This window comes from Nicotiana tabacum, chromosome 22 (genome assembly GCF_000715075.1).
Source record: "Nicotiana tabacum cultivar K326 chromosome 22, ASM71507v2, whole genome shotgun sequence".
Lineage (NCBI taxonomy): Eukaryota > Viridiplantae > Streptophyta > Magnoliopsida > Solanales > Solanaceae > Nicotiana > Nicotiana tabacum.
The window spans coordinates 67,522,950-67,595,038 of NC_134101.1; the positions used below are offsets into that span (position 1 = coordinate 67,522,950).

General features: G+C 39.2%; 3 protein-coding genes across 4 annotated transcripts; 1 reads left to right on the top strand and 2 right to left on the bottom strand.

Annotated features, from left to right (window-relative positions):
* The first annotated feature begins 33,877 nt into the window (after positions 1-33,877).
* LOC107825330 (factor of DNA methylation 4) lies at positions 33,878-40,207 on the top strand. Its single transcript, XM_075244037.1, has 7 exons — positions 33,878-34,198; positions 35,771-36,939; positions 37,122-37,303; positions 37,680-37,748; positions 37,839-38,126; positions 39,349-39,552; positions 39,640-40,207. The coding sequence occupies exons 2-7, from the start codon at positions 35,778-35,780 to the stop codon at positions 39,868-39,870; spliced, it is 2,136 nt and encodes a 711-aa protein (XP_075100138.1). The 5' UTR covers positions 33,878-34,198; positions 35,771-35,777; the 3' UTR covers positions 39,871-40,207.
* A 972-nt stretch (positions 40,208-41,179) lies between these two features.
* LOC107825332 (expansin-A6) lies at positions 41,180-43,007 on the bottom strand. Its single transcript, XM_016652181.2, has 3 exons — positions 42,811-43,007; positions 42,392-42,710; positions 41,180-41,865 (listed from the first exon to the last, which is right to left on the bottom strand). The coding sequence occupies exons 1-3, from the start codon at positions 42,962-42,964 to the stop codon at positions 41,556-41,558; spliced, it is 783 nt and encodes a 260-aa protein (XP_016507667.1). The 5' UTR covers positions 42,965-43,007; the 3' UTR covers positions 41,180-41,555.
* An 18,771-nt stretch (positions 43,008-61,778) lies between these two features.
* On the bottom strand, positions 61,779-66,005 carry LOC107825331 (uncharacterized). Of its 2 annotated transcripts, none has more exons than XR_001657043.2 (5): positions 65,801-65,936; positions 63,931-64,048; positions 62,993-63,778; positions 62,682-62,735; positions 61,779-62,370 (listed from the first exon to the last, which is right to left on the bottom strand). XR_001657043.2 is itself a non-coding variant. In XM_075244883.1 (5 exons), the coding sequence occupies exons 1-3, from the start codon at positions 65,883-65,885 to the stop codon at positions 63,554-63,556; spliced, it is 420 nt and encodes a 139-aa protein (XP_075100984.1). In that variant the 5' UTR covers positions 65,886-66,005; the 3' UTR covers positions 61,779-62,370; positions 62,682-62,735; positions 62,993-63,553. The 2 variants fall into 2 exon arrangements, 1 of the variants encoding a protein (XP_075100984.1); XM_075244883.1 differs by having other exon boundaries at positions 65,809-66,005.
* Between the last annotated feature and the right edge of the window lie 6,084 nt (positions 66,006-72,089).

Sequence of the window (72,089 nt, forward strand, 5' to 3'; positions counted from 1 at the left end):
GCTCTATGCAACAGAGATTTCCAAACTCTTCCCAGACAGCCTATAGTGTATCTACCATACCTTTTTGTACACAACTCCAAATGAGAAATGGTTTACCTTTCTGAAAACTAGACACAAAGGACTACAAATTTCATTTTTGGATCATCTCTGAATTTCTTATAAATTGCGTGATATAAGCTTCCAAAATCAGGTCAGTGCAGCAGAATTTTCCTCTACGCGATCGCGATGAGGCTTCGGCGATCGCGATTCACAGTGTCCAAATAGCAAAATTGATCTTCGCGATTGCGACCGTTTGTCCGCGATCGCGATGCATACCTCTGTGGCCAAAAATCAGCAACTAAAAATGGCCTAGAAATGGTCTGAAACTCACCCGAGCCACTCGGGGACCCCATCCCAACATACCAACAAGTCTCAAAACATATTACGGACTTAGTCGAAATCTCAAATCACATGTAACAATGCTAAAACCACGAATCATACCCCAATTCAAGCTTAATGAAACTAAGAAATTTTAATTTTACATTCGACGCCGAAACCTATCAAATCAAGTCCGATTGACCTCAAATTTTGCACATTAGTCATAAATGACATAACGGACCTACTCCAACTTCCAGAATCGGAATCTGACCCCTATATCAAAAAGTCAAATCCGTGGTTACACTTTAAAAATCCCTAGCCTTTAAATTTCTAGTTTCCGTCAAATGGCCATAACTTGAGCTAGGGACTTCCAATTTAAATTCCGGGAATACGCCCAAGTCCCAAATTACGATACGAACCTATCGAAACTGTAAAAATGTTGATCCGGGTTCGTTTGCTCAAAATGTTGACCGAAGTCAACTCAGTTGAGTTTTAAAGCTCTATTTCACATTTTAATCCATTTTTCACATAAAAACTTTTCGAAAAATTATACGGACTGCGCACGCAAGTCGAGGGATGATAAATAGTGCTTTTCAAAGTCTTAGAACACCGAATTGACTATTAAATTTAAAGATGACCTTTTGGGTCATCACAAGTCTACTCTCCGATCAACTCTTTCCATTTATGCTTCTAAATAAGGATTGTTCTTTTAATTTAATTATGAATCTTCAGTAAATCAAACTCGACCATACCCGTGGGTCATAATACATATTGCGAAGTTGCTCGAGACCTTAAGTCACTGAACGGAGCGTTAATACTTAAAACGACAAGTCGGGTCGTTATATTCTCCACCTCTTAAATAAACGTTCGTTCTCGAACGTGCTAAGAATTATTCTGAGGTTACCAAATTGATGATTTTACTTTTACACATATACTCAAGGTTGATCCCACATTACCGCATTTGAGATAAATCTGACAACACCGTCTCAATTGAGATTATTTATTTTATCCATATTTGTAAACTTTAAGACCAATTTCTTACACTCCAAACATTTTCAAAAGGCCTGATTTTCACAATAACGCACGGTATTAGTCTCAACTGGATATATCAACTCGTGCCTACGCACACATCAACTTTCTTGATAGTGTTGAAGTACTTCAAAAAAAAATTTCGGGGTGTTGCATTCTCCCCCGCTTAGGATCATTCTCCCTTGAATGAGAAGTAAAGTCCGCCCTCAAACACATAACATAACTTTTCTCTTCTTTCGCACATATCAATCTAACTCCCAAATTTTTCAGAAATTTCGGCAGAGTCTCCCCTGTAAATGGGCCTATAAACCTGCCAGAGTAACACCAAAACAACTCCTAACAACACATCCACAACCCAACAAGGCACCACAATGTATATATCAATAACACTAATCCCAGCATTACAAGCACTGCATTATCATAATGATATCAGGATATGAAGCACATCATATGTATGCCCATCACCACATCTCTGGTCTTAATAGTTGTTCATAATCGATTACAACATCGTCAACTAACCTTATATTAACCAAAACCTCGTTTCAAATTTTCAGAACACTGACATCAAAATGTGAGGCATGAAGACCTCATAACCATTTACCCGACTCAACGAGTCACATTTAACGCTACCTGGGCACCCACCTTATAGGCTAAAACTCAGTGTTTATAGCACGAATATGCCTAAATATGCACAGAAAATATACAAGAATTGTCAAATAAGCCTAACAGGCATGTCTCCACATTAATACTATAGTACAATTTAATTTCACAAAAGGGAGAATTTAAACTCATAAAATTTTCACCACAAGTACTTCGTCCTTATATCACTTCCACCGCGGCTCGTAGCCCAGTTTAAATATTTCACATCATAAAAAAATACGAGGATCTCGTCCTCAACTTCGAATCACAAGTATTTTGCATATTGTGCCAACTAAAATTTGGATTACTTTAGAAGCTAGAGATGCCGGAGTGTAAATGGGAGTGGTTCACTATGGATTTTGTTGTTGGGCTTCCACGGACTCAGCGGAAGTTTGATGCAGTTTGGGTGATTGTGGATAGGCTGACCAAGTCAGCTCATTTTATTCATGTGATGACTACTTATTCTTCCGAGCAGTTGACTCGAGTTTATATCTGTGAGATTATCGGGCTTCATGGCGTGCCGGTATTTATCATCTCTGATCGGGGTACGCAGTTCACATCGCAATTCTGGAGGGCCGTACATCATGAGTTGGGTACTCGAGTTCAGTTGAGCATAACATTTCACCCTCAGACGGACGGACAGTCCGAGCGCACTATTCAGATACTGGAGGATATGCTTCATGCATGTGTGATGGAGTTTAGGGGTTCTTGGGATCAGTTCTTGCCACTTGTGGAGTTTGTCTACAACATCAGTTATCAGTCAAGCATTCAGATGGCACCGTATGAGGCTCTATTTGGTAGGCGGTGTTGGTCTCCAGTGGGTTGGTTTGAGCCGGGTGAGGCTAGGCTATTGGGTACAGACTTGGTTCAGGATGTTTTAGAGAAGGTTAAGGTGATTTAGGATCGACTTCTCATAGCCCAGTCCAGACAGAAGCGTTATGCGGATTGGACACTACCTCTACGGCGTGTCATGTGAAGTATTCACAGATCATCGTAGCCTACAGTATCTGTTCAGGCAAAACTATATCAATTTGAGGCAGAGAAGATGGTTGGAGTTGTTGAAAGATTATGATATCACCATTTTGTATCACCCTGGAAAGGCCAATGTGGTGGCCGATGCTTTGAGTAGAAAGGTTGTGAGTATGGGCAGCCTTGGATATATTCCAGTTGGTGAGAGTCTGCTAGCTGCAGATGTTCAGACTTTGGCCAATCAGTTTGTGAGGTTGGATGTTTCAGAGCCTAGTCGGATTCTAGCTTGTACAGTCACTCGATCTTCTTTATATGAGCATATCAGAGAGCGACAGTATGATGATCCTCATTTGCTTGTCCTTAAGGATACGGTGCAGCACGGTGGTTCCAAGCAGGTTGCTGTGGGAGATGATGGAGTTTTGCAGATGCAAGGTCGTATATGTGTTCCTAATGTGGATGGGCTTCGTGAATTAATTCTTGAAGAGGCCCACAGTTTTCGGTATTCTATTCATCCGGGTGTCGCCAAAATGTATCAAGATTTGAGGCAACGTTATTAGTGGAGGAGAATGAAGAAGGATATAGTTGCATTTATAGCTCGGTGTCTAAATTGTCAGCAAGTCAAGTACGAGCATTAGAGAGCCGGTGGTTGGCGTCAGAAGTTAGAAATTCCTGAGTGGAAGTGGGAGCGTATCACTATGGATTTTGTTGTTAGGCTTCCACAGACTCAGATAAAATTTGACGCAATATGGGTTATTATGGATAGGTTGACCAAGTCGGTACATTTCATTCCAGTGGCAGTTACCTATTCTACAAAGCGGTTAGCTGAAATTTACATTCGTGAGATTGTCCGCCTTCACGGTGTGCCCGTGTCTATCATTTCTGATCGAGGTACGCAGTTCACCTCACACTTTTGGAGGGTTGTACAGCGTGAGTTAGGCACGCAGGTTGAGTTAAGTACAACGTTTCATCCACAGACAGACGGACAGTCAGAACGCACTATTCAGATATTGGAAGATATGCTTCACGCTTGTGTTATAGACTTTGGAGGTTCTTGGGATCAATTCTTGCCACTTGAGGAGTTTGCTTATAATAATAGCTACCAGTCGAGCATTCAGATGGCTCCATATGAGGCATTGTACGGAAGGCGATGGCGCGATGCCGATCGCTAGTTGGCTGGTTTGAACCGGGAGAGGCTCAGTTGTTGGGTACCGATTTGGTACATGATGCCTTGGATAAGGTCAAAATTATTCAGGATCGACTTCACACAGCTCAGTCTATGCAAAAGTTATGCCGACCGTAAAGTTCGTGATATTACATTCATGGTTGGAAAACGAGTATTGCTCTGGGTTTCACCTACGAAAGGTGTAATGAGGTTCGGAAAGAAGGGCAAGTTGAGCCCTAGGTATATAGGACCCTTCGAAACTCTTGAAAGGATGGGTGAAATAGCCTACAGGCTTGCATTACCACCTAGTTTAGCAGCGGTTCATCCGGTGTTCCATGTATCTATGCTCCGAAAATATCAAGGTGACCCGTCCCATGTGTTAGATTTCATCTCAGTCCAATTGGACAAGGATTTGACTTACGAAGAGCCGGTAGCTATTCTAGCCTGGCAGGTACGACAGTGGAGGTCTAAGAGTTATCCTTCAGTTCGTGTGCAATGGAGGGGTCAGCCGGTAGAAGCGGCTACCTGAGAGTCCGGGGACAAGAAGAGTAAATATCCACACCTATTCACCAGCTCATGTACGTTTCTAATTCCGTTCGAGGACAAACGTTTGTTTTAGAGGTGGAGAATATGATGACCCAAAAGGTCATCTAATAGTTAATTCAGTTTTCTAAGACCTTGAAAAGCACTATTTATTATCCCTCGACATGTGTGCGCAATCCGTATAATTTTCCGGAAAGTTTGTATGTGAAAAATAGATTAAAATATGAAATAGAGCTTTAAAACTCAACTGAGTTGACTTTGGTCAACATTTTGAGCAAACGAACCTGAATCAGTATTTTTACAGTTCCAATGGGTCTGTATCGTAATTTGGGACTTGGGCGTATTCCCGAAATTTAAATTAGAGGTCCCTAGCTCAAGTTATGGCCATTTGACGGAAACTAGAAATTTAAAGGCTAAGAATTTTCAAAGTTTGACCACGGATTTGACTTTTTGATATCGGGGTCGGATTCTGATTCCGAAAGTTGGAGTAGGTCTGTTATGTCATTTATGACTAGTGTGCAAAATTTGAGGTCAATCGGACTTGATTTGATAGGTTTCGGTGTCGAATGTAAAAATTGAAATTTCTTAGTTTCATTAAGCTTGAATTGGGGTATAATTCGTGATTTTAACGTTGTTTGATGTGATTTGAGGTTTCGACTAAGTCTGTAATATGTTTTGAGACTTGTTGGTATGTTGGGACGGGGTCCCGAGTGGCTCGGGTGAGTTTCAGGGTGGTTTCGGACCATTTCTAGGACATTTTTAGTTGCTGGTTTTTGGCCACAGAGGTATACATCGCGATCGTGACAAACGGCTGCGATCGCGAAGAGCAATTTGCTGTTTGGACACTGTGAATCGCGATCGCGGAAGCCTCTTCGCGATCGTGTAGAGGAAAATCATGCTGCACTGACCTGATTTTGGAAGCTTATATCATGCAATTTATAAGGAATTTGGAGATGATCCAAAATGTAAATTGTAGACCTTTGTGTTTAGTTTTCAGAAAGGTAAACCATTTGTCATTTGGAGTTGTGTACAAAGGGTTATGATAGATACACTATAGGCTGTCTGGGAAGAGTTTGGAAATCTCTGTTGCACAGGGCCGACTTTGGAAGCTTTTATCTCGCAATCTATAAGGAATTGGGAGATGAACAACAAAATAAAAGTTATAGCCCTTGGTGTCTAGTCTTCAGAAAATTAAACCATTTGTAATTTGGAGTTTTGTACAAAATGTTATGACCATTATACTAGAGGCTATCTGGAAGAGCTCGGCACTTGTTCTTCGCGATCGCGAAGCATTTTCCTCGATCGCGAAAGGCAACGGGTGTTTGATAATTTTTTTATGGTTAAAATCGTATCGGAACAGGTGTTCGGATTTCGTAAGTTTTTCCTAGATTCAAGATGTGGGGCCCACTGTCGATTTTTGAGATGAATTTTGGATTTTAATCCAGAAAATTAGTAAATTCATATGGAATTAATTCCTGCGATTTGTATTAAGTATATTGAATTATTTATGACTAGATTTGAGGATTTCGGACACGAATTCGCGAGGCAAAGGTTTATTGAATTCTTGAACTTGGTTGCAAAGCGAGGTAAGTGTCGTGGTTAACCTTGACTTGTGGGAATAGAACCCTTAAATTATTTTTTATGTGAGATGCATGTGAATGACGTATAGGCAAGGTGACGAGTGCCTATACGTCGTCAAATTAATTGTTTGCATAATTACTTGAAAAATCATAAATCATTTTAAATCATGAATTAATTATTATATTAATTGTTTTACTCATATTCCTTGTCAAATATTAATTCATGAATTCCTGCAATAATTGTTACATGCTTATTTTGACTTATATGTCTTAACTGCTATTTGATATTTAGCATACTAAATATTAAATTGTCTATTTTCTCCATGATTTCCACAATTAATTGTTAATTATCATTGTTTGTTTATAAATAAATTATACTTATTGTGTGTCTTGATGCTTAAAAGTTTCTCATTGAACGTAGTATTTATTGGAGTAATTTTTATTACATTTATGAGTTGTTAAAATATATTGGAGAATCGGATTGCACGCCGCAGCGGAAATGAAAGTAAATATATTGGGGGATCGGGTTGCACGACGCAATAGACTTATTTAAAGTTTATATTGGGGGGGCGGGTTGTGCGCTACAACAGAACTGATTGAAATGAATATGTTGGAGGAGAGGGTTGCACGCCGCAACATAATTGAATATGAATATATTGTGAGATCGGGTTGCACGCCGCAATAAAAATTGATGGAAATAATAATTGGTTATGACTGCTGAGTTGACTTCAACTGTTAAAATGAGTTACCTGATTTATTTCTATTATTGTTGTTATTACTATTATCGCATACAGGTTAATGTAAGTGACCTGCCTTAGCCTCGTCACTATTTCGTCGAGGTTAGGCTCGACACTTACCAGTACATGGGGTCGGTTGTACTGACACTCTGCACTTCTTGTGCAGATTTCGGAGTTGGTCCCAGCGGCGTACTGTAGATTTTTCCGGATACAGCTACCAGTGGAGACTTGAGGTATAACTGCACAGCGTTCGCAGTTCTGAAGTCTCCTTCTATCTTATCTCAACTGTGCATTATATTTCAAACATCTTGAATTTTATTCAGACCTTTATTTGTATTATTCTAGAAGTTCGTGCACTTGTGACTCCAGTTCTGGGATGGTATTTAGATATCGCGATTATTATGGATTATTCAATTTATTTCAGACTTTATTTCCGCATTTGTTTTCTTGTTATTAATTAATTTTAAATTTTTGTTAAAATGGCTAATTATATTCAAACGTTGGCTTGCCTAGAAAGTGAAATGTTAGGCGTCATCACGGTCCCGAAGGTGGGTATTTCGGGCCGTGACATGACTTTTGAGTAAACGACCTCGGATTCAAATTCTAATGGTTTCAATAGCTTCATATGGTGATTTTGGACGTAGGAGCATGTCCGAAAAATTATTTGGAAGTCCGTAGTGGAATTTGACTTGAAATGGCGAAAATAGATTTTTTCGGAAGTTTGACCGGGGAGTTGACTTTTTGATATCGGGGTCGGAATCTAGTTCTGAAAATTTATATAGGCCCGTTATGTAATTTATGACTTGTGTGCAAAATTTGAGGTCAATCGGACGTGATTTGATAGGTTTCGGCATTAAATGTAGAAGTTAGAATTTTTTAGTTTTATTAAGCTTGAATTGGGGTATGATTTGCGGTTCTAGCATTGTTCGATGTAATTTGAAATTTCGACTAAGTTCGTATGATATTTTAGGACTTGTTGGTATGATTTGACAGGTCCCGAGGGGCTTAGGTGTATTTTTGGATCATTGGTTGAGAGACTAGTAAAGTTAAGAAATTTGAGAGTTTGACCATGGTCAATATTGGGTCAAGACGACCTCTTTTCTGTGTTTTGAGTGTGCGAGCAGGTCCATAGCATATTTTATGATTGAAATTCATATATGGTTTGTGTCCGGGAGGTTCCGGATGAGTTTCGGAGTGGTTTCGGATCATTTCGAAGAAGTTTGGGTTTTGCTGGTTTCTGGTGCGGTACTATTCATTCGCAAATGTGAAGTTTTGTCCGCAAATGCTAAAATACTGTTCATTCGCAAATGCAAAATTTTATCCGCAAATGCGAAAATACTGTTCATTCGCAAATGCGAAGTTTTTGTCCGCAAATGCGAAAACACGGTTCATTCGCAAATGCAAAGTTTTTGTCCGCAAATGCGAACCTAGGCAGAAACTTAAGGATTGAAAATCTATCATTTCTTCATATTCGATTGGGAATTTTGGAGCTCGCTTTTTGGATGATTTTGAGAATTTCTTCACGACTTCGACTGGGTAAGTGTTCTATATCCAAAAGTGATTATATTTCATGAATCTATGGTTATATTCATCGTTTAATTCGGATTTAAATGGAAGAAATCAAGTTTTTTGAAAAATCTTCCAAAAACGAAAATTCAAGATTTGGAGAACGATTTGTTGTTGGAATTTGATAAAATTGGTATGGTTGAACTCGTATCGAAATGGGTGTTCGGATTTAGTAAACATTATGTCGGGTTTCGAGAGGCGAGCCCCGCGTTGACTTTTGTTGACTTTTTAGAATAAATTTTCAAGTCGACGTTTTATTATCCGGAATTGTTTCCAATGAATTTTAATGAAGTTATACAATTAATTTGGATAGATTTGAGCTATCCGGAGGTCAATTCAAGCAAGAAGGCTATTTTGGAATATCGGCCTAACTTCAAAAAAAGTAAGTATCTTGCCTAACCTTGAGTGGGGGAATTACCCCTCAGGCATCGAGTCTTATGTGCCATTTGTGGAATGTGAAAAGCCGTGTACGCGAGGTGACGAGTACATACTCGGGCTTATATATGCAAAATATATTGGGTTAAAGTCTTAAGCATATTGTGTAGTAAATTGAATATTTGTTGTCATTTATTTAATCATCTGTTTGTCATGCCTTAATTTGCATTTATTGAATTTGTTTTTATTTAACGATTTGATGTGAATGTTACCTATATATTTATATGAATTCCGTGAGTTTGATGGTTTGATATTCTTGGAATTTAATTTCATTATGAATTTTTCCCATGCAAATAATTAATTAAACAAGCTTAAGAAAAAGTGTTAATATAATTATAAAAATTTGGATTAATAAAGGCATTGCCCTATGCTGATTAATTTCTATCTCTGTCGATTGTTTTTGAGATTTTATACACATTGTGTGGAGCCTTGGTCTATTTGTTGTGAAATTAATTAATTTTGTTATATCTTTGGAATTGGTTGTGGCCATTGGGCAAATCGTGATATAAATTGATTTTGTTATGTTACCGTGAGAATATTCCGTGTAAATTATTGTGCTATTTGAGTTATTATTTTGAGGATATAAGGGTGGAATTCCACTGTTGATATAATATGGGTATAAGGGTGGCATTTCACTGTTGTTGTGTGTGTTGGGATATTGTCTGGGCAGAGCGATAAGGATGGCTATAGGAGAGATAAGGGTGGCTATTGATATTATCAGGGCTCATCAAAAAGGCCAGAATATGTGATGGGTTTAAAGTATCTTAGAATTTTGTTTTGATGATCTAACAAACTTATTGTTAAAAACCAGATAAAGGACCTGATGTACACTTGGTATATATCTCTATCAACGGACTCAAGCTAATGTGTGATGTATGACTTCAGACAGAAAAGAATCAACTCAGGGACCTGATCCCTTTGAGTTTCCCTAACAGCAGTACGAAGTCAACTCTACAGTTGGAAAGTGATTGCTTGCACTGTACATGCTACAGCACAGAAACAGTGCAGCAGTCACTTCTCATTGGAAAGGGCCTTTTACCAACCAAGTGTTTACATCATCTAAGTGATGTCATTCAAAGGACATAAACAAGAAGCATTACAACAAAAAACATCACTTGAACACTTGGTGAATTGATTTCAAGAACTCCACATCTGATAATCAAGTATTGAAGTCACAAGTGCATCAAGAACAAAGTACAACACTACTACGGACCAGTTCCTACAACAAGTCTTTTGTATGTCCTTAGTTGAGTTGTAACTTTGTATTTGTTCTTCATTGTAATTCCTACTTTGCTTATTTAGAAGCTTTAATTAGGAACCTTGGAAAACCATAAACCCTTAGTGTTTGTGTCATGACTAGAGTTAGTTATGAGTTGAAGTCTTTGTAATAGGTGTATTGCAAAGTGATTTGTGATAGGTGTATTGCAAGTTAGTGAGGGATTAAGAGTTTAATTTCTAGGTTGCAATAGGTTGTAATCTAAAGATCGCTCAATAGTGAAGTTGAAATCCTACCAGTGTAGGTCGTGGTTTTTTATCCCCTTGAGCAGGGATTTTTCCACGTAAAAATCTCTCATGTCATTTACTTACTGGTTCATTAGCTATTTCTGTGGGAACTGGTATAGGAACAGGTCTCTATACAATTTGGTGGACTCATACATTCTATCAATTGGTATCAGAGCAGGTTCTTTCTTAAAGGTTAACATCTAGAAAGGATCCTCATCATGGCTGCTCCACCAAACTTCGAGGAAGGACAATCAACCTATAGACCCCCGAGATTCAACGGCCAATACTATGGCTGGTGGAAAACTAGAATGTACGACTTTATAATGGCAGAAGATTCCGAGTTGTGGGATGTTATTTGTGATGGTCCATATGTCCCAACAAAGAAGGTCGGAGACCCTACTGTGACAATGCCAAAAAATAGGAAAGAATACAACGACGCAGACAGGAAAGCAGTGGAGAAAAACTTTCGCGCCAAATTGAGAACCTGATTCCCTTCCCTATGGCTATGAAAATTACATTTCATGTAAATCTAGCTAAAGTGTTTTCTGGCCAAGCTTAACTCACTTCTATACCATTACAGGTAGACACGCATGATGATTATAGAAGCTGAAGGAACAATGCATGAGCAGCAAAAGAGAGTTGAAAATCTTTTTAAAAGGACCGATCAGGAACCTAGTTCTTGTACCACAGGTTAGTAGTCTTGTGTTTTCTCATACGTATCTCAAAAGAAACAAATTAACTGCCATGTCATCCACCTTTTCAGACCTTGTATATCACGTCTTTTCTTTCAAATATTTTCACTTCCCTCTGCAACGGTGCATCTTCCCACAAACCTACCGCCGTTTTCAGAAACCGTTTCTCTCTTCCCTCATAATTATCCTTTCCCTCCTTAAAACCCCTTCATTCCTAACCTTGAGCGATCATCCTCTCTCTCTCTCCATCCTTCCAGAATCTTCAATTAAACTATCTACCATGGCTGAAGAGCAAGCTACACTACCCACCTTGGAAGGTAACATCTTCGACTCATCTGCCACCTTCGAAACACCACCAAAAATTCCCTCTTCCACCATTACTGACATCGATATATCCAAACTTGATTCCCTTTCACCTCTTGTCTCTCTTACCACTCCATCTGACCTTATTCCTTCGTTAAGTGTTGAGCACTCCAAAGCCTCAAAAGTCGACATTGTTCCTTCTCTGTTGCTGATACTCTCAACAACCAGAACAAGGATGAAAAAGAGGGTGAAACTCAACAAGAAAAAGGGGGTTTTGAGGAAGATATTGATCAGTACATAAGTTCTCCAGTCTTGGACATTGTTGCTCCCATGGAGTCTCGGGAAAAGGAGGCCGCTGAAAAATATTGGCCATTGCTGCTGAAGGACTGGTGGATGAAGGACTTTCTACCATGCCTGAGTCTCAGGGGAAGGGACTCCGCTCTTAGGAGAAAAAGGAACAATGGTGCTCTTTGAACCACCTGCACCTGAAGAAGTTACTGGGAACCCTGTTGATGAACCTGATCCCCTCCCCGAGGAAACAGGTCAGGAATCATCTTCCCAGGTCAGCTTTGACTCGTCTCCTTCTCTTCACATTCCAAATAGAGTATGCAGGCTGGTTCACATAGTAACACGATCCCAAACCATTCTACACTTTCTCAAGGCGCACGACTACCCTACTAGTGAATTCATATAATCTGCCACTCTTACTTCGGTTAAATCATCTCCTTTAAGAAACTTCTCAACCTCTACTTCTTCTACTTGACCTGCTAGTACTTCAACCACCGCGAAACACTTCCCGTCATTTCTTCCCTCATACTTTGCTACCCAACTGCTGCATCAAATCGAAATGTATTTTTGTCGCACCTGAACTAATAAAATGTTACCGACTCTAAGTCTCTTCAAAGATTATCTTTCCCGAGCCATCAACATCAAAATACCCATTCGCAACCACCATTACTACACAATCATTTACTCTTCCTGAGTTCAAACTCATTGACATACATGAGAATTTAATTTGCCCCAAAATTTAACAACGTGAAAGATCCTTCAAAACATTCACATTCGAGACGGTACGTCGCATCAAAATGAAAATCCAAGCACCCAATGGCCTTCCTATACATTCAAAGAAAACACTTCTCGTCACATTCACATAGTCTGAACACTTCCAGCAGTTACGTCATATTCACCACAAAGCCATTCCACTGCTCATCGAGCCACAATTCAACTCGTAGTGACATTATCGGACATATGCGTCCAAATGTATAGGTTACAACTGAAGCAACCGAGCCTAAGCTGCGGTCTAACCATGGCCTCAAGTCCTCCAGACTGGACCACCACCATAACACAGAATACACTTCTCAACCTTTTTCATAGAATCACAAGCCGGCGATGCACAACTGATACCGAGCGCTCATGTGCGCGTACGAGATGCGTGGAAGGAATTCAAAGAGTTATGTCTCAAGCTGAATCATTTTCGCACAATAGAATATAAGAATGTGAAGTTTCCTAAAGGTTCTGCAGCCTCTCGAAGATAAGTACAGACGTCTCTGTACCGATCCGCAAGACTCTACTAAACCCGCTCATGACTCGTGAGACCTATGTAACCTAGGCTCTGATACCAATCTGTCACGACCCAAAAACTAACCCTGTCGTGATGGCGCCTATTGTGAAACTAGGCAAGCCGACTCATTTCCAAAACAAACCGATATATTCATTTCAAAGATAATTTCAAGGTAAAAACCTCCATTTAAAGAGTTCAAATCAAAGAAAAATAGAAGTGCGGAAAAGAAAAGCCCGACATCGGGGTGTCACTAGTCATGAGCATCTACTATAATCTGTCTAACAATATCAAGGCTAACTTAGCTTGGAAAATAGCTAAATACAACTAGAGGAAGATAAGAGGGAGAAAAGCAGGGGCTGCGATCGCCAAACAGCTACCTTACTATCTCTAAGAAAACCTGTAACCAGAACACTCAATAACCACTACTGTGTCCAGCTACACCTAAATCTGCACACAAGGTGCAGAGAGTAACGTGAGTACGCCAACTCAGTAAGTAACAACAATAAATAAAGACTGAGCAGTAGTGACGAGCAATAAAGCATGTAACGTTCATATCAGGAAATCTCAGCAAAATACCACATGCTCTTAAAAATCAGGATTTGAATCAAACATCTCGTTTAAACCCAGTTCCAGTAAAAATCATTTTAAAGACATTTTTCCAACAGTTTTTCAAACAAAGGCTCAATGCAAAGGTGAGCAAAAATTGATGAAATCATAAACAGCCGCTCGAGCAGACCTCACAGTCACTCGTGCCACTCGGGCATACCTCACAATCACTCTTGCCACTCGGGCATACCTCACAATCACTCTTGCCACTCGGGCATACCTCTCAATCACTCTTGCCTCCCAGTCACTGAGCACTCGGCACTCGACACTCGCACTCATTAGGTACCTACGCTCACTGGGGATGTGTACAGACTCCGGAGGGGCTCCTTCATCCCAAGCGCTATAATCTGCACGGACAACTCACGTGCGATAACAATACAGTATACTACAGGCGGGCAGACCCGATCCACACTCATCCTCACAAATCAGGCCCTCGGCCTCATTCAGTCATAAGTATGCTGCAGGCGAGCAGCCCCGATCCACACTCATCCTCACAAATCAGGCCCTCAGCCTCACTCAGTCATAAATATCTCAATCCACTCGGCATTTCAGTAAAATAGGGTATTCAGCCCAAAACATTTATATGCATCAAAATAGAGTCATAAAACTGAGTTATGCGGTAAACAAGTATAAACATGACTGAGTATAGATTTTCAATCGAAAACAATGAGAGGATGGTAAGAAACAGCCCCTAAGGGTCCATACAGCATTGGCGCAAGGCCCAAACATGGCATTCAGCCCAATTTACAGAAATTCTTTCTAAAACATATAAGTATCAATGGTTTCAACAAAGTATGCAACTTTACAGTTGCCACGGGATGGACCAAGTCACAAATCCCCAATAGTGCACGCCCACACGCCCGTCACCTAGCATATGCGTCACTTCAAAATAATAGAATGATACAAAATCCGGGGTTTCATACCCTCAGGACTAGATTTACAATCGTTACTTACCTCAACAAGATGAACCCAACATCGAGCAAGCTAATCAATACTCAGGAAATTTCCACTCTGTGCGTATCCACCTCTGAATGCTTTCTTGTCTCCTCAATTCAATGCCAATGATCCGAAACTGAAATTCACCCCTTAATGATAATACAACAATCTACTATACTAAGCAACTTCAATCTACAATATCAACATCCATTGGGACCAACATTAGTAACCCATTCCATAGTTTCATTGTATTTATAAATTTTATTGCCAAGATTACCATTCACCTTCTCTCTTATTTTCTCAAAAGTACTATTCATGCAATAAACTAGAGTTTTATAATCCAATCTTTCAACCTTTAAAAGTTGTAACAAATGCTTCAAATACTTCTAACTACTCATAATAAACGAGTTTGAAGCATTGGAATTATCTTTAGTAGATCAATCTTGAAAAATCACAACTTTGGTGATTTTTGTGTTCTTGAGGATTTGATGATGAAATCTTGTATTTGGATGTAAGAATGATGTTAGAAATCATGTATATTGAGTAATAATCAACCCAAAACATCATTAACAGCTTACCTTGGTTGATTGGACTTGATTTGAGCTCAAAATCGTCCCTTCACCTCAAGAACTCTAACCCCCAAATACTCAAAATATCCCCCTTCCCCGACCTTGTATTTATAGGCCCAGATTTTTTGGTTTCGGATGCGGCCCTGGATGCTTCGCATCCCCACTTCACTGCTCTTTGAAGGTCGGATGCGGACCTGGACGCTATGGCAGCACTTTACTGCTAGCCTCTCTTTCAGACGCGACCTCGAATGCTTCGCATCCGCAAGCTCCTCCGCCAGCCTTTGGTAATTTGGTCATAACTTCTTGTAGGAATGTACAACTGACGAACGGTTTAAAGAGTTAGAAACTAGACTCAAAGATCTTTTATTTGATAGGTAATAAACCATATAACATTTCGTATAATGAGAGTTATGCTCAATGGAATTTAGGTTTTATGCGAACTTACTTGAAACTTTAATCTTTTGAAATTTCCAACTTCCAATCTTCTCATTAACCATCTGAAATCATCCCGAGCCCCTCGGGACCTTAACCAAATATACCAACAAGTCCTAAGATATCATACGGAGCTATTGGAATCATCAAAATTAAATTTCGAGGGCGTTTACACATAGATCCATATCCGGTCCACTTTTCTAACTTAAATTTCTCAATTATGAGACTGTGTCTTATTTCACTCCGAGTTCCTTTCGGACCCAAAACAACTAACCAGATACAACTCAACACATCTGAACAACACATAAATAAGGATAGATGGGGGAAACGAGGCTATAACTCTCAGAACGAACGACCGGGTCGTTACATCCTCCCCCACTTAAACATACGTTCGTCCTCGAACGCGCCCAGAGTTGTTCCAAAAGCCATCAAATCACTGTGTAACTTTCCCATGCACATACCCGGGGCTGATCCCACGTCACCCTATCCCATACAGGTCCGATAGCATAGCATAACTGAAATTTCTCAATTCAACCTAGCCTACAAGCCTTCGAATCAAATTTCCAACATCCGAAATTACCTATAAGATGAAAAGTTTGCATCTACATACCGTATAAGTCTGAACAATCTGTACCAAAAGATGTAATCATAACTCAAATACTCAAATTTAACCGCATAGCTCGAATGCTCGAAGCAATGATTTCAAATCACAGTATTGACTCAAATCAATCCAGTGCCAGTAATAAACCTCATATCAACCAAACCCTCGTTCTAAAACCTTCGTACAATGCCGATGATGAAAGAAACATACCAAATTCATAACCATTCATTAGACCATCAGGCCATGGAGCTCTCGTTCCTTCTACAAGAACTACAGCCAATTTCAAAGCCGACTTCCGATATTATCCTCCCAATTATACCACAATCAAATCTGATAGCATCCATTCTAGGCCCAATGACCTCGTCTCATCCAACACAACCACTCTAGTGACATGACACATCAATACAATCTAAAGCCACAACCCGTGCAATCCGTGCACCAGATAGCAACATTCCAATACTATTCTCGCTCAAATTCCATTATAAGGCCACAATAGAACCGCACCATATGTGCATATAACCAACGAATCACAACTCTTTGTAGCATAGAAGAGTAACTCACAGATCATTCCAGAACAAGAATAAGCTTCACATCAACCGAATGGCACATCATTCAACAATAGCAGTATCGAGCCAATCAATCCGGCTCGGTATAGAATACACATCCTAATTGGGCCTACCAATAGGCCCCAAATCAACTATAGTCAGCCACCAATAGATAAACAACCTCCGAAAGTCCACAATAACGGAATCATAATACCTTCTATCATCTGGCTAGCTCCGTCCACAACTTCACAGTCCACAACCCTGAAACAATCTGCTCCTTCTGAAATGTACACTCTCATCAAGTTATACCAGATTGTAATATCATTTACCTAGTCATCGGAAACCGTTCATGCTGCCTAAGAATTTAAGTCCTTTCCTTCAAAACTGAACTGTGACCTTGTACATGTAAATTCTATTCCCGCACAACACACCATATCTATTATGCCATCATGTGACAAGCATAAGAATTCCATTATCAACTCTGAGTCACTAGCAAATTACATACCTTATTAGTCAGAAACCTCTTTCTTGCTTCTTTCTAGGAGGAAATCATAACACACAACACGCTCCGTACATCGGTAGAAATTATCCGATTTAAACCATGGTAGAACCCATCATGAACACTTTGAAATCCATTTGCACATAATCAAGCTATCTGAACCGAATCCCTCTAACTTCACCAAGCCACACAGGTTGCCAAATCTGGGAGCATTGCCACGAAGCACCTGTAGATACTAGCCACGTCATAAGTACACAAATAACCGATCATACCCATTACTGTGCTACCCTAACCTACTTCCAAACTGTCCTTTTTCCCCAAGTCCTTTCCAAATTGCCTTCAAATTGCTATTTTATTTCCTTATTAGAACACTACTATCCTTAACTAAAACTTGCCTCGCGAACTCTAGCATAGAATCACAGCGCCCTAAGTCTTATAAGCCGCCGAATTCCCTTTTTATGTATTCCAAAAGTTCCACAACCAAAAATGCTTACTCCGAAGAGACTTTAGGTGAATCTAAAACAGTTTCCTTTACCTTCTTGATACTGAAATGCATAATTCACAATGATATAAGATGCCACGAGTCTCAACACCGTTTAATGCAACTCTTTCTTTTCTAGCCATATTTATAAATCTTGAATCCATTGTAACCATTCTCGAATTAACCGACCAAACAGACCGAAACGACATGTGCCCCATTAGAACACCAACACCCAAGGGAATAAAGAGTAACCCACACTCCTACGTAACCGAGCAAATTCCCGCTCCATGTACACTACATTCTCTGCGAATAACCACTCAATTATTTTATGGTCCTCCTATAACCATAGAGTGTAATACAACTTATGTCCAAAAATTTCTTTACCCGAGTCATCCTCGACCTCGACCTCTGCAAGTCATAACTGATTCACCGGTATACCCCAAACCGAAACTAATACAACCCATAACCGTGCAATCAACTCGTCGATAGCAGACTCCTCCACTTAGCCTTAAGCTGCAATTATATAAAATTAGAATCCGTAAGGATTTCTCCTTCTCAATTACCAAGGTCTCGCACCGTTAACCTGCCAGACTTCTCGAAGTCTTTTATTAAGCCCTTCATGAACATTCTGAATCTCCAGCCAAAATCACACACGCGACCTCCTACCGGGTAGCAAGTAATATTCCTCACAAAGCTTCATCAATATCACGCCACCGCTAGCTGCACACAGGAGATAACCCACATGTGGAATTCCTTACCGACGTCTCCTAATGACACTGCACTGAGTGCAACGATCATGAAATTCGTAAATTCTCCTGAGTTCATGCTCGCCCACCATTTATATAAGTCATCACTTCCCCTATTGATATCAACTGTACGTCAACAATACCTTCCGAACTCAAGTCATATTGCACCTGACACAATAATCAGATCTTCACGCCTCTATTCATTTCAAACACACTTTGTACACTAACCATCATTCCAAATAGAGTATGCAGGCTGGTTCACATAGTAACACGATCCCAAACCATTCTACACTTTCTCAAGGCGCACGACTACCCTACTAGTGAATTCATATAATCTGCCACTCTTACTTCGGTTAAATCATCTCCTTTAAGAAACTTCTCAACCTCTACTTCTTCTACTTGACCTGCTAGTACTTCAACCACCGCGAAACACTTCCCGTCATTTCTTCCCTCATACTTTGCTACCCAACTGCTGCATCAAATCGAAATGTATTTTTGTCGCACCTGAACCAATAAAATGTTACCGACTCTAAGTCTCTTCAAAGATTATCTTTCCCGAGCCATCAACATCAAAATACCCATTCGCAACCACCATTACTACACAACCATTTACTCTTCCTGAGTTCAAACTCATTGACATACATGAGAATTTAATTTGCCCCAAAATTTAACAACGTGAAAGATCCTTCAAAATATTCACACTCGAGACGGTACGTCGCATCAAAATGAAAATCCAAGCACCCAATGGCCTTCCTTTACATTCAAAGAAAACACTTCTCGTCACATTCACATAGTCTGAACACTTCCAGCAGTTATGTCATACTCACCACAAAGCCCTTCCACTGCTCATCGAGCCACAATTCAACTCGTAGTGACATTATCGGACATATGCGTCCAAATGTATAGGTTACAACTGAAACTACCGAGCCTAAGCTGCGGTCTAACCATGGCCTCAAGTCCTCCAGACTGGCCCACCACCATAACACAGAATACACATCTCAACCTTGTTCATAGAATCACAAGCCGGCGATGCACAACTGATACCGAGCGCTCATGTGCGCGTACGAGATGCGTGGAAGGAATTCAAAGAGTTATGTCTCAAGCTGAATCATTTTCGCACAATAGAATATAAGAATGTGAAGTTTCCTAAAGGTTCTGCGGCCTCTCGAAGATAAGTACAGACATCTCTGTACCGATCCGCAAGACTCTACTAAACCCGCTCATGACTCGTGAGACCTATGTAACCTAGGCTCTGGTACCAATCTGTCACGACCCCAAAACTAACCCTGTCGTGATGGCACCTATTGTGAAACTAGGCAAGCTGACTCATTTCCAAAACAAACCGATATATTCATTTCAAAGATAATTTCAAGGTAAAAACCTCCATTTAAAGAGTTCAAATCAAAGAAAAACAGAAGTGCAGAAAAGAAAAGCCCGACATCGGGGTGTCACTAGTCATGAGCATCTACTATAATCTATCTAACAATATCAAGGCTAACTTAGCCTGGAAAATAGCTAAATACAACTAGAGGAAGATAAGAGGGAGAAAAGCAGGGGCTGTGATCGCCAAACAGCTACCTTACTATCTCCAAGAAAACCTGTAACCAGAACAATCAATAACCACTACTGTATCCAGCTACACCTGAATCTGCACACAAGGTGCAGGGAGTAACGTGAGTACGCCAACTCAGTAAGTAACAACAATAAATAAAGACTGAGCAGTAGTGACGAGCAATAAAGCATGTAACGTTCATATAAGGAAATCTCAGCAAAATACCACATGCTCTTAAAAATCAGGATTTGAATCAAACATCTCGTTTAAACCCAGTTCCAGTAAAAATTATTTTAAAGACATTTTTCCAACAGTTTTTCAAACAAAGGCTCAATGCAAAGGTGAGCAAAAATTGATGAAATCATAAACAGCCGCTCGAGCAGACCTCACAGTCACTCGTGCCACTCGGGCATACCTCACAATCACTCTTGCCACTCGGGCATACCTCACAATCACTCTTGCCACTCGGGCATACCTCTCAATCACTCTTGCCTCCCAGTCACTGAGCACTCGGCACTCGACACTCGCACTCAGTAGGTACCTGCGCTCACTGGGGATGTGTACAGACTCCGGAGGGGCTCCTTCATCCCAAGCGCTATAATCTGCACGGACAACTCATGTGCGATAACAATACAGTATACTACAGGCGGGCAGACCCGATCCACACTCATCCTCACAAATCAGGCCCTCGACCTCACTCAGTCATAAGTATGCTGCAGGCGGGCAGCCCCGATCCACACTCATCCTCACAAATCAGGCCCTCGGCCTCACTCAGTCATAAATATCTCAATCCACTCGGCATTTCAGTAAAATAGGGTATTCAGCCCAAAACATTTATATGCATCAAAATAGAGTCATAAAACTGAGTTATGCGGTAAACAAGTATAAACATGACTGAGTATAGATTTTCAATCGAAAACAATGAGAGGATGGTAAGAAACAGCCCCTAAGGGTCCATACAGCATTGGCGCAAGGCCCAAACATGGCATTCAGCCCAATTTACAGAAATTCTTTCTAAAACATATAAGTATCAATGGTTTCGACAAAGTATGCAACTTTACAGTTGCCACGGGATGGACCAAGTCACAAATCCCCAACAGTGCACGCCCACACGCCCGTCAACTAGCATGTGCGTCACTTCAAAATAATAGAATGATACAAAATCTGGTGTTTCATACCCTCAGGACTAGATTTACAATCGTTACTTACCTCAACAAGATGAACCCAACATCGAGCAAGCTAATCAATACTCAGGAAATTTCCACTTTGTGCGTATCCACCTCTGAATGCTTTCTTGTCTCCTCAATTCAATGCCAACGATCCGAAACTAAAATCCACCCCTTAATGATAATACAACGATCTACTATACTAAGCAACTTCAATCTACAATATCAACATCCATTGGGACCAACATTAGTAACCCATTCCATAGTTTCATTGTATTCATAAATTTCATCGCCAAGATTACCATTCACCTTCTCTCTTATTTTCTCAAAAGTACTATTCATGCAATAAACTAGAGTTTTATAATCCAATCTTTCAACCTTTAAAAGTTGTAACAAATGCTTCAAATACTTCTAACTACTCATAATAAACTAGTTTGAAGCATTGGAATTATCTTTAGTAGATCAATCTTGAAAAATCACAACTTTGGTGATTTTTGTGTTCTTGAGGATTTGATGATAAAATCTTGTATTTGGATGTAAGAATGATGTTAGAAATCATATATATTGAGTAATAATCAACCCAAAACATCATTAACAACTTACCTTGGTTGATTGGACTTGATTTGAGCTCAAAATCGTCCATTCACCTCAAGAACCCTAACCCCCAAATACTCAAAATATCCCCCTTCCCCGACCTTGTATTTATAGGCCTAGATTTCTGGGTTTCGGATGCGGCCCTGGATGCTTCGCATCCCCACTTCACTCCTCTTTGAAGGTCGGATGCGGACCTGGATGCTATGGCAGCACTTCACTGCCAGCCTCTCTTTCAGACGCGACCTCGGATGCTTCGCATCCGCAAGCTCCTCCGCCAGCCTTTGGTAATTTGGTCATAACTTCTTGTAGGAATGTACAACTGACGAACGGTTTGAAGAGTTAGAAACTAGACTCAAAGATCTTTCATTTGATAGGTAATAAACCATATAACACTTCGTATAATGAGAGTTATGTTTAATGGAATTTAGGTTTTATGCGAACTCACTTGAAACTTTAATCTTATGAAATTTCCAACTTCCAAACTTCTCATTAACCATCCGAAATCATCCCGAGCCCCTCGGGACCTTAACCAAATATACCAACAAGTCCTAAGATATCATACGGAGCTATTGGAATCATCAAAATTAAATTTTGAGGGCGTTTACACATAGATTCATATCCGGTCCACTTTTCTAACTTAAATTTCTCAATTATGAGACTAAGTGTCTTATTTCACTTCGAGTTCCTTTCAGACCCAAACCAACTAACCAGATACAACTCAACATATCTAAACAACACATAAATAAGGATAGATGGGGGAAACGAGGCTATAACTCTCAGAACGAATGACCGGGTCGTTACAGAAAGGTAGTGTCAAGTCTAAGCAAGTTGTGGAGGAAGACTCTGTATCTGATGATGATATTCTGGAAAAATAAGTGATAAGGGCAAGTCCATTGGAAGGTCTGGCAAAAGGAAGTTGGGGAACCCGATTCTGCAAAAAAGGTGAAAAGTGTAAGTGTACTAGGGCAAGAAAGGTTGAGACATCAAAAGGTACTATGGGGTCGCACTTTTGACCCAGAGATTTCTGAAATGGCGGGTATGAGACAAATTCTTGAGATGGTGGAATTTCAGCAGTGGGGCCATCTGTTCAAAGAGGATGTGGCCAAAGTATATGAGGATGAGGTCAAAAACTTCTATGCCGACCTCTTCACTATTGAAGATGACCACATCTGTGTTTTAGTAAATAGAGTAGATATGGTATTGGATGCTACTGTCTTGGGGGACATTCTCAAGGTTCCATCTGAAGGGTTGTCATCTGTGAGAGGTGTTTGTGGCTCTAATTTTAGGTGTGTCATTGTGAAAGAAAAAGTTGTCCAGCATGGGGAACGGGTACACAAGAAGGCTCTGCTTCCTATGCACCAACTGTTGTTCGAGTTGGTTAACAAGGTTCTGCTCCCTCGTGCTGAAAGAAGGTCCATTACTTCCAGGTCTGATCTATACTTAATGGAAGCACTAGATGAGTTATGTTCTATCAACTTGCATGCTATTATGATTGAACATATACAGAAAGTGGCAGCTTTTAAATATGGGAACCATGGACTTCTGTATGGCTTTCTTCTCATGCGTGTCTTCAAGTTCTTTGATGTACCCTTAGGAAATCCCAAGATGGGGACCAGGAAACAAACCTTCTCGAAAACTACACTGGAGAAATGTGAATGTATTGAAAAGGTTGGAGGAATGGGAAGCACTTCGACGATCTCACAGCTAATCAACGCCCAGAATAGTGCCACAGAGAAGATCAGGAAGCTGAAGGCACGGAAAACCATTCTTGAGACTCAGCTTAGTCAGGCTATAGCAGCACCAGGACCCTCCAGTTCATCAAATGAAGAAGTTGCTCATCTGTCTAAAGAAAATACTGAGCTCAAGCAACAGGTGGAGAACCTGAGAGAAAAACTGCTCGCAGAGCACATGTCCGCAAATGCTCGGATTGACCTTGTTCTTAACACTCTTGTTGCCTCCTCCAAGCCTTCCTCCTCTAGTGCCCCCTAAGAAAATCTTATAGTAACCAGTGTCAAATTTCTATCTTTTGTTTTGATGACTTGTGGTAGTTGTTTTTGTTTTTTTTGTGCTGTGGATGGATTTCACCTGTACTGCTCCCGCCTTCAATAGTCCAAACTTGCCTTTGATGTAATGACAAAGGCTTATATTTTATGAAAATCAATGAAGACTCTCTTTTGCTGTTAAATGCTTGTCTTTTTCTACTTCTCTTTTCCATCATGTTATGTACACACATGTGGCACGAATTAGCTAGGCTAGACTTCTTTATGTTGATTGCTTGCTTGTGTATTTTTAATGATGCCAAAAGGGGGAAGATAGATTGAAGCAGGGGGATCTGATTAAGGGGGAAGCATAGAGTCCGGGGGAACTGGTGAAGTTCTTGGTACTTTATCCGGTTTATTGTGCTCTGCAAATGGTTGTCAATTTTTAAAGTTTGTCATCATCAAAAAGGGAGAAATTGATGGGTTTAAAGTATCTTAGAATTATGTTTTGATGATCTAACAAACTTATTGTTAAGAACCAAACAAAGGACCTGATGTACACTTGGTATATATCTCTATCAACGGACTCAAGCTAATGTGTATTGTATGACTTCAGACAGAAAAGAATCAACTCAGGGACCTGATCCATTTGAGTTTCCCTGACAGTAGTATGAAGTCAACTCTACAGCTGGAAAGTGACTGCCTGCACTGTACATGCTATAGTACAGAAACAGTGCAGTAGTTACTTCCCATTGGGAAGGGCCTTTTACTAACCAAGTGTTTACATCATCTAAGTGATGTCATTCAAAGGACATAAACAAGAAGCATTACAATAAAAAACATCACTTGAACACTTAGTGAATTGATTTCAAGAACTCCACATCTGATAATCAAGTATTGAAGTCACAAGTGCATCAAGAACAAAGTACAACACTACTACGGACCAGTTCCTACAACAAGTCTTTTGTATGTCCTTAGTTGAGTTGTAACTTTGTATTTGTTCTTCATTGTAATTCCTACTTTGCTTATTTAGAAGCTTTAATTAGGAACCTTGGAAAACCATAAACCCTTAGTGTTTGTGTCATGACTAGAGTTAGTTATGAGTTGAAGTCTTTGTAATAGGTGTATTGCAAAGTGGCTTGTGATAGGTGTATTGCAAGTTAGTGAGGGATTAAGAGTTTAATTCTTAGGTTGTAATAGGTTGTAATCTAAAGATCGCTCAATAGTGAAGTTGAAATCCTACCAGTGTAGGTCGTGATTTTTTATCCCCTTGAGCAGGGATATTTCCACATAAAAATCTCTCGTGTCATTTACTTACTGGTTCATTAGCTATTTCTGTGGGAACTGGTATAAGACCAGGTCTCTATATAGTTTGGTGGACTTATACATTCTATCACTATTATATGAGTGATAAGGGTGGCTATAGGAGAGATAAGAGTGGCTATTGTCAGGGATGATATGTGATGATGTGGAGTGGTTGCATTGGTGATTTTCATGTGATTTTGTGATTTTCCTTGTGTTTATTTTTATACCTTGTGCAATTTGTCTTGTTGTTGGTAAATTGATAATAGTCTAATTTATGTTGAAATTGGGAGCATGTGGCTATTGCCGGGCGGATTATAAAATAAAATGTGGGCATGAGGTGCCGTGAGTAAATAATGATGATATTGGCACGTGAATTGTCCGTGCAGTTGTGATATGAAATGAGGGCACGAGGTGCCAGAAAACATATGATGGTTTATTTATTGGCACGTGAACTGTCCGTGCAGTTGTAATATAAAAAGTGGGCACGAGGTGCTAGGGTAATATGATGATTTAATTATGGGCATGAAGTGCCGTGAAAATATAAAAGAGGGCTGAGGCCCGTGTTTATGAAAAATATGAAAATGGGCTGAAACCCGTAGTTGTATGACTATGAAATGAAGTGTCACGTGGTGACTTTTTAATTGAAAGAATTATACTCAAAAAGATTTATTTGAAAGAATTACATTCAAAAGGTATTTATTTGAAGAAATTATATTTGAGAGAGATGTATTTAAAGGAAGTATATTTGAAAGATATTTATTTGAAGGAATTATATTTGAAAAAGATTTATTTGAAAGAATTATATGTGAAAGATATTTAATTGAAGGACTTGATTTAATTGGGTGTACTTATATTTATTAATCGTTGAACGATATTAATGGTATTTTTGTTGCCCTGCTATGGATTTTACTGGTTGATTTGTGTTGTCCTTATTGTTATTTGTTTCCTATTATTTGTATATCATATTGCACAGGTTTTTAGACTAGTGGGTGTCTGACCTCGTCTCTACTCCACTGAGGTTAGTCTTGATACTTATTGGGTACCGACCGTGGTGTACTTATACTACACTTCTGCACATTTTTGTACAGAGCCAGATATTGGAGATATCGGACTTGGACAGAGTTAAAGCGGGATCGTAAGGATTCAAGGTAGAGTTGCTTGGTCGTCGTAGTTTCTTGAAGTCTTTTCATTTTATTGTACCGTTATTTATTATTCAAACAGTATTGGGTATTCGATCCTTGATATCATTTCATGTATTCAGTTAGAGTTTGTGACTCAGTACTACAAGTCTTGGGAGGTTGTTATATTCATGTTTGTTCCGCTGTTAGTTCCTATTTTTTTAAAAATGGCTTCAAAATGTAATAGAAATCGGCTTACCTAGTCTTAGAGACTAGGTGCCATCACGACGTCTGTGGCGGGATTTTGGGTCGTGACAAGACATGCCATACATTATACTTACGAAATTGTAGTAAAGTTGTAGAAAAATTGTATTCTGTTATTTATATATATTTTTTAATTTAAATATTGTATGAAAGTTGAACAATATTGTATAAAATTTGTATTTAAGTTGTATGATATTGAAGTTGTATATAACTGGGTAGAAATAATGTATGAAAGTTGTAGATAAGTTGTATAATATATAATTAGTTGTATGAAATTTGTTTTTACTATGTATAAATCAGATACAAAATATACAAAAGATATATTGTATAAAAATTGTATTTAAATGGTATGATATTGTAGTTGTATATAACTGGGTAGAAATAATATATAAAAATTGTAGATAATTTGTAGATAAGTTGTATAATATATAATTAGGTGTATAAAATTTGTTTACAACATTTACGTGATTGCTTCTTCGAGTCGGTTGAGACATAAAAATTTGTTTAGTCTTGATGTGTATTCATGTATTAGACCTAGATGGAGAGTAGCAATATCTTGGAAGAAGCATCTTTGGAGTATGGTCAAGTATTTTCTGAATAAAATAAAGCATCTACCTTGTCTAAAAGGCTACCTAGGTTGAGAATATTTGACATGTTTCACAAATGGTTGAATGAACTTTTTTAGGTGTATGTGAATGATTTGTTTCTTTATAAAAAAAGGTAAATAACTTATTTCTTGACCAACTTTTAGTCATCTGAATTCTGCTGGGCGCATTATGTTTCAGGGATACGACATTAGTTTTCTCATTACAAATTATCATTGTGAAGAGATGTAGAAGCAGAAGCTTATTGATTTCATAATGCAATTCATGGAGGTACACTTATTAATTCCCACCCTTCCAAGGATAAAGTAGCAGTAAAACCTCTGCATCAATCACTTACGTAACTTATTGATATTTATTCAAAGGGTGGAGAAAAATAGGGCAGAAGAAAAATAAGGAAAGAGAAGAGGAGAAAAAAAAAGAAAAATGGTGTAACTAAATCCCTTGATTGAAGGCACAAATAATGGATTTGGGATCCTTTTAAGGTGGATTATATATTCTCCGCTTAGGAAAGAAGTCCAAGTTTACTTTTTGCGAAAGGGAAAATGGCATTTTATAACTAAAATATGTTTAGGTCGGGTAATTACAAAATATGGACATTTTTTGTAATAAGGTTTCAAATAATATATAGGAATGAAAACCTCACCTTGCACAATAGGCCAAATATTCTGTCCATAAAACGCTTTCAAAATTTCGCCGTCACTGTAGCGGTGAATAGTGCGCGAACAGCCGCTACAGCGCAAAACAGTACGGTGAATAGTGCCAAACAGTGGCGCGAACAATGATTTTGCTACTGTTTCGCTGCTATAGTGTAGTGAACAGTAGCATCACTTCACTGTTCATCCAACGAAACAGTGATTCGATATTGTTCATCGTAGAAAGCTGTGAGTTTGAGCTTCAATGGCTGCGATGGCCGGCGACCAGCCATCTTTTCCGGCGGGTCTGCCCTCCTCCAACATCGCCCAACCACAAACAATGCCAACTATCAATCCACAAACTCTAGATTACTCAAAGATTTTGACACCCAACTCAACCAATCCTCCTGCATTGACTATTGCCCAGGCTTCAGTGCATCCCATCGCCCAATCATCTACGACAACAAACAACAATCCCCAATCCATGGATTATTCAAAACTTTTAAAACCTACTTCCATTAATGCCCCTATGCAAACCTTCGCTACGCTACCATTAAAACCAGTTGAGTTCCTTCACGGAGAACCAGTTGTGAAGAGGAAGAAACAAGAAGTGAAGCAATCTATCGTACAACAAGGACTTCTACTTGCAATTTTTGGGAAATTTTCGTATGGGAAGACTGTTATTAGTGAATTACGTAAAGTGATTCCAATTCAATGAGAGATTAAAGGCCATTGTTCAGTTGGTTTAATTGAAGATAAGCATGTGTTGATTAGGCTGTCTTTATTAGAGGACTATGTTCATCTTCTTTCAAAGCCATCTTTTTATTTAAAAGCTCAGTCAGACATGTGGCAGATGCATTGTACAAAATGGAATCCATGGTGGACACCTGATGAAGAGACTCCCATTGCCATTTCTTGGATTAGCTTTCCAGAACTGCCTCCTAATTTCTTTGGGAAGGAATGTGTATTTTTCTTAGCTCGTGCAGTTGGTAATCCATTACATGTAGACCTAGCCACTCAAAATGGGACTAGACCTAGTTGTGCTAAGGTGAAGGTGAAAGTTAACTTGTTAAGTAAGTTCCCTCATCGTATTAAGATTGTGGAAGAAGCTGATGAATCTAGACCAGAAGAGTTCAAGTGGATCAGGATTAAGTATGATTATATGCCAAAATTTTGCAAACCTTGCAAAAAAAAACAGGGGCATAGTGAGGTAGAATGCTGGGTAATTCATCCTGAATTACACAAGAGATTTGAAGAAGGTGTTGAGGAACAAAGCAAGGAGAAGGCAGTTGTGGTGAGTTCTGATGCAATTGGGACTGCTACAAATTCAACAAAGGTCCTAACTAGTGGAAAGGTGGTTGGTAAGCCTACTACTAATCATGCCAAGCAGGAATGGATACAAGCAAGGAAGAACAAATACCAACGAGATAATAGGGGTCACATTGTTGATAACAAACAAGGAAAGGAAGCTGACAAGGGTAAAGGGAAGTCCAAAGTTGAGGAAGTTGCAATCAAGAACAAGTTTAATGCACTAGAGGTTGAGGAAGTTCATCAGCCTACTCTACAAATTTCTGAAGGCAAAGGTGAGGATCATAGCAATGGTAAGAAGAAGGAACATGGGGAAAAGCAAGCTAAGAAGGGCCAGGAGAAGGAAAAGGAAGTCAATACTCAACATGAATATAAGCGTGTGAAGAAGGAAGCAGTCGAGAAGGTGGTGGAAAATGAGCATAATGGTAACCATATTCCTTCTGGGATTCAGTCTTCAGCTCCTAAAGATGATCAAGAATTAGCTAAGGCTAATTCTAGTGTTCCTAGTGATCAACGTATTGATGAAAGGGCTAATAAGGAATCCACAATCGACTGGGTTCATAGAAGGTTTGGGACTAGAAATGAGGAGCTAAAACAACTCAATGTGACCACAAACCAATCTTGTCATGAGATTCCATCTCAAACATTTAAAGATTCTGGGAAGATTGAGGATCTTGATGAGGTAAACTCTACAAAGGTCTTATGGAGTGATGCAGTTGAGGTTAAGGATGATCAGTTGGGCACAACAAAGACAACAGAAGTCAAAGTGAAGAAGGATAACAAGCCAAGCTCACCTGGCGATAGGCTGGCGACGCCAAGCCTAAAGCCAGGCTCATCAAGCGTTAGGCTGGCGACGCCAGGCCTAAAGCTAGACTCCCCATACGTTAGGCTGGAGACGGCAGGCCTAAAGCCAGGCTCACCTGATGAGGCAGCTATAGTAAAACCCAACCTTAGTGCAACTGGAGAGATATTTATCTATGTAGATGGTGTTCCGATGTATGCATTGGAGAACAAACTTGATGGAGATGTTAATGTGAAGATTGGGGATGATATAGTGGGTTCAGACCAAATTTCAGGCAATGGTAAGGGTGGTGATCTCACTAGAACAGTGCATTCAGAGCAGACTGCTACAGTAACTCCTGGGCTAGGCAGTGTCTATGAGCTACAATTCAAGGAGTATGAACAGGCTGATGAGCGGGCAATTGTTCCAAGAACATCTGGGGAAATAGAGGAAGTGCCTTTGGAATCTGGAACTAACCAAATTATACAGCTACATCTTAATGTTCCACTTAAGACTCCTCTACAACATTTACATGATTTAGTTACACATAATGTGACACCAATTGATGAAGACTTATTGAGACAAAATCCAATGGAGGATGAAGGAAATGATGAATCAACTGCATAAAACTTCAAACAAGTGGCTAGGGAAGGGGATTTATCACCCACAGCTAGTGCTAAAGTAGGTAAGAAAACTAAGAAGAATCAGAGTAAAGATCCACCACAACCTTCAAGAATAATGTCCAGGGGGAAGCTTCTCTATCTAAATGATGATGATCAAAGCATTAATATGGAATATAAGGTCTGTGAATACACAACAGGACTTTCCTAGTGTGATCAACATGAATAGGGAGCATAATTTTTGTGTAGTTGCATTGATGGAGCCTTTTCAAAAGAAGGGACTCATTGATAGATATAGAAGGAGGTTGAATATGGAGACTGCTTATGCAAATATTAATGGGCAAATATGGTTGTTCTTCGATGCAGTGGTGGAATGGGAATTAGTGGAGGATACTGAGCAACAGGTGACTGTGAGAGTGTTTCACCATGACCTGGGGCAGCACATGATGATGACATTTGTTTATGCAAAATGTTCAGCAATGGAGAGGTTGGATTTGTGGGATCACTTGTATTATTTAGCAAGTGATATGGAATTACCATGGTTGGTAGGAGGGGATTTCAATGTGTTATTGCATGAAGATGAGAAAATAGGGGGACTTCCAGTACACCCTCCTGAATATGAGGATTTTGCATTTTGTGTAAACTCTTGTGGTTTGTTTGAGCAAGGGTACAAAGGAAGTCCATTTACATGGTGGAATGGGAGATCCAATGCTGAGTGTATATTCAAGAGATTGGATAGGATTTTTGTGAATTTGCCATTTCAGAACATGTTGCCAACTATTGAAGTTGAGCATCTAATCAGAACTGGATCAGATCATGCAACATTGCTAATGACATGTGGGGTGCAGACAACCAATTTTGTCAAGCCTTTCAGGTTCTTGAACTTTGGGACAAAGCATGCTACATTTATGGATGTGGTGAGGCAGAATTGGGAAGTTGATTTCATAGGGGATCCATTTTTGATGTTCAAGCAGAATATCAAAAGGGTGAAGGCAGCACTTTCAAAATGTAGTAGGGAAACATTTGATGATATCTTCAAGCAATTGGCTATTTTGGAGGACATTGTTAGGGTGAAGGAGATGTTGTTTGGAGAAGAGCCTACAACTGAGAATAGGATTGTGCTTCAAAAGGCTCAATCTGAATTGAAGAAATACTTGAGTATTGAGGAGCAGTATTGGAAGCAAAGAGCTGGGATGACTTGGTTTGCTGAAGGAGATAGGAATACAAGTTTCTTTCACAATCATGTCAATGGCAAAAGAAAGAAATTGCAACTGAAGAGGATTAAAAATGGCAGTGGGGTATGGATTGAAGACCAGGAGCAATTGGCTATAGCTGCAGTGGACTTCTATCAAAAACAGTTCACAAATGAAGGTGATGCTTCTGAATTTTCCTTGCTCAATAATGTACCTTCAATGGTCACTATGGATAAAAATTTGGAACTTAGCAGATTGCCAACAATTGAAGAAGTAAGGGCAGCAGTTTTTGAGCTTAGTGGGGAGAGTGTTAGTGGTCCTGATGGATTCACTGGCCTGTTTTATCAAACATGCTGGGATGTTATTGGTGCTGATATACACAACATGGTGCTACACTTCTATGGAGGAGCTGCATTGCCTAAATCCATCACTTACACCAATCTAGTGTTGCTGCCCAAGAAACCTAGAGTTGAGACCTTCTTTGACTTAAGACCTATTAGTTTGAGAAACTTCATTAACAAGGTCTTGTCTAGGGTGTTACATGACAGATTGGAGAGTTTTTTGCCATCTCTAATATCTCCTAATCAATCCGGATTTGTAAAGGGTAGGAGTATATTTTTGAACATCTTATTGACTCAAGAAATTGTCACTGACATAAGGTTAAGGGGAAAACCAGCTAATGTGGTGATCAAGCTTGATATGGCTAAGGCCTATGATAGGATTTCATGGAAGTACTTATTGTATGTGCTAAGGAAGATAGGATTTTCTGAGCTCTTCATCAATATGGTATGGAACTTGATGTCAAATAACTGGTATTCAGTATTGGTGAATGGGCAGTCCTCGGGGTTGTTTAAGTCTACAAGGGGTGTGAAACAAAGGGATCCCCTATCTCCAGCATTGTTCATTCTGTCAGCTGAGGTACTTTCCATGTCGTTGAATAAGCTCTTTGAAGACAAGTCATTTGTGGGATTTAGAATGCCTAAGTGGTCTGATCCTTTAAACCACTTGGCATATGCTAATGATACGATAATCTTTACATCTGCTCATCCTCCCTCCTTGAGCAAGATTATGGCAGTGTTGGGGAACTATGAGAAGATATCAGGTCAGATGATCAACAAAGATAAGAGTTCATACTACATGCATTCAAAGGTTGCTAATGGAGTATTTCAGGCAGTTGGAGCTATTACAGAATTTGCAAGAGGTACGTCTGAGTTTCATTCATTCTCTGAACTGCCTAGTGCAGGGGAGAGGTTGATCAATCTAGACAAATCCCAATCACCTAACCTTAGGGTTAGGATAGCAAAGAGAAGAACCCCAGACTGATGGTTTCACGGGATTGGACTTTGCACAAACCTGCATGTTTCTTTGTCTCATTCAGTATGCTATTAAGGTACTTTCCAATGGTATTAGCATGGTTCCATGCTCATTCTGGGTGTGCTTTGATAGTGTACAGAAAAATGTGATAAGCATGTGTGGGATGGTACAATTTATCCTACTTCTGATATGTCTAAATGCTAAGGAAAATGCTGAACCCATCATATGGTATTTCTGGAGATTGTTGAATCATTTCTCAGTGGTATTAGCATGCTTTCATGCTCAATCTGAGGATGGTTTAGCAATGTTTAGAATGATCTGAGCTTACAAGATCATAAAAAGGCACAGTTTCAAAGCCTGGCCTTTGCCTTGCAAAGCCTGCTTAAAGCCAGCTCATTCCTGGCTCTTGCCTTGCAAAGCCGGCCTAACGCCAACTCATGCCTGGCTTTTGCCCTGCAAAGCCTGCCTAAAGCCAGCTCAAGCCTGGCTTTTGCCTTGCAAAGCCTGCCTAAAGCCAGCTCAAGCCTGGCTTTTGCCTTGCAAAGCCTGCCTAAAGCAAGGCTCCTCTTCTACACATTAATTTTGATGAGTGAGCACATGATTAATACTTGGACAAAATCAGTCCACTGCATATGGAGATTATATAGTAGCTACACTTGGAAGACTATGCTGGCTTCAACTCTGTGGTGGAGATGTTTGGAATTCATTTTAGCATATGGATAGTATACCCTGGCGCCTAGTGAGAGCTTGATAGGTGTTGGTATTTGCCAATGATAATTGAATTCACATAAAGGAGAAGGAAGCATTCAACTTATTATGTTGTAATAGCTAGTTCATTAGATTTTAGCTTTTCTATCTTTTTAATGGCTAAAAAAAAAAAAAAAAAAATCTGTCCATAAAAAATATTCTGTCCATTTCAGTTTACCAAAAACACCGGAAAAAAAAAAAGTTTTCCAAAAACACAGAGTATAACACCAGAGAAAGTGGTTCACCCTTTTATTTTCCCCTGATCATTTTTCCGTTCTTCCTTCTTCATGTCTACCGCGTGAACCAAAAATCTCTCTCCCTTCTCGAAAAATAATCCGTTCAATTGAACTTACAGAACCTGTAAAATTTCCTCTGTTTTCGTCCATTCCCCCCCCCCCCCCCCCCTTTTTTCTTGCTTCTGATATTATCAAAAGAAACAGTACAACTCAAAATACAGTATTGAAGTTTCAAAGCCCTTGCAAAATGTTTAGGAAATTCTTATTTTGAAGATTTCGATTTTCTGATCGAGGTATATGAACTCTTCTTTTTCGTTTTCACATAATAAGCTTATAGACACAGTTAATAACTTAATATGCTTTTACAACGTACCAATAGCATGTGTAATATACGTTCATGTCTTACCATTTTACTAGTATTTATTTCTTCTCGAAACATCCTAGGGTTTGTGCACTCACTATTACAACCTTCACGTGGCTGCGGGTTTTGGGATTTTAGGGTCATTATGATGGATGATTCACTATAGAGCTTTCTGCTATTTTTAAGTTTGATTTCTGCTGATATAAAATGGGATAATTTTTATATTTCCTGTTTTGTTGGGAAAAACTTAATACAAAGGGGCTTCTCGATCAGTGTAGGAGAAAATAGATATCATGTTGTTGAGAACAGGGGAGATTCCAGAAAATTTTTGAATTTTTTCTCAAAATGTGTGTGTGTGTGTAGTAAACGGTGGTTCTAAAAAGTTTAGAAAAAACATTTACAAATGTGTGGGTGTGGGTGTGTAGTAAATGGTGGTTCCGGAAAATTCTAGAAAAAGATGAAAAAAAGAAGAGAAAATTTTAGAAAAACATTTTAAAATGTGTGTGTGCGCGTGTGTTGTGAATGGCGGTTCCAGAAAATTTTAGAAATACATTTTAATATCTCTCTCTCTCTCTCTCTGTGTGTGTGTGTGTGTGTGTGTGTAGTAAATGGTCCATCTACTGCCTTTAGATCCCGGATTAGTCTTTGATTGAAAATGTGAAAAGCAGCAAATCAAAGAAAATATTGGCTCTATTCATCGGCGTGGATGTATGTCTTTAATGCTGTGATTACATTGGACCCTAGGTGAAAATAGGACCCATGTAAATTGGTTAATTGCTCTTTCCAGCATTTCTTGTCCCGTAGACTATCCTCATTTTCGTGTTCTAGCTTTTGGGGTCGAAATTTTTGTAGAGACTAGAAACAGGTTGATTAATTGAATCTCTGCTCATTGGGCATTGTAACTAGATTGGCAGGCCAATGTTTACACATAATATAGCATGTAACTCAAGGAATATATCTGTGGTATACGATAACTAAGTTGAGTGCATTTGTGTGGGCTGTATTACTTCTATTGAACTTTTTGGAAAAAATATATTAGTTCTATTGGAGCTGCAGGAGTAGCTAATGTAAACTTAGATGGTTTCTTTGAGGTTGGCTTCATCAATATATGAAAGAGAGATATTTATCCGCAGTTTGGGGAAATACAATTTTGGGTGAGTTGTGCTTAAGAAGAGGCTTGCATCAGAAAGTGAGGAAGTTTCTTGCTCAATATTCAATTCTCCGCTCTTCCATTTTTCATTCTGAATGACCAGTAGTTGCTGATACCACTTGATGCAGCAATGCAAGTGGTAGCAATATCATTTTGTTAGTGGGAAGATGAATCCAAGCAGCTGGATTTAAAAATTGAGCCTTCTATGTTACCCGTCTTACTTGTCATTGTGTTAGAAGCATATCTGTTCCGACTGCATTTCAATTTCCTTTGTTAAGTATTTTTGGTTAAGTCAAGTTTAGTTTGGTTATTAACAAAACACAAACTGATCCTTAGCTTTTAACGTAATTACAGGTTGAAGATGTCTCGTAGAAGATCGGAGAAAAGTGAGAGTGCTAATTCAGAGTTGGAAGAGTTGAAGTATAAATACTATAAAGATTTAAGAGATGAAAAAGTCAAAATTAGACGTTCTGGAAAATATTTCAGATGTCCATACTGTGATAATTCTAGTAAAGAATATGATTTGCAAGATCTTCTAAGGCATTCTTCCCGCATTGGTAGAGATTCAAAGAGTGCTAGTTTTAGAGACATAGCTAGACATTTGGGATTGCTCAAGTACTTGGATAGGTACGTCGATGCAGACAAGAAGGTATCCCAATCAAGTCGAAGGAAAAGTTTTGAGCCATCAGGGAAGAGTTCTCGAGATGCTAAGAGTGATCCAGTAGAGCCATCTCACATCACTGAGCAGTACAAAAGCGGAGGAAAATTTTATTCGTCTTCTGTTAGGACAAGTGAAGCAGTAGATAAACCTGTTGATTGTGCTGAAGAGCGCCCGAGAAGGGAAAAACTAAATGCAGAGAACACAGTGGCATCCCAACCTCCTCTCAGAAGTACTAAAGATGATATGCCACCCCAACCTGTCCTAGCATCTAATGAGCCATTTATCAATGAGGCCAAGGACGATCCTATAGTTTTTCCCTGGATGGGAGTAGTAGCCAATATCCCGGTTGAAAATAAGGGAGGTAGGTATGTAGGTAAAAGTGGAACAAATCTAAAAAAGGAGTGGATTGCCAAAGGGTTTAATCCAGTGAAGGTTCATCCTTTATGGAATTTCCGGGGTCACACTGGCTATGCCATAGTTGAATTTAAAGGGGATTGGTCGGGATTCATGAATGCTATGGCATTTGGTAAAGCATTTGAATTGGATAAACATGGGAAGAGAGATTGGAATTTAGTAAGACATCGGGATGATAAATTATATGCTTGGATTGCGCGTGATGAAGATTACTACTCTGAGGCTCTCATTGGTAAACATCTCCGCAAACATGGAGATCTAAAGACAGTTTCTGAAATACAAGCAGAGAATAAAAGGAAAGATTCTAGTCTACTATGCAACTTGACCAATGAGTTAGAGATGAAGAACAAGGCATGTGAAGAGATGAAGAGAAAAATAAGCAGAACTGAAGTTTTTATGGATAATGTGATGAGTCAAAAGGAGGAGATGGTTCAAAACTACAATGAAGGTGTAGTTTTCTTTTGCCTATTTGCTGTAAACTAGTCATACAATATCTTTTTACTATTTTATTGCTTTACTTTAACAGAATACTAAAGATACACCTGTGCGAAATTTGTTAATCATATCATGAAGTTGTGCCTCATTCTGTTGTTTATTTTCTCCTCTAATGTCATTTAATTTGTGTACTAGAGATGGAGGTGATGCGGCGTAAAGCATTCAATCAGCTCCGGGATTCCATACGTGAGCATGAGAAAAGTCGAATGCAGCTCAAAGCTCAAAAAAAAGAATTGATGCTACGAGAACAAGAATTGAGAGAACGTGAAGCACTAAATGAGAGTGAGCAAAGAAAGCTTGACCATCAAAAGGAGATGGTAATATCTTTCTAAGATGCTGTCATAAGCTTCCTGCTTTAGCTTGCTGTCTGTCTGTTGGATATGAAAAGAAAAGAGGCTCACAGAGAAGTGCATTGTTTTGCAAGTGGTGCTTTGCAAGAAGGAAATTGGAGATGATACTCTTGAGTGTCTAAAATACTGAAATTTTCGTTTTAAGGATATCTAACATAATTTTATCCAATCGAATGGAATTTGACTTACTTGAGCATATTCAGTGTTGTCATCTCCGCCTTTATGTGTCCAGTTTGCTTGCATACCTTTTTCCTGATAATATAGGTTACTTAGCATTCCAGGTCCTTAGATGTAATTCTGATGCCTAATTTGGCAATTTTTTCTGAAAATTCTTTATCTGCAGAATGAGAGGGCGATTTTGGAGCAGAAGAAGGCTGATGAGAAAATTTTGAAATTGGCTGAAGATCAGAAGGTGTGCTGTGCAGTTTTGGCTAAGACTGCCTCTTTGAGAACACAATATTTCATAGCTTTTTAGCTATTGACTTTGGGCTTTTACTTGCAGAAAGAAAAGGAACAACTTCATAAAAGAATAATTGAACTTCAAGCAAAACTTGATCAGAAGCAAGCACTGGAGTTGCAGATTGAGCGCTTGCGAGGTGCCACGGAAGTGATGAGACACATGAATGTGGAAGGAGATCTCGAAGCAAAGAAGAAACTGGAGTCAATTCAAGAAGAAATCAAGGAGAGTGAAGAAGAACTTGAAAGCTTGGAAACACTGAATCAAACTCTAATTATAAAGGAAAGACTTACAAATGACGAGGTGCAAGAAGCCCGTAAAGAGCTTATCAATGTGAGCATTCGTACATTTTTAATTCATCCTCGTAATTTTTTTTTCTAATGAAGCAATGTGATTATGATTGGAGCTAAACATATACTATTATGTTTTATAAAGGTTTTGGTTACTTTATATTTGTCCACTAAAGTAACGAGCATTTTTATTCACCTTCATGAGCAGCAAATCCTTCTACTCCGTATTTACTAAGGAGTTTAAATGTGACAAATTGATTTCCAAATAATTCGAGTTCACCATACATTGCCTTTTTTAGGAAGTATACTTTTTGTAAAATGAACAGATGAATTTGAAGTTAAAGTAGTGAAGAATAAGGGTGGCTTGTAGTTACAGGCACTCACATCATTTTCTTCCATTCTAATTGATCTTTAATTAGCTTTCATTGGGATTCAATCTTGAACTACATTCAATCAGTTTGAAGAAATGCTCATCATTGTTAAAAAGAAAGAAAAAAAAAAGGAGAAATGGATAGTTCCATAACATTTTTACATCTGCCCGGTTCCTCTGCTTGTAACAGTATGCACACCTATATTATATGCCAATGTTATTTACAAGTTTGTAGCAGCTAAAAGTTTAAAACTATCTCTATAAAATTCTGGAGATATGCACTACAGAGGAACCTTTTGAAGATGGTAAACTTGATTGACAATTTGTTTTACTCCTAAAATTGTGCTTTTTTTTCAAGTATGTCCTTGCCTTTTCGATCTAGTTTTATACATACATGATTTCTCATTAACATGTTTTTTTGACTTTTGAATTTATCATACTTCTTGCTTGGTTATTGTTAAGTGTATTTATTTCTTTTAGTTTTTACCATTCTTCATGACGTTCTCTCTTAATATGGTCGTGTTTGTTTCTTGGAGATTCTCATTCATAATCAGCTCAAGCTTGATATTACTGCAAGGAAGTGCAAATGAGTCTGATATCTGCAATATGGCTCATGCATTAAATTGGCATCTGAAGACAATCTGCAGGAATAGCTGCAAGCTGTTGTAGCTTTACATTTACATTGCCGTATATCTAGAACAAAGGAAACGAATTGTAGACCTACAAACATGCCACAGTACAATTATTCTAATGTTTATAAAAGTATCTTCTTAACATGAAGATGATTCCAATCTCATTCTGCCAACCAATACAGTAGGAACAGCAATTCTATGAGCAATCGTCATGTTCTTTCCCTTTGCTCTAGATAATTAGTGCTTGATTTATTTTGTCACAGGGTTTAAAGGAGAGCTGTGCTTTTATCTGTGTCAAGAGAATGGGGGAACTTAATGAGAAACCATTCCATGCTGCTGCAAGAAAAATTTACAACTCGGAAGAAGCAGCAGAGAAAGCAATGGAACTATGTTCCTTGTGGGAGGATCACCTGAGGGATCCAAATTGGCATCCGTATAAGGTTATCCAAAAGGGTCAAAATGTTGAGGTATGCACTCTTTCATATATTGTTATCTGTATTCTTTTTTGGTTTTATATTTTCAATGTAAATTTTATTTAATTTTTGATTTCTCAGGAAGTAATTGATGAAGATGATGAGAAGTTGAAGGATCTAAAGACTGAGTATGGTGAAGAAGTGTATCAAGCTGTGGTAACTGCCTTAAATGAGTTGAATGAGCATAACCCCAGTGGTAGGTACCCAGTACCTCAGTTGTGGAATAATAAGGAAAAAAGAACTGCATCATTGACAGAAGGAGCTGAGTACATATTGAAACAGTGGAAGCTGTATAAGAGGAAAACAAGATGAAGCATTTGACTGAACTTTGAGAGGAAAGAAGTAGAAATATTATGATGGTCGCATGATAAATTCTAGTAGGCCAGCTTAACCATTAGCAGGAATTCTCAAAGTCTGCAACAACTTAGTTTTATTACCCATCCCTTCATTTAGCTCTATATTTTTTGTGAAAATTTTAGATGAGACAGCTTGTTCTTTGTCTGCTGTTTCATTTTGTCATTTGATACATAGCAGCTTCAACTGTTTTGTAAATTCTGACCAGAAACAGCTAGAAATATATGGATTAAGTCATTGGATAGTTTACTGTACAAAGTTGATTTACAGAGGAGCACTCTGTAATTTTGCAGCAGCTCCGTCATTCTCTTTATTAACGACCCATTATATCCTCTCTCTTCTATGTTATTCTTCTCAAACTGACGAATGTTGCCTGATCTTCCTTCTTTCAAAACACTTTTTATACCACAATTTGCTTTTTCCCTTTGTTTATATTTACTTTTGTTTGTTATTAGGTATTTGTCTATCCAGGCAAACAAAGGCATTTGTGTTATTGGTTGGGTAAATGATTTTGTTGATTAACTTGATAATCATGTGATACTTGGGGAGTAAAGACATATTATTGTGCTGTTAGACTTGGGGAATAACCGAAGAATGAGACCAAATGATGACCCCAAGGAATGCCCAACTTTCTATTCAGTTACTCAAACGCACTTCTTGTGCCTTGAATTGAAATAACCTTTTGTAAAATTCCCATGAAATTGTGCTTTCTACTTCCTTTGATAAAAGACAAATAGAAATACGCAAAGAGTTTTTGTTGAGCTTGGTTTATTCCAAAGGTATGAAGTTAACGATGTAATTGGGCTCCTCCTTCCAATAGTCCTATAATCTATATGGTATAACAGATATGCTGAGATGTGCTTGCCTATCTTGTAACTGCGTTCGAAGATATACACGGCAAGGGATGCCGGAGCCAATGAATTAAAGAATCTAATTGGTTTTTGTATCATAAGAAAATGAAGAGGGGACAACATTATACAAGGAGTTGATATGGGAACTCCCACCAAAAAGAAAGGCATAGAATTGGAACCCTTCATTGAATAAATATAGCGTTGAACAAAACTTGCAAAGAGAAGTCCTTTAATGGCCTAAGCTTTCGTCCATGAAATTCCTCTTAATAGTTTAGCATTTCTAAATGATAATAATAGTAATATCCCAAGCCAATTTGTACACATCAATTATTTAAACTAATACCGAATTACTAGTATCGTCAAAGTCCAAATTGTCGATTTAGGTACACCAGCTACTATATATGTAACACGTAAGATACCTAAAACAACATACATATTTTCAATTAAACCACAAATACAGTTAATAATATATAGTCCAACTAGTAGCTGCGGGCTACATGTTTTTGCAGCCGCCTCAGCTCTTCTCATGTCATCTACAATTCATCCCTTCTCAAATCCCTAATTTCTCCACAAAACTCATCAACCCTTTTCCTTCACCACCACAACCAAAAAGAAAAAGTAAAAAAACAAATAACCCCACAATAAGAAGACCATACTTTTCCCTAATCCCAACTCCAAAAAAGCAATGTTTTTTAAAGACTTTTACAATCCCCCCAAAACCCCGTTAACCACAATAGTCAAACAAACAGAAACATAATAATAAAAAGTCTTGAATTTAGCTACTTTTTCTTGTTAAACTCTGAAATTCTTCCCACTGAAAGTTTGACCAAATTGCCAATGAGCTGGAGCAATATTCCATGAAGTGGAGCTGCGTCTATCACTGGCTGTGACCCTAAATGAAAGTGACTGACCAATCAAAACCGAATTTGTTTGATAATTTTGACCCCAATTACGGCTCATTGTTATCCAATTAGTCTTTGAACCTTTTACGTAAACCCTCACGATATCCCCTGCACCCGCGACGTTGGTAACCAAAACCAAGTTGAAGTAACGGAAGCCGTTAATTGTGAACCTTATTCCACCTTTCTTCCTGCATGGCACCCTGCGTAAATAAATTTAAAAACCTCAGGTTAGTTTGGTCATTTGAGAAACAAACATGTGGACAGATTTGTTAATGTGCTACGTAGAGAGTAAATTAAATATGAGGACGCAGTACGGCAAGGATTAGGTGGCTATAGAAGACTGTGCTCCACTACCTACGGTTTGATGTTTGACATTCTTGTGGAATACTGTGCTTCGTTTGATTTTCTTAATATCACCTTTACCATTTAACCAGTTAATAAGTTAATTGAGAAATAAACAGAGAGTTCAACTCTGTGTAACAAAACTTTGAGTCAAAAAAAAAACATGTAATAATACTGTACAAACTAAAAATAGTGTAAAAAGAAGAAAGCATGCCCGCCAATGTACGTTGTGACAGGTTATTTTCCTTCTACCGGTACTATGAAAGAAGAGAAAATCTGACAAAAGCAATAAATTAAAAACCAAACACATAAAGATAACCCCACGAGAAGGAGAAGGACAAACCCAAGGCACCAAAAGAAAGAGGAAAAGCACAAAATACATACCGGCGGTAAACGACGGGGACAATTCCGGCACGGTACTCAGCAATCTTAAGGAACATAGGCATGGCGAGGTCAAAATGAGAGCGAGGAGGATTACACCATCCGCCATTGTCATTGGGTAGTGCAAAGTTGGGAGGGCAGAAATTGGTAGCAGTAATGAAGATGGAAGGACTACCGGAATGGCACCATTGTGGGTCCTTGTCACACTTGATCTCAAAGCAAGCTCCACAGCTTAAGCCATTGTTGAATAGCGCTGTGCTCAACGCTCCATTGTTCACTCCGTACCCTTGACTGTATAGATTACCGTACCCACACGCCCCACCTGTGTAAATCACAAAATTAGTCTTAAATTTAAACAATGACAATGAGAGCAAAAACAGAATAGAAATGGAGCAAGAAAACCCCTGAAAATGGTGACGTACCCATAGTACCAGAGGCATCACTGCCGCCATAGAAAGTAGCATGCGCACTCTGCCATGCTCCACCACTATAAACACCTGGGATTCTGCTTTCAACTGCTACTACTAACATTAATGAAAAAACACAAGCAATAAAGGCCACATTCAAAAACACCATTTCTGTAAAATAGAAAGAGAATGGGGAAGTAGTGCTTACTACTTGCTACTACTACTACTTATGGAGGGAGCCCTAAAAGTGAATCAGTGGCACTTCATGTAATTATGGTGCCATCAGTTGTCCCATTTTGTAAATACAAGCTATGTTTAATAGGAGTCCCAAACGATAATTAACTTTTCTACTGTCACGCTCGCTAAAGGGCTTAACAATTTCGAGATAGTGTCATTCGTATCTTAACTCAGTAAAAATGTTTTTTTGACATATTTCTACTTTTTACATCAAAACTCTGCCGTATTTGTTTTCTTTCTTATGGTCCACAAAATACTTTTTGTCTAATCAGAGTCTTTTCGCACGAGATGCACACATCAACAGAGCAAGTGGTATCTACATGAAAGAAAAAAAAAAACCTTTTTTGCAAAATTATACTCGCTCTACATTTTTTGCAATGTAAGAAAAGTAGTAACCTTTTAATATTTAGTATAATAATTTTATTTTATTATTTTATTATAATGAGATGATTTATAATTTATTTAATATTAAATTTCGTATATAATCACACTATTATATAAATCTAATACTCAATGTGGGGTAATTATTTTGCTTTAAAAGCAAAGGGAAACAAGAGCAAACCAGCTGGATTAACTTGGTAGGGGTCAGAGCTACATCACCATAATTAATGGGTCAATAATACGAAGAGCATTGTGGGCTTCAATTTTGGGGTGGGCCCTTAAGACAAATGCATCTTCTCGAGGTGCGTGAAACCAAAGTTAAAACAAGGAACAAAGGATTTTACCTTCTCTTTTTTACTTTGGGGACAAAGTGGGTTGCTCCAAGGAAGTATCATCCACTTTCAATCAAGAGATTGTGAGTTCGAGTCATCCCAAGAGCAAGGTAGGGGTTCTTGGAGGGAAGGATGCCGAGGGTCTATTGGAAATAACCTCTCTACCCCAGGGTAGGGGTAAGGTCTGCGTACACACTATTCTTCCCATACCCTACTAATAGAATTATACTGGGTTGTTATTGTTGTTGTTGTTGTTTTTTTTTTTACTCTGGGGACCAAATTATCTTAACTTTTTCCCCACCAGAATGTTCTGAGCTATGGCTGCTTTTCGTTTTGAAATATTTTTTAGGCAGTAGGGTTAAGATTTAACAAGTTTCATTGAGAATTTACATGGAAATCCAATGATTGTGTCCCTCCAAAATTATAGCCTACACCTTCACGCTTTTGTTCTAGTTTAAAATTTTCTTACCATTTCTCCCACTCCTAGAACTTATTCAAAATTTGTTCTAATTTTATTTATTTTTTTAAATCACACTTTTTGAAGGCGAGAGTTCAAATTTAATATTTATTCACATACATATTTAATCTTTGTTGAAAATACTCGATTCAATTAAATCAGCAACATAAAAGCTGCATTCATCATTGGTTTGACTGGTCGTAATTTTCTTTATTTCTCTTGTTTCTTTTTCCCATATATAAAATGGATATTCAAATAATCCACCATAGTATATACTTGAAAAAAAGAGTGCATTTTTAACCTTAATTAGTTTAATGTTAATGCTACAATGTAAAACCATAATATGACATTAGTCAAATACTTCCAAGCACACCTGAAAAAAGGTGAGATAAAATTCCTAGTGAGAGAACTCATTGTCAAGAAGCGACAACTCGAATTGCAATACATGAGCTCGAATCCTAGTAAGCTGTGATTAAGTCTTTCTTGTTCCATGTTTGTTATTGTGTTTACCCTCAAAATCGGATAACAATTGAATTTATTAATAGTTTAAATGATATGCGGATTAGCTTGATACATAGCGATAAATTAGATTGTAATTGAAATAAATAACGATAAATTAATTGCAAACCACGTGAATTGAATGATTGCAGCTTAGGAAAGCAAGCCGCCCTTGAGTTGAATGCACTTTTATTGACACAAAGATACCAAAGAGTAAGAACTTAGAGAATGTATTGTTTATCAGTGTATGTTACAATGTATTCATGAATTGTGAGGCCCCCTTTATATATATTAGAGCAACCTACTTTTTAGGTATTATTCTATTATTTCATAAAAGGTAAAAGGGTCCTTGATTTGTTGACCGTTGGTTCCTTTTTTTGGTATATTCCGTGATTTTCGCCGTAATATCCGGTTAATTGCGGGAATTTCAGATAAGCTGCCAATATATTCCTTGAGACCGTTATGACCGGGACCGATTATGACTTCGGTAAACTCGAGGGCAAATCTGGTGGTGTTGATGACTAATTTTAGCAATGCTTTGGGTCAGATCTTAATTATCATATTTCGATCTTGGCTGATTGTGTTGGACGTAAGATTGAACTTCGAGCTCGACTTTTACCCTATTACGGATATTTCGGCCCTGGCCTTAATTAGGGAGGTTGGAAGCTCGAACGAACATCTAGCCCGATTTTACCCGTATACAGATAGTTCCCTCGTTTTTTCGGAGAGTAGATGACGAGAAACGATATGAGCCTCGGATTCTCACTTCGATATATCATGACGTAAGTGACAAAATCATGACGTAAAATCCCCTTATTTTTCGGAGAGTAAATGATGAGAAACGATGCGAGCTTCCGATTCTCACTTCGATAAATTATGACGACGAAATCCTAATGTAAGTGATAAGAATAGTTGAAACGTCCTGTCGGTCCAGTTTTCAAGGCATTAAATGCTTGTCAGTCGTCGGTCGGCCACTCCTAGATGCGAACCGTCATTTGGAAACTATAAATACTTCCTCCTTTGTTCATTCAAACTTTACATCTAACCTTCTGCCCTCGTATTTCAGGGATTTGAACACCTTTAAGTTCTCTAATTCTGTTTTTTTGAGATTTTCTACAAGAGTTTTTATTTGCTAATCACTCTTTGTCCTTAATCTACACCTTCCTTCCTTCATTTTTTTTTCAATTTAAAAGTAATGGCGAAGACTTCAAAATCCGTTCCCCAAAAAGAAAACCCCTCTTCCTCACGACCATCTGTTGAGTAAAATGTTTCGTCTGTTGCTGTTGAGGAACCGACACTGGAACCCCCTCTGAAAATGTTCGTACCTACGGGGTACCCAACCGGTGCTGATTTTAAGGTCGAGAAAACTTCCTTGGTACTGGGTCGGTGTGAGCCGGTCTCGAGATATATCTGCTCGATCACAGAGGACGTTCTCTCCAAGGTCAAAGAAGATTATAACTGGGCTGACAAGCACGTGGTAGTACCCAAGCCCGAGGAAGTCATTACCACCCACGTGGAGGGTTTTTTGAGTGTTTACACTTATCCCTTCACGTTGGGCCCCTTGGACCCGGCCATCATCGCCTTCTGTAAGAGGTACGAGATGACCCCCGGTCAAATTCATCCCTCGTTTTGGAGGATAGTAATACTCCTCCGCTTCTTCGTGAGCAAGATCGAAAGTTGTCTTTTCACCATAGATCATCTAATGTGTTTGTATAGTCCCCGACTTTATCGGGGGGGATTAATCAAGCTTGCACGTCGGGCCAGTAAGGCCCCATTCTCGAGCATCGATGAAGATCAAAACCGAGGCTGGTTAGGCCAATTCGCTCGAGTGAAGACCTTGGATTTAATCCATGTCGAGTACATGCCATTTCCTGAGAAGTGGAACATGTCACGTAAGTACAATATTAGTTTCAAGATTTTGCCCATCATTTTTCCCTTCTTTTTCTTTTTTCATTGGTGCCTTGTGGCGGTGCAACTGTTTCTCGGATTCCGGAAGCAGTACCTCGACTCAAGGAGTGGGTCTAGGGTATCGCAACACAAATATCATACTCCGAGCGCTCATGGCGTGAGCTTTCGAAAGGCCGATGGGAGGCCCGTTCTCACGGTGAGATTTTTCTTCTAAGTTACATTTGACTTCACTTTCAACTGTTGATTTCTAACTTGTTTTATTTTCTTTTTGCAGGTTTTCCAAAAGATGTTGAAATGAGATCTCCATCTAGTGACGATGATGTCTTCACCGAGCCCCCTGCTTCGAAGCAGGATAAAGAGAAGAAAAGAAAAAAAACTTCGAGTTCTCCGGACCCCGAGAAGGACAAACCGAAGAGACGATTGGTGCAAAAATGCTCGAGCACCGCCTCCGGATTCACTCCATCGATTGAGATATGAGTCTGATGGGGAAGGAGGGTCCTATGACCTGACGGACAGCGTACTGCCTCAGCTCGAAGGGCAAGGAGCTTCCGAGCTGGAGGGGGGGTGAGGCTGACCCTCAACAATTTAGAGAAACCGATGCGGCCGGGGTCGAAGCCTCACAAGCTGCGGGAAATGCTTCGAAGGAAGAACTGGGCGTAATAGAGATTGCCAAGTCGCCTTCATTCATGAAATCGATGTTTATCGAGGCGCAAACTGCTAAAGAATGCCTTGCCGAGGGACTCATGGAACGAATGACCCTTTCCGTGGTATCTTCGATGGTGTGGACTCGACGGCCACAAAAAATGCTACCGGGTTGGGGGATTTAGATATACCAAGGAAAAGCCAATCCCCGAAAGCAAGCGGGCCCTCTTCGAACCAAAGACTGGTAGGTAAATTTCCTGCCCCGAGTGCATACCCCGATCGAAAATGTACCATTGTTTTTTCCCTTCTAGAGGATGCCCGGATTCTTCCCCCCTCCCCGTGGGGGTGGCCAGCTATCTTCGATGCCTGGTGACCGAGGATGATCAAGCTAAGATGAATGAGGTGGCTGCACCTTGTCTTTTCAACGAATCACAACAGGTGTTGAACCGGGTAACTTCATGCTTTCCTAAGTGAAATTTTGATTTACACTTAGATTTTTTTTGTTATTGACTTAGCATTTCTTTTCTTATTCATAGGCTTCGATTTTTCACCACGAGGCTTTTTTGAGTTACCGAGATGACCTGAAACAACTCGAAGCCGAAGTTCGAGAGCTTACTGAGAAGAGGGACGCCTCTAACCTTCTTAATGAGCAGCTCGAAGGGGAGGCCAAGAACCTCCGTGCCGAGCTGGAAGTTGCCCGAAAAGATCATGCTGACTTGGTCGAGCTGGTAAAAGTTTTCGAAGTAAGTGATGATGAATTTTATTCGGTGACTGATGGTCAAAATCCGCAGGTCCAGTAAAAATTCGATCGGATTGATTAGCTCCGAGCCAAAATGGATATGGTCAAAGCCGAGACCGATGAATGGAGAGGCAAAATGGATCGTTTGGCCTCGGAGAAAGAGGCTGCTCGGGCATAATTAACTTTGGCCGAAATCTAGTTAAGAGCGGCAAAGGAAAGGGTCGAGGTTCAAACAAAAAAGGTTGAGGAGCTCCAATCTCGGCCAGGTTCAGCCTTCTTAGATCGAGATAATTTTGCCAAGGAGATAAAAATGACCAAGTCGGAGGTCGCCATGGTCAAGGCCGAAGCTGATGAAATGGTGGCCCAGTATAAGGCCGATGCCGAAGCGGATCAAGATCAATCAAAAAATATAGCCGAGCATATGAAGTGGCAATCCCGAAGGCAGGCCCTTGAGGAAATCCACGCTCGAGGCTTTGATTTATCGGCTGAAATCGAGAATGCCAAGGTGTTCGAAGCCGAGACCAGAAAGCTGGCCTTTCCCAAGGAGGAAGATTCCGAGGACTCAAGTAGGCCAAAGGTGGAGAAGACCCCGGGAATCCCGGTGATGAGGCGGGCTCCGGCCAAGATCAAGCCGCTTAAGTGCCTCTCTCTGATTTTGTCTTTTTTCTTTCTGTATTTAGTACTTTCTGTTGAGGCCGTTCTGCCTTTGTAAAGACAATATTTCATAAATACAAATTTTCCATTTCTTTTTAATAATTCTCGACCTCTTCCTTTGCTTTTCTTTTTATGTTTTTCAAAGATTGAAATGCCTTAGCATTAGTTAGTCTTGTTTGGAATTCCGAACATGCTTTTGCCTTTGATAGAATCAATCTCTAAGGCGTCGTGGAATCCGGCATGTCCGGGAAGTTTTCCCTAAAACACTTATACTTTTTAGAATATGACTTGCCGAAAGTGTGTTTTGCTCAGGTTTTCATAAGCTTTTGAAACTTCGGGCTTTGTTAACCCGGAAACGGCCTTAACCTTTTAGTTTGGGCGATGCCAAATAAGCTTTGTGCCCTCGGGTTTTGTTAACTCGGAATGACCTTAGACTTTTAATTTGGGCAATACCAAATAAGCTTTTGTGCCCTCAGGTTTTGTTAACCCGGGAATGGCCTTAGCCTTTTAATTCGGGCGATGCCAAATAAGCTTTTGTGCCATTGGGTTTTGTTAACCCGAGAATGGCCTTATCCTTTTAATTCGGGCAATGCCAAATAAGCTTCGTGCCCTCGGGTTTTGTTAACCCGGAACGGCCTTAGCCTTCTAATTCTGGCGATGCCAAATATGCTTTGTGCCCTCGGGTTTTGTTAACCCGGGAATGGCCTTAGTCTTTTAATTCGGGCAATGCCAAATAAGCTTTTGTGCCTTCGGGTTTTGTTAGCCCGGGAATGGCCTTGGCCTTTTAATTCGGGCAATGCCAAATAATATTTTGTGCCCTCGGGTTTTGTTAACTCGGGAATGGCCTTGGCCTTTTAGTGCGGGCAATGCCAAATAAGCTTTTGTGCCATCGGGTTTTGTTAACCCGGGAATGGCCTTGGCCTTTTAATTTGGGTAACGCAAAATAAGCTTTTGTGCCCTCGGGTTTTGTTAATCCGGGAATGGCCTTGGCCTTTTAATTTGGGCAATGCCTAAGTGGCAGCCCCGAGTGAAAGTGGCTCTTGGGCTCGATGTCTTTGGGGAACCAAACAAAAATATCTTTGAGAGGACATGAATTTTTATTCAAAAGGCATAGACTTCCTTTCAATTTTGTGCGTAGTTTACAAAGTTAAACTTATATTTTGTGTCTGGGCTCGGGTGATCTATGTGGGCATGGTTCAATCGACCGTTTGACCTCTACAGAAAATCTTATTATTGAGCGAGCCTCGATTGTTCAAGCACAAGAATCAAAAATCATTCCCCCCGGATTATGCCCCTTAGTGTTCAGGGTTTGTCGTAGATAAGCCTCGAATACTCTTGACTTTGATTCTAAGTTAGCACAATTTCATTGTTGCCTCGTTAAAAACCTTGCCGGAAAATCCTTTTGGGATAAAATCAGATCAAGGGAAAAAGAGTACAAGGCGTGCTTTCATGCCTAAAATATTGTGTAAGGTACCTGCAAGTGTTAGTAAAAAATGTAGTTGAGTAAAAGAAAGTGATTGGGGCCATACCTTAGCAGTAATATCGTTTCAAGTAGGTTATGTTCCAGTTGTTCGGTAATTATTCACCGTTCATTGTTCCGAGTTTGTATGACCTTTTTCCGGTGATCTCAATAACCTGATACGGACCTTCCCAGTTCGGTCCCATTTTTCCTTTGTTCGGATTCCGAGTGTTTAACGCGATCTTCCTTAATACTAAGTCCCCGACATTGAAGTGTCGAAGGTTGGCTCTTCGATTATAATATCTCTCGATTCGTCGTTTCTGGGCTACTATTCAAATAAGGGCGGCATCACGTCTCTCATCTAGTAGTTCTAGACTTGTGTTCAGGATCTCGTTGTTTGTTTCTTCAGTAGCATATCGAAACCTGAGACTCGGTTCTCCGACTTCGACCGACATCAGAGCTTCGGCAACGTAAATCAGCGAGAATGGGGTGGCCCCGGTACTAGACTTCAAAGTTGTACAATATGCCTAAAGGACTTCTAGCAGGATTTCCTTCCATTTTACTTTGGTGTCGATCAACCTCTTTTTGAGGTTTTGGATTATGATTTTATTGGTGGATTCTGCTTGTCCGTTCCTACTAGGGTGGTAGGGAGTGGATAAGATCCTTTTGATCTTATGGTCTTCGAGAAACTTGCTTACTTTGCTGCCAATAAACTATTTTCTGTTGTCGCACACGATCTCGGTTGATATTCCAAACCGACATATGATGTGGTCCCAGATAAAATCGAAGACTTCTTTTTCTCTGACCTTCTCACATGCATGTGCTTCCACCCATTTAGAAAAATAGTCAGTCATAAATAAAATAAATTGAGCTTTACCGGGGGCCCGTAGAAGGGGGCCAATGATGTCCATGCCCCATTTCATGAATGGCCATAGTGACAAGACCGAATGTAGCAGCTCTCCGGCTCGATGAATCATTGGAGCATGCCTTTGGAATTCATCACATATTTGCACGAATTCCTTCGCATCTTTTTCGATGTCGATCCAGTAGTAACCAGTCCTAATTATTTTACGGACCAATGCTTCGGTACCTGTTGATTTCCGCATGTGCCTTCGTGAATTTCCCTTAGAACATACTCGGTATCTCCTGGTCCTAAACATATCGCGATCGGGCTATCAAACGTTCTTCTGACTAAGGTTCCATTCTCAGACAAACTAAACCGTGCTGCCTTTGGATATGAGGGCAATTTTCCGATTTTTAGGTATTCTATGTATTTGTTTCTCCAATCCTATGTTAGGCTCATTGAGTTTATTTCGGCATGGCCCTTTTCGACTACTGATCTCATTAGTTGTATTACTTCCCCTGAATTGAGCTCATTGTCTTTTACCGAAGACCCCAAATTAGCGAGGGCATCAGCCTCATTGTTTTGATCACGAGTCACATGTTATAGAGTTCATTCCTTGAATCGGTGTAATGTTACCTATAATTTATCTAGGTATCTTGCATTCGTTCTTCTCTTACCTCGAACATCCCATTAACCTGGTTTACCACAAGGAGGAAATCACACTTAGCCTCTCCTTGATGCCCCCAAGCTTTTGGCTAGTTCGATACCTACAATCATGGCCTCATATTCGGCCTCGTTGTTAGTAAATTTTATAATTTTAATAGATTGTCTAACTATACTGCCCTTTGGTGGCTTTAGCATGATGCCAAGTCTGGTTTCGTGTTTGAGGCATCGTCTGTAAAGATGGTCTAGATTCCCGAAGGGGTCTCCAAGTTTAATAATAATTCTCTTTCGACTTCGGGTATTAGCGTCGGCATAAAATCGACCACAAAGTCTGCCAAAATTTGAGATTTAATGGCGGTTCGGGGCCGATACTCAATATCGTACCCGCTGACCTCAATGACCTATTTGGCCAATCTTCCCGAGAGTTCGGGTTTATGCATTATATTACTCAATGGGTAAGTAGTCACAACACATATGGGGTGACATTGAAAATACGATTTCAACTTCCTAGAGGCGCTTATCAAGGCAATCACCAATTTTTCTAGGTGAGGGTTTCTAGTTTTGGCCTCACCTAAAGTTCTGCTAACATAGTAAATATTAATTGCGTACATTTTTGTTCCCGTACCAGGACTCCACTTACCGCTATTTTCGAGATCGCCAAGTAAAGGTACAACTGTTCGTCTATCTTTGGCGTGTGGAGCATCGGTGGGCTCGATAGATATCGTTTGAGCTCTTCCAAGGCCCGTTGGAATTCCGGAGTCCATGAGAAGTTACTCTTTTTCTTCAATAATAAGAAGAATCAGTGACTCTTATTGGAGGACCTCGAGATGAATCGCCCCAGAGCAGCTATGCGTTCGGTTAGCCTTTGCACAACCTTTACGTTATCTATGACCGTGATATCCTTGATGGATTTGATCTTATCAGGGTTGATATCGATTTCTCAGTTGGATACCATGAATCCGAGGAATTTACCCGATCCAACTCCGAACGCACACTTTTTTGGGTTCAACTTCATGTTGTATTTCTTTAATACGTTGAAGGTTTCCTGCGTTCTAACAGGGTAGGGGAGACGGATAACTAATCTAATATAGTACAGCTATGATCGGGAAATAGCACAGATAAGTGTTTTAAATGGTTCTCTGCTCGCATGGACTTAACCAACATATCGTCAATGCAAACATCCATTGATTTTCCTATTTGTTCTTCGAACATTCGGTTTACTAGGCGTTGGTAAGTGGCACCGGCGTTATTTAATCCAAATGGTATTATGTTATAGCAGTATGTGCAGTATTTAGTGATACAAGAGGTTTTTTCCTGATCATCGGGGTTCATCCGTATTTGGTTGTATCCGGAGAAGTCGTTGAGAAAACTGAGGATCTCGTGACCGGCCGTGGCATCGATCATGCGATCGATGTTTGGCAGAGGGAAGGAGTCATTGGGGCATGCTTTATTCAGATCCTTATAGTCTACACACATTCTTAATTTACCCCCTTTTTTAGGAACTACCACTAATTGCTAACCAATTCAGGTATTTAACTTCCCAAACATACCCTATTTTAAGGAGTTTAGATACCTCATCTTTGATGAAAGCATGTTTGACCTCAGACTGGGGCCTCCTTTTCTGCTTGACCGGGTGGAACCTCGGATCTAAGCTCAGCTTCTAAGTGGTTATTTCCAGCGGTATCCCTATCATATCGAGGTGGGACCAGGCAAAACAATCTTTGTTAGTTATAAGAAATTGAATGAGCTTTTTCCTGAGCTCGGGATTTAACCCCGTGCCCAGGTATACCTTTCCATCGGGCAAGTGTTCACTCAGTATGACTTGCTCCAGTTCCTCGACCATTGATTTTGTAGCGTCGGAGTCATCGGGGGCTATGAACGATCTGGGGCCTCCGTAGTCGGTACCCTCGTATATCCCCCGCTCCTCCGATTCTGTCGAGGTTGGTATTAGTGATTGCTATTTGGCCCCATCTTCGATCACTGGATTCGGATCCTTCGGTACCGAGAGTGTAGATGCTGAGATCACGTCATCGACTGCGAACATCTCCCTCGCAGCCGATTGCTCCCCGAAAACCATTTTGATTCCTTCGGGAGTTGGGAGTTTCAGCACCTGGTGTAACGTCGAGGGTATCGCCCTCATGATGTGGATCCACGGCCTTTCGAGCAGAGCGTTGTATCTCATATCCCATTCAATTACATAAAACTTGGCTTCCTGAACAGTTTCGGTGACGTTCACCAGTAGTGTTATTTCCCCTTTAGTGGTCTCACAGGCCATATTGAACCCGTTTAGGACTCGGATAGTAGGTACGATCTGATCTTGTAGGCTGAGTTATTCCACGACCCTTGATCTAATGATGTTGGCTGAGTTACCAGGATCAATCAACACATGTTTAACTCGATATTTATTTATGAGTACCGATATTACCAGTGCATCATTGTGGGGTTATGCGATCCCCTCTGCGTCTTTGTCGTTGAACGCCAAGGTTCCTTCCGGTAGGTAATCTCGAGTCCGTTTCTCCCTTGTGATGGAAAGTTTGGTATGCTTCAGCATCGGTCCCTGGGGGATGTCGACCCCACCGAGGATCATGTTTATGACATGCTGGGGTTCCTCTGGTTCAGTTCGTTTATTAGAATCCCTATTTCGAAAATGGCACTTGGCCCAATCACTGAGGAATTCTTGGAGATGCTCGTTGTTGAACAGTCGTGCTACTTCTTCTCTTAATTATTGACAATCTTCCGTTCTATGTCCATGAGTGACATGATGTTTGTACATAAGGTTAGGATCCCTTTGGGCTAGATCGGATTGCAACAGTCGAGGCCATTTGGTATCTTTGATGTGTTTGATGGCGGACATGATAGCAGAGGCATCGAAATTATACTTTGAGAGCCTCGGTGCTTCTTTAGGCTCGATGGGTCTTTCGTTGTTTTTGCTCATGAGTCCTCGGTTGTTCTGTCCTCGGTCATTCCTTCTTTCATTTCTCATAGGGTTTCGCCCGGACCCACTGCTTCTCCGGTCCCTATTGTATGGTTGATACCGATCCTGGTTTGATCTAGGTTCCTGATCGGTGTCTCTCTTGACTAGGTCGGTGATCTTGACAGGGTGTACAGATCCGGAAGGGGTCCCGAGTTGGTCATCCTCGACCTTGATTTTTGATTGATACCGTTGATGGTCGTCGGTCCAAGTGATGGCTGAATATTCTATCAAGTTATGTTTCAACTGCTGCGAAGCCAATGAGCTTCGAATGTTGAGTCCTTGGGTGAAAGCCTGAATGGCTCAATCATCCGCGACCGGGGGCAAATTCATCTGTACCATCTGGAATCGAGAAACAAAATCTATGAGCATCTCGTTATCCCTCTGCTTTACTTTGAAAAGGTCTGACTTCCTGGTCTCGACCTTTATAGAAACAGCGTGTGCTTTTACGAAGGAATTTGCAAGCATAGCAAACGAGTCATCAGAATTAGGAGGAAGGTTGTGGTACCATATCATATCTCCCTTTGACAGGGTCTCTCAGATGTTTTTCAACAAGATAGACTCGATCTCATCATCTTCCAAATCATTTCCTTTGATGGCGCATGTATAAGAGGTTACATGCTCGTTTGGGTCGGTCGTTCCGTTGTACTTAGGGATTTCGGGAATGCGAAACTTTTTGGGGATCGGCTTCGGAGCCGCGCTCGGGGAAAAAGGCCTTTGAATAAATTTCTTGAAATCCAGGCCCTTCAATATCGGGGGTACTCCTGGGATTTGGTCAACCCTGGAATTGTAGGTTTCCACCTTTTTATCATTGACTTCGATTTTCTTTTCCCCTGTTTCTATCCGTTTCGTCAATTCTTCAAGCAATTTTAGGATTTCGAGGTTAGTCCCCAATTCACTCTTGCTCATTTTTTTCGAGATTGGTTCATTTATGCGGATGGCTTCCCGGGGGAGCTCGGGTTCATTCCTGCTCAGTGTTCGACCTTGGTTCTGCAATTGAGCTATCGCCGTTTGTTGAGCCTGTAACATTTCGAAGATCATACGCATGTTGATCCCATCATTTTCGCCGTCGTGAGTGTTTTGGTCAATCGAATGCACTTCCCTGCCCACGCTGTTTTTGGGGTCGGTGGACTGGTTTGTGTCGATGGCCATATGCGAACAGACGTCGATGGAAACCACCACTGGAATTCTACCAAGATCGACCGGTGTTGCCTCGTTACCAAGCGCTACATTATTGTTCCTGCCGTGGTGGCCAGATTCTGTGTCTATGTTTAGAGGGACAGACTGTGGGTTTGACATTTCGATCCTGAACTGAAATCAGAGACACTTCAAAGAACAAGTATAAAATGGGGTGTGTTATGATGATTCGTATCAAATTGCCGCTATTATCCTTAGCCCCACGGTGGGCGCCAAACTGTTTACCCTCAAAATCTGATAACAATTGAATTTGTTAGTGGTTTAAAGGATATGCGGATTAACTTGATACAGAGCGATAAATTAGATTGCAATTGAAATAAATAACGATAAATTAACTGCAAACCACATGAATTGGATGATTTTAACTTAGGAAAGCAAGCCGCCCTTGAGTTAAATGCACTTTTATTGACACGAAGATACCAAAGAGTAAGAACTTAGAGAATGTATTGCTTATCAGTGTATGCTACAATGTATTCATGAATTGTGAGGTCCCCTTTATATATTAGAAGAACCTACTTTTTAGGTATTATTCTATTATTTCATAAAAGGTAAAAATGTCCTTGATTTGTTCCTTTTTTGGTATATTTTGTGATTTTCGCCGTAATATCCGGTTAATTGCGGGAATTTCGGATAAGGTGGCAATATATTCCTTGAGACCGTTATGACCGGGACCGGGACCGGTTATGACTTCGGTAAACTCGAGAGCAAATCTGGTGGTGTTGATGACTAATTTTAGCAATGCTTTGGGTCCGATCTTAATTACCATATTTCAATCTTGGCTAATTGTGTTGGACGTAAGATTGAACTTCGAGCTCGACTTTTACCCGATTACGGATATATCGGCCCTGGCCTTAATTAGGGAGGTTGGAAGCTCGATCGAATATTGAGCCCGGTTTTACCCGTATACATATTTAAAATTAAAATTAAGAAATCGATATTTACCGATACATTTAATTAGTAATCAGCTCGAATCCTAGTAAGTTCTTATTAGTGCAAATTGAAGCAAAGGAAAGTGATGAAGAGTAGGTATATTCACGGGAAAGAAGAGACAATCACGGGGATTTCCTTTCCCTAGTAAGGTAGATCATGGTAGAATCATTCTTTTGCTACTAAAAATGGAAGTAAAAAATGTTGAAGTTGGGACTAGAGATATATATCCTAATATAGCTCGTAGTCATTCCAATCGACTTATGATTATGATAATAAACTTATTTTTCTCAAATAAGGGAAATGAAATAAAAGTACTTGTTCCACATGTCAAGCTTAATTGTAAGGGATATTAATTTTCAGTTTAACTTTAACTACGAAAATTATATTTATTTAATTAAGCACCAAATGACAACAAAAAATTAATCAAAAATACTCTATAATTAAAAAATTCAGAGAAGGAAAAGGAAATATGGCAGCTGACAGTAAGGACAAACTTTGACATGCCCAGGCCTTTAAAAAATGGAGATGCTTTATTTAGTATATTTGCTTCTTTAATTAAAACATTAAATCTCTTTTTTCATTCGAGACATGCTTTTGAGCTTTGTAGTGCACAGATTTTAAATATGGGGTCAATTCGTAAAAAGAAAAAGTGCTTCCATGAGTCAAAAGTTTTTGACGTAACTATGTAACTTCATGTAATTTGGAACCTATCTTTTGGTAGATAGTTTGTTAAGCGTATTTCTCAATTATTTAGTCTAAAAGTTCACCTTGAATTTGTACTTTATTTGATTTCTTTTTGTTTCAAAATTTGGTCTTGATATGTTTTTATCGTGTTCTTAATTAGTTCCATCCTTTGCGCTTCACATTTCGTATTTGGAATTTTGTTAATGTCTTTAATTTGTTGTCAACGGCCACATATATATAGTGTTAGGTGTTAGGTATTGTTACTTTCATTTGTACTGCACTGCTGGAACTAACATGGTATCTTCTAGTGTTAACGACCTTCTGATTGCTACTCTGTTAAAATAGCTAGCAGGACCTAACTAGCTACTACTAGGTGCATGGACATATTGTAAAGAGCATATTTCTTGTAAAATACATTAAAATTTTATTGTATTTCCATGATAAGGGCGAGAGTGACTAGATTCTGAAATTATATGAGTTTAAATTTTATACGCCTAACGATATACTACTAGATTCATATTGTAATTCCTCCTCTCTTGAAGACGAGATACATAAAGCATGGTCAACGATCAACTTTCTTATTTTTTACTGACGTGTATGCATAATAATATGGTTCAGAACAAGTGTGTGTATCAGAGTATGTGTTCTGAACGGAAGAGAAGAGAGAGGATTGAAAGGAGAAGAAAAGTAAGATTACCCTTACAGTCAAAATTAAACCATGCGTCTTTAGAGATCTTTTATACCAAACTGACAACTACTTCTCGTCCATGCATGAGACATTCCCTTATATCGAATAACGAATAAGGGAGCTTCTCTAGAATCGAATCGAATAACGAAAACATCTCACTTGGTGTTGGGAGCTTCTGTAGAATCGAATAACGAAAACATGTTTTGACGACTTGTTGTATTCAAGTGTAACAAGTGAAGTATGAAGAAGACCGAGGATATTAATTGTAGAATATCATTGCATGCATCGGGCATCACTATTTTTTGTATAAATATATTCTTCCAAGTTTTCTAATTATATATGTATATGGTAATATGTGCTAACTGTATGATTGACATGATAATCATCCCGCATGATTTCCACGGCCAAATTAATGAGATTTTAAGATAGTATCATTACTTTCAACAAGTTGAATACTATCAATAATTGTACACTTCACCTGTGTCATTAAAAAAGGAGAGACAGGAACAGTTATCTTGAAGCATAGGGCATATGTTTTGACTCATGAGTTAGTAAACGGAAAGAGTAATTGTTAGGTCGGGTGCACATGGTGCGCTCCTGTCCAACTGTTTGGTTACAAGTATGCAGGGGCTGACTAATTTTGAAGAGCAATGTGTCCCGCAATTTACGTCAATCCATATATTACATACTACTAGATCTGCCCTAAGGATTAGGGCCTCTTATAATCATATTTAAGTTATATATTGTTAATGTAAAATAATTTCACATTATCGCTGCGATCTAACTGTATGTAGCAGGTTGTTGTTCTCTATATTCTCCCAAGAAATATTATATGTTATTGTAGAGAGGGCGGAGCTAGAGGGTCGGCTACGAAGTCGACTGAACGAATAACTTTAGTTTAAATTTTATATTTTTTTTCAATGTATAAATTATTAGTTTAGAACTCAATAACTTAAAAAGATTAGAATACATAATTCATGAGTTTTAATTCTTAGCTCTGCCTCTGAATTTATGGATCAACTTAATCTAATAATATTTATATTTTATACGATAGAAGTACGCATAGCTTAAACTCGAGCTTTTGATCAATATTGTTCCTTATTTTTGAGGGTAGGTCTATTTTGGTCCCTCAAATATAATCCTGAGCATATTTCGTCCCTTAAGCTAAAGTGGAGCACATTTAGTCTCACTGACAGAATGTATTCAAAAATTAATGGTGTTAACTTACTCTGATTCATGAAGCAAATCTTCTGCTCTGAAGCAAAACCTTTCCTCTCATTTTATTGGATAACGCAAATTATCACTTTAATTCCTCATTTTTAGATAATGGCTTCTAAATTTTTTGATCTTGATAATATCCCCTTCCGTGCCAGTTTTCAATGAAAAAATGACACCGTATAGCTGCTGTAAAAATAATAGCCGAAAAATATATAAAATTATATATATACATTTTGTATGTTAATATACAAAAATTATACAAATTTTATATACTTTTTCGGTTACTAGATGTAAATAGTTACTGACGCGGGCTAAAAGTAATAATACAATCTGGTTATTCGTTTGCTTCAATAATATGCCTAAAAGTGATATTGACAGCTCTATTTATTCAAATTTTAACTTTTTCTTTTTGGAAAAACCAATCGAAATTTTTAAAAGTAAAAGTTTCAACTTTAAAATCTTAAATTTATCAGCTCTGTACTATTAGTGGGTGTTGGTTTATAAAATATTTTTGATAAGTAAATTAAAAAGGCGGTGAGTGCCGAAACGAACCACGTAATTGATCTTGGGCAGATTCTGTCATTGAGACTAAATGTGCTTCACTTTAGCATATTTAAGAGACTAAATATGCTCAGGGTTATATTTGAGGGACCAAAATAGACATACCCTTAAAGATAAGGGACAATATTGACAAAAAACTCACTTTAAAATCTTTAAAATCTACTTGAACCGACACACTATTTTTGGATTCAAGTGCATGAGAAACCGTAATTGCCATAACTACCCTGTAGCCTACCAAACAAGAAAGGAAGTGGATCAAGCTTCATAAATGCTACATACCGCTCCTTTCACTGAGGGGTGCTAGCGAGTTAAGTTGCTGACTGAGAGTTGTAACTAAGAAGCCCCACAACTAAAGAGACACATATTTAAGAAAGTATTTAACCTATACTGTGCATACAGTGACAATGTAAAAGAAAATTTACTTTATTATTTAGTCTGTATTATCACATCAATTACAATTTACCAAGTTAACAATAGATATTTAGTATAAAAATTTCTCTGTAATTAACTTATCATAAATGTAAAATTATGAGTGGAAAAAAGTAATTGTTCCAAATCAACTTTTGGTTGGAGTTGGTAATTTTATGGGGACCATTTACAAGGAGCATGCTCCGCTCTTGTCATCAAACTTACCCCTCCAAAGAGAAATGTAAGGGGGATCTACACTTCTATGTTAAGAGTGTTAATGTGGGAAAACCAAATTCTAGAAAGGTTCTAACATTTGGGACCGTTTGCTCATCAAACTGTCACATTGGGACCATGTAAGTTTTCATAAACAGGCAGAAATGGCTTACCTAGGCAATAACTCCACGTTTAAATTTGCTCATTTTTCTTCCTTTTTTTAGGACCACTGCATTGAAGACACTTTGTCATAAAACATGCCAACATCAAGCTAGGCTACTCATAACCAATCCAGGACTAAACTACCATCTTAACTTACCTACAAGTCATAGGAGATTATTCTCTTGGCCCAGACTTCACGATTTTCATATAGCAGTGCCGCACTATCTATAATCCATTATCACCCTGTCAAATTAAATAGGGATGGCAAGCGGTGCAGGCGGTGCGGGTGCGGGGCGGGTTCTCTCTTAACCCGCAAAATTTCACTCTCGCCCCATCCCGCATAGCTTTTTTAACCCGCATCCACCCGCCCCGCACCACACACGCGTCCACCTGCCCCGCCCCACAACCTTTTTAGTTATGTGAAAAATGAGTATTTAAACTCATGCGAAATTTGCTCACTTGCTTAAAAAAAATTTCTTAAGCAATCTTACAGCGACATTCTTACCGCCACATTCACCTCATCAAATTGCATTCACACAATTCCTTTTTTGGGCAACTTTCTTTTTCCTTTTTTTCTTGTAGCTAACAGATTCAAACGAGGTAGTTGACGAAGAGATGGATCCGATCATGAAGCTTACCGCTTCATTTCTTTTTGTATCTTCATTTTAATTTGTAATTTTAAATTTTTGTATTATTCTTCATTGATATTTGTTATTTCAATGGATATTATGGAAAGAAGTTGAATGCCATCAGACGACTTTATAAATATATGAACCTAATTATCTTTTTTCTGAAAAGCCGTTTTGTTCAGAATATTAAAATGTGATTTACAAATATTTGAAATAATAAAAGAAATATGAGTCATAAGCTAATTGTGAAATTTTCTTTATAAATGGCCGAATAATTTTGCGTTAATTGATGAACGATATTCTTATAGTTTTGCGAAAAATGAGTATTTAAACTCACACCCGCACCGCACCCGCAAAAAATTATTTTTCTTTTAGTTTAACCCGCCTCGCCCTGCCCCGCATATGTATAAACACGTCCCGCACCGCCCCATTGCCATCCCTAAATTGTCAAAGGAAGACTAATAGTATAAGATAATATTGATGAGAAAAGAAAAATAGACGCAATGTGTGAGCAAATGAAAGCTCCATCTCAAAAAATCCTCAAAGCTAAACATTTTCCGCTAATAATGTCAATCAAAATGGAAAACTAATACCCGGGACTGACAATTTGACAAGAGTGGGTTGCTCTAGTAATGAGCACCCTCCACTTACAACCAAGAGATTATGAGTTCGAGTCACCCCAAGAGCAAGATGGAGAGTTCTTGGAGGGAGGGAGCCGAGGGTCTATCGGAAATAGCCTCTCTACCCCAGGGTAGGGGTAAGGTATGCGTACACACTACCCTCCCCAGACCTCACTAGTAGGATTATATTGAGTTGTTGTTGTTCTTGTTGTTGTTGGGACTGACAATTCAAGAACTTTCAGCACGGTTGACAGAGTTTGCTCTGAGTTGAGTTCGTCTAGCTTTTTCAGAAGTTTCAAAACTAGGATCAACAACTTCAGCAAAATGTATATACTGATATTAATTAAAAGAAAAATTACTGTTAGATCACTAAATTCCGTGTGTTTAAACTTCAATTCTATGCTCAGCTCGGCTCATGTTCATGTAAGGACCCCCCTTGTTAATTCTATGCGCGGTTAGAGAACAAGCTGCAATTCTGGCCTGCATCAAAATTTAACACAAAGGTTAAGAAGATGGGCAGAGTAGTTTAGGTTAATTAAATCTAGTAAGACCTGAAATGAACAGAATTAGCTCAAACTAGGATGGTCTCTATTATGACCCCTACATATAAGCTTAATCAAAATAATCCAATAAAGAACCACAATCAATATATCTGCTCAATGGAGCGGAGGGTGTCAAATTGGTCTTCCTTTCCAGTGTTTCTATGTCTTATACTACTGTATTTGATTGCTGATATCACCTATAAGATAATGATAAGTGGTAAGAAGAACATTAAAACCAGTCAAACTGACCTTATATAAAAGAGTTGAGAGAAATATTCACTACTTGGTAGTTGGTACTGCTGCCTGAAAGTAATAGAGCAAACGACAACCATAAAAATCAAGATGAATCTAGATCAACGGATTTCTCTTCTGCAAAAGTGATAAATAACTACTAATTAAAACTTATGGTAAAATAAGGGTCACCATCTAATGAAATTCGGCTCAAACTAACAAAGTAAACATCAGTATACACAAATCCTTGAAGATTGAAACACTAAATAATCAACACGATCAAGCTGAATTCTAGTGGGAAGAGTTAGCATTCTCTTATTACTGTGTACCTTTGACAGAATCTAATATCGGTGTACAGGATGATGATAATGGAACTCGGGCTGAGAATTTGCAGATGAATGGTAATCAGGAGCGATGACTCTGGTAGAACTGTACTCCATTGATAGACCACCAAAATGGTATTCAGGTCGTCGGTCTGCAGGAGGGTTATAATTGGGATGTCTGCCCGTCGGGTATACAGTATCATGGTATGACAAATGCTCATGGTATAAAGCATCGCGATAATGGTTTACAGCATCTTGGTGCCCTGTCTCCAAATTTACTGGTTGATATTCATGATGCTCTACTAATCCATCTTGTTTGGAATAATCACAATGCTCTGCTGCTAGAGCCTCACTTCTGTTAATAGTAGGATTCTTTAGCAGTATGTCCCGCCTATAAGTATCATGTGGCTCCACCAGTTGCACCTCTCTGTAAGAATCACGACTCTGTGTCATTGTGTCCCGTCCATAAACATCAATTTCCGAAGTTCTGTTATATGATTGACCAGTAGCAGGTGGTCCATGGTAGTAAATATTGAGGCAAAGCTAATGGCACCAGTGCAGTTGTAACTACATCACTTCCGTGCAGATGTGGATATGCATGGACCTAGACTCTTCCACTTCCACCCACTTAGCTTGTCGAGCACGTTCAGTTTTTTTCTTCTTATGCACATGCCGCCCCATACTTCTGCCCCTCTTGGCCATAATACTGGTCTCTGATTTAAGTTGTGAACCAGACTCCTCGGATCCGGACTCTTTGCTAGCAGAAGTGAAAAGCTTACACAAGTTCTTCACCTATTCATTAGCAACAAATATAAACAAGTTGTTGGCATGACCCACACAAGGCTACAATCAGCATCCAAACAAGTGTGAGGATTTCAAATAGATGCAAATACAATGTCCAGATACCTATTTAGTTACCATTCTCAAAATAAATGTCCAGATACCTGTTCAGAGGTCAATTTGCAACCAAACTTTGTCCTCGTGTAATAGTTCGTTTTAATCACTTCCCTAAACTTCTCCTCTGCTAGTGGCAAGCAATCTTCAACAAACAGAAAAATGAACCTGAAATCATCAGATATATAGTTAAGATAAAATGGCAATTCAAGCAATCATATCCATAAACTGCACAAAACATAAGCACCAACACAACACACTTCTTGAATTTAATTTGCATTGAGGAAGTCTTCTAAACAAACCAAGAATTACTGTAGTATATGTGACATCATTGCCAGTTACATAATTAATGTGGAGGCATAATCCATTCAGTCTCCATCTCACAATACAAAACTCACAATGCACCACCCCTCCCAGCCCCTTGACCACCAACCATCTCTCCAAACTCGCAATACAAAACTCATGGTGCACCACCCCCCGGCCCTTGAACACCAGCAACAAAAAAAGCCGGACGAGCACCGAGAGAAATATGTGAACTTCTCAAAAATTAAAGATAACGTATTGCAGGTAATATGTGATTCAATGGAAAATTTACCTGCAGCAAAAGATAGTTATTATCACTTGAAATTTAAAAAACTGACCAATAGAATGGGAAAGAACAGGATGGTCAAAGTGATCCTTTGTCGTCATTGGCACACTAATGAACCACGCAGTAATGCAGCAAGCATAGTGCAATCAGTGTTATAACAACTTCAGAAACTCACTTCTGATGCACCTATAACAAGCTTCTTTACGTGCCCCTATCTCAGATGAAAATCAAAAGACCTCAAAATGGAACAACGAGCTTTTTTACATGCCCCTAGACCCTATCTTTCGAGATGTTTCACAATCCAAAAGATAGTTTTCTATTGACCCTCTGCCCAGCCAATCTCTTCCTTTTCACTATCATCCTATAAACATCATAAGGGAAAGTAACTGGATAGAGAAAGTTTCTAGAACTTCATGTACTCAGTGTACACATGGGACATTGTCTTGTAGAATAATTTCAGATTTTAACTACAATAAAACGAACAAAGGCAGAACAAAGGAAAGAATACCTCCTCCACAAATTGATATACCCAAAAATGGTCACTTGTACAGTTTTGTTCCTTGATATAGGATAATGCACATATTCAATCAAATATATTGCTAATTCAACTCTTAGTCTCCAGAATATAGCACAATAATCCACCAGAGAAACTAAATTAGGGCATCAGTGCAAAGCATTGACAAAGAATCGTTGTAAATATAAACTGCTCACTAGAAATTTTTTTTTACCTAAAAGCATGGATCTAAATGAGAAATTAGTTTCATAATTATCAAATAACTACTGCTTTTCCAACAATACTTTTCAAGCTCAATCAGATTTCTTAGGGATGCAAACAAACATTTTGTTATTCCACAAGGAAAGAAGAAACAAACGTCAGCAGATACTTTTAGCAAGTCACGGCCTATTGGAAGAAAAATGAAGTACCTCAACCTGAATTGAATATAATTCATCTCTATGGCCGATTCAGCCAAGTAACAATGTCAACAAAATCATAGAGTTAATTTACTGTGCAAATTCCCCACTTAGGGAAGGTCGTAAATAAAGCAATTACTAGTCCAAACGGGAGAACACTAGAGAAAATAGAGAAGGAAGCAGGGCAAGTGGAGGAGGTGGCGAAAGAACAAGCTATTACACAAAATGTCAACCTTGTTGATAATGTATTCAAGGTCTTATGACTCCACCCTTTAAAGATCCTCGAGATGTTGTTAGCTCTTACCATTTATTGGTCAGAGGTCACTTTGCTGTTGCATTTTACGACTAGAATTGTTCTTCAAAGCAAACAAACTATAAAAGAGTAAAAAGGTGGAGCTCAAAGGGATTCAAAGTCGTACTAGCTGACCTGCGATGGGAATTGTGACTTAAAAGCCTTGGGTTCAATGTTAAAACCCCCATGTCCTGCAGCTTTGTAGATCTCATTCATCAATTTCAATTCAACGTCATATAGAAAGAGTTTCATCCCTTTTTGAACTTACTCCACCATCTCTCTTGTTTGCTGGCTGTCCTAGAACCTTGTACAGATAGCAGTCCTTCTTTGTCTCAGAGTTGCACATGAAAATCATACCCACGCTATGGCTGTCCAACGGTCCGGTCCCGTCCCGGTCCCGTCCCGCGTCCTGTCCCGTCCCACTTAATTTTAAACGGGATGGTCCCATGTTAAACGGGATACGGGATGGGACGGAAGGGCCATTTCGTCCCGTTTATCCCGTCCCATTTCGTCCCATTTCGTCTCGTCCCGTCCCGTCCCGCCCATCCCGTCTGTCTCGTCCCGTCCCGTCCCGTCCGTCCCCTTTTTTTTTAATTATAGCCGTTGGGCAACGGCTATAATTGCAAAAATAGCCGTTCCCAACGGCCAAAAAGGCCATATTTGGCCCCCACTCCCACCAAAACACCCCCTACCACCAAACTTTTAATATAATCCCTAAGTTTATTAAATTACACTTTGACCCTATTTTCTACTGTAAATACCCCAATCCTTCTTCATTTCTTCCCACAAAAATAAATTATTCTCTCTCAAATCCCTTTTATTCTATCTATATTATTCTCTCAATTTTCTCGCAATCAAGTGATAAGTTTCAAGTATTTGGACAAATATTTGGAGTAACTTTCAAGCTTCAAATTAATTTATCAAGTATTTGGAGCAATAGTTTGGGCAATTTCTTCAAGTTTCAATATTTAATCACGGTGCACTCATTCCATCTCCTAATTTTAATATATATTTTTTACGCATTATTTTAGTGCTTAATTTTTGTGTTTACTTTACGTGTTCTATTTTCGTATTTCATTTGTGTTTTTAATTTTTGTGTTAACTTTTTAAATTTAATTTTGTATTTAAATTATGGCACCTAAAAATGTATTTGGCGTATTTAAAAAAATTAGTAAAAAAAGTAGTAAAGGTGAAAGTAGTAGTAATCCTAATCCTAGTAAGCAACGTGCTACATGTGAAATATGTAAGCAACGATTTGTGCACACCAAAAGTGGTGGGACGGGGGGTTTATCTAGGCATTTAGGTAGGGACCACAAAGCTTTATGGATACAAGCTAAAATAGAAGCCGGGCAAATACCGGATCCTAGCACTTGTACTAGCACTCCTAGTATATCTGGCGGGGGTTCTAATTTTTTACAACAATAGCTTGACCCTGCTTCTGGTACGATTTTACGCCCATATAACAAAGATAGAGATCGTGAGAACTTAGCAAAAATGGTAGCTGTATGTGGCTTACCTTTCACTTTTCCTTCTCACCCTGCTTTGTTCATTATATACAAGAAACTTATAATCCTTCTTTTCAAGGTTTTCCTAAGACTACAGTTAGAAATGATGTTTTTAAATTTCAAACCGAATATCTTCAGTATATTCGTTGCGTATTTTTTTACTTAGATTGTAAAGTATCTATCACATCTGATATAGGTCGTAGTCCTATTGATTGTGATTATTTAACTGTTACATATCATTGGGTTGATCATCACTTGAACATGCAAAAACGTATTATTGGTTATAAATTTGTTGATTCAAAACACACTGGAGCATATATTGCAACTATTGTTCTACAAATACTTGATTTTTATGGACTTATTGATAAAGTTTTAACTATCACCTTAGATAATGCTTCTGCTAACACAACTGCAGCAACTAGCTTAAGAACTAGATTTTGTCCAATTAATCCGGCAATTTTTCATGTTAGATATGCATGCCATATTTTTAACTTGGTTGTAAAAGATGGTATTAATTTATTTTCTGATGCTTGTAGTAAAGTACAACATGCTTGCGGCTATATTTTTCGGGCTAATAAAGCGAGTAGAATTCGTGAATTTGCTCAACAATGTGCTAGTGCTAACCTTCCATATAGAAAAGTTCCAAAAGATGTTTGTACTAGGTGGAATTCTACTTATGAAATGCTTAAAGTTGCTTATGATTATCGGGTGCCTATACAAAAGGTATTTAATATGCATAATGGTATCCCCGCTGATCAAATTGTTGATTCTGATTGGGATCAGATCAAAGAGCTTACTAAATTTTTAGAAAAAATTTATTATGCTACAAAATAATTTTCTGGTATATATTATCCTACTATTACACAAATATTATGGTATATTTGTGGAATTTCTGTTATATTTGGTAAGTATAAAACTAATCCAACTTATGCACCGGCCATTAATGAAATGATTACAAAATTTAAAAAGTATTTTTTCCCTATTCCCCAAGTTTATTTAATTTCTACTATACTTAACCCATCTTTAAAATTAAGAGGTGCAAAGGGACTTGTTCGTAAAATTTATGAGAATTTAGCAATTCAAGAAAATGAACAACCATCTCTCAAAGAATGCCAAGCAAACATATATTCTTATGTTAGATCAATGTTTGATAAATATAAATCTATGGAAACAACAGGTGGTGAAACTGCTCTTTCTACTTCTAAGTCTAGAGTAGAAGTTCTATGGGACGATATGGATGATATAACAGGTTTTGATTCCTCTATTGATGATGAACTTGATTCTTATCTTAATCAAGGATTGGAAAGTATTAAAGACGAAGAAGGCAATGAACAACTTTTGGCATGATGGAGGGAGCGTGGCAAGGCTTTTCCAACACTTTTCATAATGACCAGAGATATCCTTGCTATTCAAGCATCATCAGTAGCATCGGAGAGTGCTTTTAGCGCGGCAAGATTTTAAATCGGAGATCATAGACATTCATTAGCGGAGGACAGCCTAGAGATTTCCGTATTATTCAGAGATTGGATTAATTCAGAAAGAAGAAATTTTGGTTTTAAAAAATTAACCACTAGGGAAGAATAAGAATACAATGAGATACTTAGCACTGGGAGCGATGACAGCATGGAACTCATGGAACATCAATCAACATTGCCAATTCCAGAACAATATCCGAGAGAAATTATAGATAAGTTACAACGAAGTTATATAGGAGCTTACAAATATTAGTATGATAATTTTTTATTGGCTACTAAGAGGCCTAGTTCAAAGTTCAAACAGAACCCTTCCTAGAAGATGGCTGCATAGATTAGGTGCTCTTCAAAAGAATTATATTTGTATGTGAGATTTGAAAGTTCTATTAATAAAATAAAAGGCTCTAAGCATTGAATTTGTTTTATGAATTCTCTTACACTCTTACTTAGTTACTTAATGGATTGAAATTATATTAAATAAATTATAACTCTATTATATATTTATAATTGCTAGAATATTTTATTACAAGTCTTTTGTTTTAATATTTTATAATTCTTTACTTAGTTTCCTAATTTTTGTTTAATTTTTAAATTTATTGAATAAGTTAAAAAACTAGATGTTGCAAACTTTAAAAACTCAGTCATTGCCAAAAGAATATCCGTTGTCAAACTCAATGCTTAAATAATTTTTTTTAAAATGGCACTTAAGTCCCGCGAACCCGTCCCGTCCCATCTCGTTTGTTAGCGGGACGGGATGGGCCTACCGTTTCGTCCCGTTTGTCCCATCCCATTTCGTCCCGTCCCGCTACCGTCCTGGCTAAATGTCGTCCCGTCCCGTCCCGTTCTGTTAATTTTGTCCCGTCCTGTCCCGTTGGACAGCCATAACCCACGCTATCAGCCTGCTCAGCGGACTCCTTCTTCTTCTTTTTCTTCTTCTTGTGTGACAGCTCAGGCTTATCTTTGCCTTCAGTAGCAATTTTCTCAAGGCTCATCTTAGCTTCATCACCAGAGGCAACCTTCTTTGAGCATCCTTCATCATCACCTGTGGAGACCGAATTTCCCCTTTCTGTTCCTTTAGAATCATGCTCATTGTCATCCAAGCTTCCATAGTCCTCCTTACCCTTGCCTTCTGAGGCTACTTTCTTCGTGACCTGCTTATTTTCACCATTAGCTTCAGAGCTTTCATTTGCCTTTGTCTTCCTTTTATTCTCTTTCTTAGTTTTTTTCGGTTGTTTGATTTGCAATTCCTTCCAATTTCTCTCTGTTTTTTTCTTCTCCGTTTCCTTTAAATTCATGTTTACATGGTGTTCATCATTTACGGATAACAATTAAATTTGTTTGTGCTTTTAATGATATATGGATTAATTCAATACAAACGATAAATTACGTAAGATTAAACGGATAAATGAGGTAATAAATTATCAAATCACTTGAGAAGGGTAATTTCAAACTTAACAACAATTTTAATGAAATATCCGCTCTCGATCCCGGACTCACAATGACCAAGCACTAATGAACAAGAACTATAACTTTGAATAACAGAGAAAATAATAGTATATTACCTTGATACACGTGTTACAGTATCCTTAATGAATAATCAGACTCCCCTTTATATAGTAGGGGAGTCCTACCTTAGGTACAATTCCATAAAAGGTTAAAATCTTCCGTTTAACTAACCACCGGATTTTCGCTGGTACGTGCCGAGATCCACGCCGTGATACCCGGCTAGTCACGGATATCACGACCTTCTGTTAATCATGCTTGGTTGCCTGACGACGCTCTCTAAAGTCTTTTGGGATTTGGACCGATCCCGGCCCCGATATTCCCGAGGTTGGGCATTGTGCCCCCAGACCCTGGCTCGATAAGACCCTCGCTTCGATTCTGATTTTTTTATCATCACGTCTCTTGCTCGATTTACTTTATTGGAAATCGGGGAGTCCTATGGACCCGGTTTCACCCGTATACACATAGTCCCCTCATTTCTCGGAGAGTAAGTTTACAGAAACGACGAGGAACGACATGAGCTCTTCGATTCCTTCTTCAACACGCCGTGACAGAAATAACAAAGAAACCGAAACGTCCCGTCAGTGGCGTTATAATGACTCCAAACACGTCTCAGCCATCGACAAGCCGTTTCTAGATTCGAAATGACGCAAAGCCCCTATAAATACTCCCTCCTCCGTTCATTTTTTACTTTTGACCAAGCTTCTACCTTTGATCCTCCAAGATATCACTACCTTTTTTCATACTCCAACATTCTTACCTTCGTTATTCAAGTTTTTTCAACAAACTGTAATCTTTTCTTTATCCTCTACTCAAGCTGGCGTGTTTGATTTTCTTAGCAAGTTTTTACCCTTCACCTCCTAATCTTTCTTCACACTTTCAAACTTTTTTCCAGACAACAATGGCGAAGACTTCCAAGACTATTCCCCAAAAAATATGTTTCCTCTTCCTCGCAGCCGACCGGCGAGATCGAAGAAACTGCCCCTGATGTATTTGCCCTCGAGAGGTCTGCTCCTAATGTGGCTACCGATGAACCGGCAGCCGAGCCCCCCTTGAAAATGTTTGTCCCTGTGGGATGTTCGGTCGCAGACAACTTTAAGGTCGAAAATCCCTCTTCGCAAGGCCGATGCGAGGCGGTGTCAAGGTACATTTGCTCCATCACTGAGGCCATTCTTCCTATAATTCGGAAGGACTGTGGCTGGGCGGATAAGGACATAGTGATCCCCGGGCCCGATGACGACATTACTACTTATGTGGAGGGGTATTTGAGTGTTTACACTTACCCTTTCACAGTGGGCCTGGTGGACCCGGTCATTTTTGACTTCTGCAGGAGGTATGGCGTGTGCCTCGGTCAGATCCATCTGTCACTATGGAGGATCGTAATCCTCCTTCAATTTTTTATGAACAAAATTGACTCTTGTTTGTTCACTGTCGATCATCTACTCCGCATGTACAATTCCCGAATCTTCCTGGGGGGGGGACTGATAAAGCTCGTACGTGGGGCTAGTAAAGCCCCGTTTTCAAGTATTGACGAGGATCGGGATCGGGGTTGGCAGGGACGCTTTGTTCGGGTGAGGACCGCCGACCTAATACATGTCAAATTTAGGCCATTCCCCGAGAAGTGGAATGTAGCACATAAGTGTCCTTTCCTTTTAGATGTTGGTTTTACATTTTACCTCCCTTTTCCTCATCGGTATTTGCTGTGGTGCAGCCCTCGCTCGAGTCCCAAATGCCATTCCTCAGATCAAGAAGTGGATCGAGAACATTTGTTCGTAGATGCCTTATGCCGAGATCGCGAAAGGCCACTGGGAGGCTCGTTCCCACGGTAAGATTTCTTTTCCTGAATTAGTAGCACTAGGCTTTCTTTTTCAGCACTATGTTCTCATTCCTTCTCTTCTCTTTTTGCAGGCTTGCCTAAGACCATTGAGCTTAGGAC

Bases quoted from the DNA above. Each gene is read 5' to 3' on its own strand.
- LOC107825330 (XM_075244037.1), top strand. From the start codon at position 35,778: ATGTCTCGTAGAAGATCGGAGAAAAGTGAGAGTGCTAATTCAGAGTTG. The intron at 36,940-37,121 runs GTGTAGTTTTCT...TTTGTGTACTAG, and splicing joins GGTTCAAAACTACAATGAAG to AGATGGAGGTGATGCGGCGT. The intron at 38,127-39,348 runs GTGAGCATTCGT...ATTTTGTCACAG, and splicing joins CCCGTAAAGAGCTTATCAAT to GGTTTAAAGGAGAGCTGTGC.
- LOC107825332 (XM_016652181.2), bottom strand. From the start codon at position 42,964: ATGGTGTTTTTGAATGTGGCCTTTATTGCTTGTGTTTTTTCATTAATG. The intron at 42,711-42,810 runs GTACGTCACCAT...TGATTTACACAG, and splicing joins TGATGCCTCTGGTACTATGG to GTGGGGCGTGTGGGTACGGT. The intron at 41,866-42,391 runs GTATGTATTTTG...TTATTTACGCAG, and splicing joins GTCCCCGTCGTTTACCGCCG to GGTGCCATGCAGGAAGAAAG.
- LOC107825331 (XM_075244883.1), bottom strand. From the start codon at position 65,885: ATGAGATCTACAAAGCTGCAGGACATGGGGGTTTTAACATTGAACCCA. The intron at 64,049-65,808 runs GTCAGCTAGTAC...TGATGATTTCAG, and splicing joins AGTCACAATTCCCATCGCAG to GTTCATTTTTCTGTTTGTTG. The intron at 63,779-63,930 runs GTATCTGGACAT...GCTAATGAATAG, and splicing joins GCAAATTGACCTCTGAACAG to GTGAAGAACTTGTGTAAGCT.